We start from the raw sequence: 72,089 nt of genomic DNA, 5'->3' as shown, positions 1-72,089 counted from the left end.
CAGTGGCAGATATGTAAATACGGGGTTTACGTACCATTTCTTGCGCATTACGGTTCGAACACACGAACACCTATACGGATTCTCCTGCACAGTGGCAGATATGTAAATACGGGGTTTCCGTACCATTTCTTGCGCATTACGGTTCGAACACTCGAACACCTATACGGATTCTCCTGCACAGTGGCAGATATGTAAATACGGGGTTTCCGTACCATTTCTTGCGCATAACGGTTCGAACACTCGAACACCTGTACGGATTCTCCTGCAGAGTGGCAGATATGTAAATACGGGGTTTACGTACCATTTCTTGCGCATTACGGTTCGAACACTCGACCACCTATACGGATTCTCCTGCACAGTGGCAGATTTGTAAATACGGGGTTTCCGTACCATTTCTTGCGCATTACGGTTCGAACACTCGAACACCTGGACGGATTCTCCTGCACAGTGGCAGATATGTAAATACGGGGTGTACGTACCATTTCTTGCGCATTACGGTTCGAACACTCGAACACCTATGCGGATTCTTCTGCACAGTGGCAGATATGTAAATACGGGGTTTCCGTACCATTTCTTGCGCATTACGGTTCGAACACTCGAACACCTATACGGATTCTCCTGCATAGTGGCTGATATGTAAATACGGGGTTTCCGTACCATTTGTTGCGCATTACGGTTCCAACACTCGAACACCTTTACGGATTCTCCTGCACAGTGGCAGATATGTAAATACGGGGTTTCCGTACCATTTCTTGCGCATTACAGTTCGAACACTCGAACACCTATACGGATTCTCCTGCACAGTGGCAGATATGTAAATACGGGGTTTCGGTACCATTTCTTGCGCATTACGGTTCGAACACTCGAACACCTGTACGGATTCTCCTGCACAGTGGCAGATATGTAAATACGGGGTTTACGTACCATTTCTTGCGCATTACGGTTCTAACACTCGAACACCTATACGGATTCTCCTGCACAGTGGCAGATATGTAAATACGGGGTTTCCGTACCATTTCTTGCGCATTACGGTTCGAACACTCGAACACCTATACGGATTCTCCTGCACAGTGGCAGATATGTAAATACGGGGTTTCCGTACCATTTCTTGCGCATTACGGTTCGAACACTCGAACACCTGTACGGATTCTCCTGCAGAGTGGCAGATATGTAAATACGGGGTTTACGTACCATTTCTTGCGCATTACGGTTCGAACACTCGAACACCTATACGGATTCTCCTGCACAGTGACAGATATGTAAATATGGGGTTTCGGTACCATTTCTTGCGCATTACGGTTCGAACACTCGAACACCTATGCGGATTCTTCTGCACAGTGGCAGATTTGTAAATACGGGGTTTCCGTACCACTTCTTGCGCATTACGGTTCGAACACTCGAACACCTATACGGATTCTCCTGCAAAGTGGCAGATATGTAAATACGGGGTTTCGGTACCATTTCTTGCGCATTACGGTTCGAACACTCGAACACCTGTACGGATTCTCCTGCACAGTGGCAGATATGTAAATACGGGGTTTCCGTACCATTTCTTGCGCATTACGGTTCGAACACTCGAACACCTATGCGGATTCTTCTGCACAGTGGCAGATATGTAAATACGGGGTTTCCGTACCATTTCTTGCGCATTACGGTTCGAACACTCGAACACCTATACGGATTCTCCTGCACAGTGGCAGATATGTAAATACGGGGTTTCCGTACCATTTCTTGCGCATTACGGTTCCAACACTCGAACACCTATACGGATTCTCCTGCACAGTGGCAGATATGTAAATACGGGGTTTCCGTACCATTTCTTGCGCATTACGGTTCGAACACTCGAACACCTATACGGATTCTCCTGCACAGTGGCAGATATGTAAATACGGGGTTTCCGTACCATTTCTTGCGCATTACGGTTCGAACACTCGAACACCTATACGGATTCTCCTGCAGAGTGGCAGATATGTAAATACGGGGTTTCCGTACCATTTCTTGCGCATTACGGTTCCAACACTCGAACACCTTTACGGATTCTCCTGCACAGTGGCAGATATGTAAATACGGGGTTTCCGTACCATTTCTTGCGCATTACGGTTCGAACACTCGAACACCTATACGGATTCTCCTGCACAGTGGCAGATATGTAAATACGGGGTTTCGGTACCATTTCTTGCGCCTTACGGTTCGAACACTCGAACACCTATACGGATTCTCCTGCACAGTGGGAGATATGTAAATACGGGGTTTCCGTACCATTTCTTGCGCATTACGGTTCGAACACTCGAAGACCTATACGGATTCTCCTGCACAGTGGCAGATATGTAAATACGGGGTTTCGGTACCATTTCTTGCGCATTACGGTTCGAACACTCGAACACCTATACGGATTCTCTTGCATAGTGGCAGATATGTAAATACGGGGTTTCGGTACCATTTCTTGCGCATTACGGTTCGAACACTCGAACACTTATGCGGATTCTCCTGCAGAGTGGCAGATATGTAAATACGGGGTTTCCGTACCATTTCTTGCGCATTACGGTTCGAACACTCGAACACCTATACGGATTCTCCTGCACAGTGGCAGATATGTAAATACGGGGTTTCCGTACCATTTCTTGCGCATTACGGTTCGAACATTCGAACACCTGTGCGGATTCTTCTGCACAGTGGCAGATATGTAAATACGGGGTTTACGTACCATTTCTTGCGCATTACGGTTCGAACACTCGAACACCTATGTGGATTCTCCTGCACAGTGGCAGATATGTAAATACGGGGTTTCGGTTCCATTTCTTGCGCATTACGGTTCGAACACTCGAACACCTGTACGGATTCTCCTGCACAGTGGCAGATATGTAAATACGGGGTTTACGTACCATTTCTTGCGCATTACGGTTCGAACACTCGAACACCTATACGGATTCTCCTGCACAGTGGCAGATATGTAAATACGGGGTTTCCGTACCATTTCTTGCGCATTACGGTTCGAACACTCGAACACCTATACGGATTCTCCTGCACAGTGGCAGATATGTAAATACGGGGTTTCCGTACCATTTCTTGCGCATTACGGTTCGAACACTCGAACACCTGTACGGATTCTCCTGCAGAGTGGCAGATATGTAAATACGGGGTTTACGTACCATTTCTTGCGCATTACGGTTCGAACACTCGACCACCTATACGGATTCTCCTGCACAGTGGCAGATATGTAAATACGGGGTTTTCGTACCATTTCTTGCGCATTACGGTTCGAACACTCGAACACCTATACGGATTCTCCTGCACAGTGGCAGATATGTAAATACGGGGTTTCCGTACCATTTCTTGCGCATTACGGTTCGAACACTCGAACACCTATACGGATTCTCCTGCACAGTGGCAGATATGTAAATATGGGGTTTCGGTACCATTTCTTGCGCATTACGGTTCGAACACTCGAACACCTATGCGGATTCTTCTGCACAGTGGCAGATTTGTAAATACGGGGTTTCCGTACCACTTCTTGCGCATTACGGTTCGAACACTCGAACACCTATACGGATTCTCCTGCAAAGTGGCAGATATGTAAATACGGGGTTTCGGTACCATTTCTTGCGCATTACGGTTCGAACACTCGAACACCTGTACGGATTCTCCTGCACAGTGGCAGATATGTAAATACGGGGTTTCCGTACCATTTCTTGCGCATTACGGTTCGAACACTCGAACACCTATGCGGATTCTTCTGCACAGTGGCAGATATGTAAATACGGGGTTTCCGTACCATTTCTTGCGCATTACGGTTCGAACACTCGAACACCTATACAGATTCTCCTGCACAGTGGCAGATATGTAAATACGGGGTTTCCGTACCATTTCTTGCGCATTACGGTTCCAACACTCGAACACCTATACGGATTCTCCTGCACAGTGGCAGATACGTAAATACGGGGTTTCCGTACCATTTCTTGCGCATTACGGTTCGAACACTCGAACACCTATACGGATTCTCCTGCACAGTGGCAGATATGTAAATACGGGGTTTCGGTACCATTTCTTGCGCATTACGGTTCGAACACTCGTACACCTATGCGGATTCTTCTGCACAGTGGCAGATTTTTAAATACGGGGTTTCCGTACCACTTCTTGCGCATTACGGTTCGAACACTCGAACACCTATACGGATTCTCCTGCAAAGTGGCAGATATGTAAATACGGGGTTTCGGTACCATTTCTTGCGCATTACGGTTCGAACACTCGAACACCTGTACGGATTCTCCTGCACAGTGGCAGATATGTAAATACGGGGTTTACGTACCATTTCTTGCGCATTACGGTTCGAACACTCGAACACCTATGCGGATTCTTCTGCACAGTGGCAGATATGTAAATACGGGATTTCCGTACCATTTCTTGCGCATTACGGTTCGAACACTCGAACACCTATACGGATTCTCCTGCAGAGTGGCAGATATGTAAATACGGGGTTTCCGTACCATTTCTTGCGCATTACGGTTCCAACACTCGAACACCTTTACGGATTCTCCTGCACAGTGGCAGATATGTAAATACGGGGTTTCCGTACCATTTCTTGCGCATTACGGTTCGAACACTCAAACACCTATACGGATTCTCCTGCACAGTGGCAGATATGTAAATACGGGGTTTCGGTACCATTTCTTGCGCCTTACGGTTCGAACACTCGAACACCTATACGGATTCTCCTGCACAGTGGCAGATATGTAAATACGGGGTTTCCGTACCATTTCTTGCGCATTACGGTTCGAACACTCGAACACCTATACGGATTCTCCTGCACAGTGGCAGATATGTAAATACGGGGTTTCCGTACCATTTCTTGCGCATTACGGTTCGAACACTCGAACACCTGTACGGATTCCCCTGCACAGTGGCAGATATGTAAATACGGGGTGTACGTACCATTTCTTGCGCATTACGGTTCGAACACTCGAACACCTATGCGGATTCTTCTGCACAGTGGCAGATATGTAAATACGGGGTTTCCGTACCATTTCTTGCGCATTACGGTTCGAACACTCGAACACCTATACGGATTCTCCTGCATAGTGGCAGATATGTAAATACGGGGTTTCCGTACCATTTGTTGCGCATTACGGTTCCAACACTCAAACACCTTTACGGATTCTCCTGCACAGTGGCAGATATGTAAATACGGGGTTTCCGTACCATTTCTTGCGCATTACGGTTCGAACACTCGAACACCTATACGGATTCTCCTGCACAGTGGCAGATATATAAATACGGGGTTTCGGTACCATTTCTTGCGCATTACGGTTCGAACACTCGAACACCTGTACGGATTCTCCTGCACAGTGGCAGATATGTAAATACGGGGTTTACGTACCATTTCTTGCGCATTACGGTTCGAACACTCGAACACCTATACGGATTCTCCTGCACAGTGGCAGATATGTAAATACGGGGTTTCCGTACCATTTCTTGCGCATTACGGTTCGAACACTCGAACACCTATACGGATTCTCCTGCACAGTGGCAGATATGTAAATACGGGGTTTCCGTACCATTTCTTGCGCATTACGGTTCGAACACTCGAACACCTGTACGGATTCTCCTGCAGAGTGGCAGATATGTAAATACGGGGTTTACGTACCATTTCTTGCGCATTACGGTTCGAACACTCGACCACCTATACGGATTCTCCTGCACAGTGGCAGATATGTAAATACGGGGTTTTCGTACCATTTCTTGCGCATTACGGTTCGAACACTCGAACACCTATACGGATTCTCCTGCACAGTGGCAGATATGTAAATACGGGGTTTCCGTACCATTTCTTGCGCATTACGGTTCGAACACTCGAACACCTATACGGATTCTCCTGCACCGTGGCAGATATGTAAATACGGGGTTTCCGTACCATTTCTTGCGCATTACAGTTCGAACACTCGAACACCTATACGGATTCTCCTACACAGTGGCAGATATGTAAATATGGGGTTTCGGTACCATTTCTTGCGCATTACGGTTCGAACACTCGAACACCTATGCGGATTCTTCTGCACAGTGGCAGATTTGTAAATACGGGGTTTCCGTACCACTTCTTGCGCATTACGGTTCGAACACTCGAACACCTATACGGATTCTCCTGCAAAGTGGCAGATATGTAAATACGGGGTTTCGGTACCATTTCTTGCGCATTACGGTTCGAACACTCGAACACCTGTACGGATTCTCCTGCACAGTGGCAGATATGTAAATACGGGGTTTCCGTACCATTTCTTGCGCATTACGGTTCGAACACTCGAACACCTATGCGGATTCTTCTGCACAGTGGCAGATATGTAAATACGGGGTTTCCGTACCATTTCTTGCGCATTACGGTTCGAACACTCGAACACCTATACGGATTCTCCTGCACAGTGGCAGATATGTAAATACGGGGTTTCCGTACCATTTCTTGCGCATTACGGTTCCAACACTCGAACACCTATACGGATTCTCCTGCACAGTGGCAGATATGTAAATACGGGGTTTCCGTACCATTTCTTGCGCATTACGGTTCGAACACTCGAACACCTATACGGATTCTCCTGCACAGTGGCAGATATGTAAATACGGGGTTTCCGTACCATTTCTTGCGCATTACGGTTCGAACACTCGAACACCTATACGGATTCTCCTGCACAGTGGCAGATATGTAAATACGGGGTTTCCGTACCATTTCTTGCGCATTACGGTTCCAACACTCGAACACCTTTACGGATTCTCCTGCACAGTGGCAGATATGTAAATACGGGGTTTCCGTACCATTTCTTGCGCATTACGGTTCGAACACTCGAACACCTATACGGATTCTCCTGCACAGTGGCAGATATGTAAATACGGGGTTTCGGTACCATTTCTTGCGCCTTACGGTTCGAACACTCGAACACCTATACGGATTCTCCTGCACAGTGGGAGATATGTAAATACGGGGTTTCCGTACCATTTCTTGCGCATTACGGTTCGAACACTCGAACACCTATACGGATTCTCCTGCACAGTGGCAGATATGTAAATACGGGGTTTCGGTACCATTTCTTGCGCATTACGGTTCGAACACTCGAACACCTATACGGATTCTCTTGCATAGTGGCAGATATGTAAATACGGGGTTTCGGTACCATTTCTTGCGCATTACGGTTCGAACACTCGAACACTTATGCGGATTCTCCTGCATAGTGGCAGATATGTAAATACGGGGTTTCCGTACCATTTCTTGCGCATTACGGTTCGAACACTCGAACACCTATACGGATTCTCCTGCACAGTGGCAGATATGTAAATACGGGGTTTCCGTACCATTTCTTGCGCATTACGGTTCGAACACTCGAACACCTGTGCGGATTCTTCTGCACAGTGGCAGATATGTAAATACGGGGTTTACGTACCATTTCTTGCGCATTACGGTTCGAACACTCGAACACCTATGCGGATTCTCCTGCACAGTGGCAGATATGTAAATACGGGGTTTCGGTTCCATTTCTTGCGCATTACGGTTCGAACACTCGAACACCTGTACGGATTCCCCTGCACAGTGGCAGATATGTAAATACGGGGTTTACGTACCATTTCTTGCGCATTACGGTTCGAACACTCGAACACCTATACGGATTCTCCTGCACAGTGGCAGATATGTAAATACGGGGTTTCCGTACCATTTCTTGCGCATTACGGTTCGAACACTCGAACACCTATACGGATTCTCCTGCACAGTGGCAGATATGTAAATACGGGGTTTCCGTACCATTTCTTGCGCATTACGGTTCGAACACTCGAACACCTGTACGGATTCTCCTGCAGAGTGGCAGATATGTAAATACGGGGTTTACGTACCATTTCTTGCGCATTACGGTTCGAACACTCGACCACCTATACGGATTCTCCTGCATAGTGGCAGATATGTAAATACGGGGTTTCCGTACCATTTGTTGCGCATTACGGTTCCAACACTCAAACACCTTTACGGATTCTCCTGCACAGTGGCAGATATGTAAATACGGGGTTTACGTACCATTTCTTGCGCATTACGGTTCGAACACTCGAACACCTATGCGGATTCTCCTGCACAGTGGCAGATATGTAAATACGGGGTTTCGGTTCCATTTCTTGCGCATTACGGTTCGAACACTCGAACACCTGTACGGATTCCCCTGCACAGTGGCAGATATGTAAATACGGGGTTTACGTACCATTTCTTGCGCATTACGGTTCGAACACTCGAACACCTATACGGATTCTCCTGCACAGTGGCAGATATGTAAATACGGGGTTTCCGTACCATTTCTTGCGCATTACGGTTCGAACACTCGAACACCTATACGGATTCTCCTGCACAGTGGCAGATATGTAAATACGGGGTTTCCGTACCATTTCTTCCGCATTACGGTTCGAACACTCGAACACCTGTACGGATTCTCCTGCAGAGTGGCAGATATGTAAATACGGGGTTTACGTACCATTTCTTGCGCATTACGGTTCGAACACTCGACCACCTATACGGATTCTCCTGCACAGTGGCAGATATGTAAATACGGGGTTTTCGTACCATTTCTTGCGCATTACGGTTCGAACACTCGAACACCTATACGGATTCTCCTGCACAGTGACAGATACGTAAATACGGGGTTTCCGTACCATTTCTTGCGCATTACGGTTCGAACACTCGAACACCTATACGGATTCTCCTGCACAGTGGTAGATATGTAAATATGGGGTTTCGGTACCATTTCTTGCGCATTACGGTTCGAACACTCGAACACCTATGCGGATTCTTCTGCACAGTGGCAGATTTGTAAATACGGGGTTTCCGTACCACTTCTTGCGCATTACGGTTCGAACACTCGAACACCTATACGGATTCTCCTGCAAAGTGGCAGATATGTAAATACGGGGTTTCGGTACCATTTCTTGCGCATTACGGTTCGAACACTCGAACACCTGTACGGATTCTCCTGCACAGTGGCAGATATGTAAATACGGGGTTTCCGTACCATTTCTTGCGCATTACGGTTCGAACACTCGAACACCTATGCGGATTCTTCTGCACAGTGGCAGATATGTAAATACGGGGTTTCCGTACCATTTCTTGCGCATTACGGTTCGAACACTCGAACACCTATACAGATTCTCCTGCACAGTGGCAGATATGTAAATACGGGGTTTCCGTACCATTTCTTGCGCATTACGGTTCCAACACTCGAACACCTATACGGATTCTCCTGCACAGTGGCAGATACGTAAATACGGGGTTTCCGTACCATTTCTTGCGCATTACGGTTCGAACACTCGAACACCTATACGGATTCTCCTGCACAGTGGCAGATATGTAAATACGGGGTTTCGGTACCATTTCTTGCGCATTACGGTTCGAACACTCGTACACCTATGCGGATTCTTCTGCACAGTGGCAGATTTGTAAATACGGGGTTTCCGTACCACTTCTTGCGCATTACGGTTCGAACACTCGAACACCTATACGGATTCTACTGCAAAGTGGCAGATATGTAAATACGGGGTTTCGGTACCATTTCTTGCGCATTACGGTTCGAACACTCGAACACCTGTACGGATTCTCCTGCACAGTGGCAGATATGTAAATACGGGGTTTACGTACCATTTCTTGCGCATTACGGTTCGAACACTCGAACACCTATGCGGATTCTTCTGCACAGTGGCAGATATGTAAATACGGGGTTTCCGTACCATTTCTTGCGCATTACGGTTCGAACACTCGAACACCTATACGGATTCTCCTGCAGAGTGGCAGATATGTAAATACGGGGTTTCCGTACCATTTCTTGCGCATTACGGTTCCAACACTCGAACACCTTTACGGATTCTCCTGCACAGTGGCAGATATGTAAATACGGGGTTTCCGTACCATTTCTTGCGCATTACGGTTCGAACACTCGAACACCTATACGGATTCTCCTGCACAGTGGCAGATATGTAAATACGGGGTTTCGGTACCATTTCTTGCGCCTTACGGTTCGAACACTCGAACACCTATACGGATTCTCCTGCACAGTGGCAGATATGTAAATACGGGGTTTCCGTACCATTTCTTGCGCATTACGGTTCGAACACTCAAACACCTATACGGATTCTCCTGCACAGTGGCAGATATGTAAATACGGGGTTTCCGTACCATTTCTTGCGCATTACGGTTCGAACACTCGAACACCTATACGGATTCTCCTGCACAGTGGCAGATATGTAAATACGGGGTTTCGGTTCCATTTCTTGCGCATTACGGTTCGAACACTCGAACACTTGTACGGATTCTCCTGCACAGTGGCAGATATGTAAATACGGGGTTTACGTACCATTTCTTGCGCATTACGGTTCGAACACTCGACCACCTATGCGGATTCTTCTACACAGTGGCAGATATGTAAATACGGGGTTTCCGTACCATTTCTTGCGCATTACGGTTCGAACACTCGAACACCTATACGGATTCTCCTGCACAGTGGCAGATATGTAAATACGGGGTTTACGTACCATTTCTTGCGCATTACGGTTCGAACACTCGAACACCTATGCGGATTCTCCTGCACAGTGGCAGATATGTAAATACGGGGTTTCCGTACCATTTCTTGCGCATTACGGTTCGAACACTCGAACACCTATACGGATTCTCCTGCAGAGTGGCAGATATGTAAATACGGGGTTTCCGTACCATTTCTTGCGCATTACGGTTCCAACACTCGAACACCTTTACGGATTCTCCTGCACAGTGGCAGATATGTAAATACGGGGTTTCCGTACCATTTCTTGCGCATTACGGTTCGAACACTCGAACACCTATACGGATTCTCCTGCACAGTGGCAGATATGTAAATACGGGGTTTCGGTACCATTTCTTGCGCCTTACGGTTCGAACACTCGAACACCTATACGGATTCTCCTGCACAGTGGCAGATATGTAAATACGGGGTTTCCGTACCATTTCTTGCGCATTACGGTTCGAACACTCGAACACCTATACGGATTCTCCTGCACAGTGGCAGATATGTAAATACGGGGTTTCCGTACCATTTCTTGCGCATTACGGTTCGAACACTCGAACACCTGTACGGATTCTCCTGCACAGTGGCAGATATGTAAATACGGGGTGTACGTACCATTTCTTGCGCATTACGGTTCGAACACTCGAACACCTATGCGGATTCTTCTGCACAGTGGCAGATATGTAAATACGGGGTTTCCGTACCATTTCTTGCGCATTACGGTTCGAACACTCGAACACCTGTACGGATTCTCCTGCACAGTGGCAGATATGTAAATACGGGGTTTACGTACCATTTCTTGCGCATTACGGTTCGAACACTCGAACACCTATACGGATTCTCCTGCACAGTGGCAGATATGTAAATACGGGGTTTCCGTACCATTTCTTGCGCATTACGGTTCGAACACTCGAACACCTATACGGATTCTCCTGCACAGTGGCAGATATGTAAATACGGGGTTTCCGTACCATTTCTTGCGCATTACGGTTCGAACACTCGAACACCTGTACAGATTCTCCTGCAGAGTGGCAGATATGTAAATACGGGGTTTACGTACCATTTCTTGCGCATTACGGTTCGAACACTCGACCACCTATACGGATTCTCCTGCACAGTGGCAGATATGTAAATACGGGGTTTTCGTACCATTTCTTGCGCATTACGGTTCGAACACTCGAACACCTATACGGATTCTCCTGCACAGTGGCAGATATGTAAATACGGGGTTTCCGTACCATTTCTTGCGCATTACGGTTCGAACACTCGAACACCTATACGGATTCTCCTGCACAGTGGCAGATATGTAAATACGGGGTTTCCGAACCATTTCTTGCGCATTACGGTTCGAACACTCGAACACCTGTACAGATTCTCCTGCAGAGTGGCAGATATGTAAATACGGGGTTTTCGTACCATTTCTTGCGCATTACGGTTCGAACACTCGACCACCTATACGGATTCTCCTGCACAGTGGCAGATATGTAAATACGGGGTTTTCGTACCATTTCTTGCGCATTACGGTTCGAACACTCGAACACCTGTACGGATTCTCCTGCACAGTGGCAGATATGTAAATATGGGGTTTCGGTACCATTTCTTGCGCATTACGGTTCGAACACTCGAACACCTATGCGGATTCTTCTGCACAGTGGCAGATTTGTAAATACGGGGTTTCCGTACCACTTCTTGCGCATTACGGTTCGAACACTCGAACACCTATACGGATTCTCCTACAAAGTGGCAGATATGTAAATACGGGGTTTCGGTACCATTTCTTGCGCATTACGGTTCGAACACTCGAACACCTGTACGGATTCTCCTGCACAGTGGCAGATATGTAAATACGGGGTTTCCGTACCATTTCTTGCGCATTACGGTTCGAACACTCGAACACCTATGCGGATTCTTCTGCACAGTGGCAGATATGTAAATACGGGGTTTCCGTACCATTTCTTGCGCATTACGGTTCGAACACTCGAACACCTATACGGATTCTCCTGCACAGTGGCAGATATGTAAATACGGGGTTTCCGTACCATTTCTTGCGCATTACGGTTCGAACACTCGAACACCTATACGGATTCTCCTGCACAGTGGCAGATATGTAAATACGGGGTTTCGGTTCCATTTCTTGCGCATTACGGTTCGAACACTCGAACACTTGTACGGATTCTCCTGCACAGTGGCAGATATGTAAATACGGGGTTTCCGTACCATTTCTTGCGCATTACGGTTCGAACACTCGAACACCTATACGGATTCTCCTGCACAGTGGCAGATATGTAAATACGGGGTTTCCGTACCATTTCTTGCGCATTACGGTTCCAACACTCGAACACCTATACGGATTCTCCTGCACAGTGGCAGATATGTAAATACGGGGTTTCCGTACCATTTCTTGCGCATTACGGTTCGAACACTCGAACACCTATACGGATTCTCCTGCACAGTGGCAGATATGTAAATACGGGGTTTCGGTACCATTTCTTGCGCATTACGGTTCGAACACTCGAACACCTATACGGATTCTCCTGCACAGTGGCAGATATGTAAATACGGGGTTTCCGTACCATTTCTTGCGCATTACGGTTCGAACACTCGACCACCTATGCGGATTCTTCTGCACAGTGGCAGATATGTAAATACGGGGTTTCCGTACCACTTCTTGCGCATTACGGTTCGAACACTCGAACACCTGTACGGATTCTCCTGCACAGTGGCAGATATGTAAATACGGGGTTTCGGTACCATTTCTTGCGCATTACGGTTCGAACACTCGAACACCTGTACGGATTCTCCTGCACAGTGGCAGATATGTAAATACGGGGTTTACGTACCATTTCTTGCGCATTACGGTTCGAACACTCGAACACCTATACGGATTCTCCTGCACAGTGGCAGATATGTAAATACGGGGTTTCCGTACCATTTCTTGCGCATTACGGTTCGAACACTCGAACACCTGTACAGATTCTCCTGCATAGTGGCAGATATGTAAATACGGGGTTTCCGTACCATTTCTTGCGCATTACGTTTCCAACACTCGAACACCTTTACGGATTCTCCTGCACAGTGGCAGATATGTAAATACGGGGTTTTCGTACCATTTCTTGCGCATTACGGTTCGAACACTCGAACACCTATACGGATTCTCCTGCACAGTGGCAGATATGTAAATACGGGGTTTCCGTACCATTTCTTGCGCATTACGGTTCGAACACTCGAACACCTATACGGATTCTCCTGCACAGTGGCAGATATGTAAATACGGGGTTTCCGTACCATTTCTTGCGCATTACGGTTCGAACACTCGAACACCTGTACAGATTCTCCTGCACAGTGGCAGATATGTAAATACGGGGTTTTCGTACCATTTCTTGCGCATTACGGTTCGAACACTCGAACACCTATGCGGATTCTCCTGCACAGTGGCAGATATGTAAATACGGGGTTTCCGTACCATTTCTTGCGCATTACGGTTCGAACACTCGAACACCTATACGGATTCTCCTGCACAGTGGCAGATATGTAAATACGGGGTTTTCGTACCATTTCTTGCGCATTACGGTTCGAACACTCGAACACCTATACGGATTCTCCTGCACAGTGGCAGATATGTAAATACGGGGTTTCCGTACCATTTCTTGCGCATTACGGTTCGAACACTCGAACACCTATACGGATTCTCCTGCACAGTGGCAGATATGTAAATACGGGGTTTTCGTACCATTTCTTGCGCATTACGGTTCGAACACTCGAACACCTGTACGGATTCTCCTGCACAGTGGCAGATATGTAAATATGGGGTTTCGGTACCATTTCTTGCGCATTACGGTTCGAACACTCGAACACCTATGCGGATTCTTCTGCACAGTGGCAGATTTGTAAATACGGGGTTTCCGTACCACTTCTTGCGCATTACGGTTCGAACACTCGAACACCTATACGGATTCTCCTACAAAGTGGCAGATATGTAAATACGGGGTTTCGGTACCATTTCTTGCGCATTACGGTTCGAACACTCGAACACCTGTACGGATTCTCCTGCACAGTGGCAGATATGTAAATACGGGGTTTCCGTACCATTTCTTGCGCATTACGGTTCGAACACTCGAACACCTATGCGGATTCTTCTGCACAGTGGCAGATATGTAAATACGGGGTTTCCGTACCATTTCTTGCGCATTACGGTTCGAACACTCGAACACCTATACGGATTCTCCTGCACAGTGGCAGATATGTAAATACGGGGTTTCCGTACCATTTCTTGCGCATTACGGTTCGAACACTCGAACACCTATACGGATTCTCCTGCACAGTGGCAGATATGTAAATACGGGGTTTCGGTTCCATTTCTTGCGCATTACGGTTCGAACACTCGAACACTTGTACGGATTCTCCTGCACAGTGGCAGATATGTAAATACGGGGTTTCCGTACCATTTCTTGCGCATTACGGTTCGAACACTCGAACACCTATACGGATTCTCCTGCACAGTGGCAGATATGTAAATACGGGGTTTCCGTACCATTTCTTGCGCATTACGGTTCCAACACTCGAACACCTATACGGATTCTCCTGCACAGTGGCAGATATGTAAATACGGGGTTTCCGTACCATTTCTTGCGCATTACGGTTCGAACACTCGAACACCTATACGGATTCTCCTGCACAGTGGCAGATATGTAAATACGGGGTTTCGGTACCATTTCTTGCGCATTACGGTTCGAACACTCGAACACCTATACGGATTCTCCTGCACAGTGGCAGATATGTAAATACGGGGTTTCCGTACCATTTCTTGCGCATTACGGTTCGAACACTCGACCACCTATGCGGATTCTTCTGCACAGTGGCAGATATGTAAATACGGGGTTTCCGTACCACTTCTTGCGCATTACGGTTCGAACACTCGAACACCTGTACGGATTCTCCTGCACAGTGGCAGATATGTAAATACGGGGTTTCGGTACCATTTCTTGCGCATTACGGTTCGAACACTCGAACACCTGTATGGATTCTCCTGCACAGTGGCAGATATGTAAATACGGGGTTTACGTACCATTTCTTGCGCATTACGGTTCGAACACTCGAACACCTATACGGATTCTCCTGCACAGTGGCAGATATGTAAATACGGGGTTTCCGTACCATTTCTTGCGCATTACGGTTCGAACACTCGAACACCTGTACAGATTCTCCTGCATAGTGGCAGATATGTAAATACGGGGTTTCCGTACCATTTCTTGCGCATTACGTTTCCAACACTCGAACACCTTTACGGATTCTCCTGCACAGTGGCAGATATGTAAATACGGGGTTTTCGTACCATTTCTTGCGCATTACGGTTCGAACAATCGAACACCTATACGGATTCTCCTGCACAGTGGCAGATATGTAAATACGGGGTTTCCGTACCATTTCTTGCGCATTACGGTTCGAACACTCGAACACCTATACGGATTCTCCTGCACAGTGGCAGATATGTAAATACGGGGTTTCCGTACCATTTCTTGCGCATTACGGTTCGAACACTCGAACACCTGTACAGATTCTCCTGCACAGTGGCAGATATGTAAATACGGGGTTTTCGTACCATTTCTTGCGCATTACGGTTCGAACACTCGAACACCTATACGGATTCTCCTGCACAGTGGCAGATATGTAAATACGGGGTTTTCGTACCATTTCTTGCGCATTACGGTTCGAACACTCGAACACCTGTACGGATTCTCCTGCACAGTGGCAGATATGTAAATATGGGGTTTCGGTACCATTTCTTGCGCATTACGGTTCGAACACTCGAACACCTATGCGGATTCTTCTGCACAGTGGCAGATTTGTAAATACGGGGTTTCCGTACCACTTCTTGCGCATTACGGTTCGAACACTCGAACACCTATACGGATTCTCCTACAAAGTGGCAGATATGTAAATACGGGGTTTCGGTACCATTTCTTGCGCATTACGGTTCGAACACTCGAACACCTGTACGGATTCTCCTGCACAGTGGCAGATATGTAAATACGGGGTTTCCGTACCATTTCTTGCGCATTACGGTTCGAACACTCGAACACCTATGCGGATTCTTCTGCACAGTGGCAGATATGTAAATACGGGGTTTCCGTACCATTTCTTGCGCATTACGGTTCGAACACTCGAACACCTATACGGATTCTCCTGCACAGTGGCAGATATGTAAATACGGGGTTTCCGTACCATTTCTTGCGCATTACGGTTCCAACACTCGAACACCTATACGGATTCTCCTGCACAGTGGCAGATATGTAAATACGGGGTTTCCGTACCATTTCTTGCGCATTACGGTTCGAACACTCGAACACCTATACGGATTCTCCTGCACAGTGGCAGATATGTAAATACGGGGTTTCCGTACCATTTCTTGCGCATTACGGTTCGAACACTCGAACACCTATACGGATTCTCCTGCACAGTGGCAGATATGTAAATACGGGGTTTCCGTACCATTTCTTGCGCATTACGGTTCCAACACTCGAACACCTATACGGATTCTCCTGCACAGTGGCAGATATGTAAATACGGGGTTTCCGTACCATTTCTTGCGCATTACGGTTCGAACACTCGAACACCTATACGGATTCTCCTGCACAGTGGCAGATATGTAAATACGGGGTTTCGGTACCATTTCTTGCGCATTACGGTTCGAACACTCGAACACCTATACGGATTCTCCTGCACAGTGGCAGATATGTAAATACGGGGTTTCCGTACCATTTCTTGCGCATTACGGTTCGAACACTCGAACACCTATACGGATTCTCCTGCACAGTGGCAGATATGTAAATACGGGGTTTCGGTTCCATTTCTTGCGCATTACGGTTCGAACACTCGAACACTTGTACGGATTCTCCTGCACAGTGGCAGATATGTAAATACGGGGTTGACGTACCATTTCTTGCGCATTACGGTTCGAACACTCGACCACCTATACGGATTCTCCTGCACAGTGGCAGATATGTAAATACGGGGTTTCCGTACCATTTCTTGCGCATTACGGTTCCAACACTCGAACACCTATACGGATTCTCCTGCACAGTGGCAGATATGTAAATACGGGGTTTCGGTACCATTTCTTGCGCATTACGGTTCGAACACTCGAACACCTATGCGGATTCTTCTGCACAGTGGCAGATTTGTAAATACGGGGTTTCCGTACCACTTCTTGCGCATTACGGTTCGAACACTCGAACACCTATACGGATTCTCCTGCATAGTGGCAGATATGTAAATACGGGGTTTCCGTACCATTTCTTGCGCATTACGGTTCCAACACTCGAACACCTTTACGGATTCTCCTGCACAGTGGCAGATATGTAAATACGGGGTTTCCGTACCATTTCTTGCGCATTACGGTTCGAACACTCGAACACCTATACGGATTCTCCTGCACAGTGGCAGATATGTAAATACGGGGTTTCGGTACCATTTCTTGCGCATTACGGTTCGAACACTCGAACACCTATACGGATTCTCCTGCACAGTGGCAGATATGTAAATACGGGGTTTCCGTACCATTTCTTGCGCATTACGGTTCGAACACTCGAACACCTATACGGATTCTCCTGCACAGTGGCAGATATGTAAATACGGGGTTTCCGTACCATTTCTTGCGCATTACGGTTCCAACACTCGAACACCTATACGGATTCTCCTGCACAGTGGCAGATATGTAAATACGGGGTTTCCGTACCATTTCTTGCGCATTACGGTTCGAACACTCGAACACTTATGCGGATTCTCCTGCATAGTGGCAGATATGTAAATACGGGGTTTCGGTGCCATTTCTTGCGCATTACGGTTCGAACACTCGAACACCTGTACGGATTCTCCTGCACAGTGGCAGATATGTAAATACGGGGTTTACGTACCATTTCTTGCGCATTACGGTTCGAACACTCGACCACCTATGCGGATTCTTCTGCACAGTGGCAGATATGTAAATACGGGGTTTCCGTACCATTTCTTGCGCATTACGGTTCGAACACTCGAACACCTATACGGATTCTCCTGCACAGTGGCAGATATGTAAATACGGGGTTTCCGTACCATTTCTTGCGCATTACGGTTCGAACACTCGAACACCTATACGGATTCTCCTGCACAGTGGCAGATATGTAAATACGGGGTTTCGGTACCATTTCTTGCGCATTACGGTTCGAACACTCGAACACCTATGCGGATTCTTCTGCACAGTGGCAGATTTGTAAATACGGGGTTTCCGTACCACTTCTTGCGCATTACGGTTCGAACACTCGAACACCTATACGGATTCTCCTGCAAAGTGGCAGATATGTAAATACGGGGTTTCGGTACCATTTCTTGCGCATTACGGTTCGAACACTCGAACACCTGTACGGATTCTCCTGCACAGTGGCAGATATGTAAATACGGGGTTTACGTACCATTTCTTGCGCATTACGGTTCGAACACTCGACCACCTATGCGGATTCTTCTGCACAGTGGCAGATATGTAAATACGGGGTTTCCGTACCATTTCTTGCGCATTATGGTTCGAACACTCGAACACCTATACGGATTCTCCTGCACAGTGGCAGATATGTAAATACGGGGTTTCCGTACCATTTCTTGCGCATTACGGTTCGAACACTCGAACACCTATACGGATTCTCCTGTACAGTGGCAGATATGTAAATACGGGGTTTCGGTACCATTTCTTGCGCATTACGGTTCGAACACTCGAACACCTATGCGGATTCTTCTCCACAGTGGCAGATTTGTAAATACGGGGTTTCCGTACCACTTCTTGCGCATTACGGTTCGAACACTCGAACACCTATACGGATTCTCCTGCAAAGTGGCAGATATGTAAATACGGGATTTCGGTACCATTTCTTGCGCATTACGGTTCGAACACTCGAACACCTGTACGGATTCTCCTGCACAATGGCAGATATGTAAATACGGGGTTTACGTACCATTTCTTGCGCATTACGGTTCGAACACTCGAACACCTATGCGGATTCTTCTGCACAGTGGCAGATATGTAAATACGGGGTTTCCGTACCATTTCTTGCGCATTACGGTTCGAACACTCGAACACCTATACGGATTCTCCTGCATAGTGGCAGATATGTAAATACGTGGTTTCCGTACCATTTCTTGCGCATTACGGTTCCAACACTCGAACACCTTTACGGATTCTCCTGCACAGTGGCAGATATGTAAATACGGGGTTTCCGTACCATTTCTTGCGCATTACGGTTCGAACACTCGAACACCTATACGGATTCTCCTGCACAGTGGCAGATATGTAAATACGGGGTTTCGGTACCATTTCTTGCGCATTACGGTTCGAACACTCGAACACCTATACGGATTCTTCTACACAGTGGCAGATATGTAAATACGGGGTTTCCGTACCATTTCTTGCGCATTACGGTTCGAACACTCGAACACCTATACGGATTCTCCTGCACAGTGGCAGATATGTAAATACGGGGTTTCGGTACCATTTCTTGCGCATTACGGTTCGAACACTCGAACACCTATACGGATTCTCTTGCATAGTGGCAGATATGTAAATACGGGGTTTCGGTACCATTTCTTGCGCATTACGGTTCGAACACTCGAACACTTATGCGGATTCTCCTGCATAGTGGCAGATATGTAAATACGGGGTTTCCGTACCATTTCTTGCGCATTACGGTTCGAACACTCGAACACCTATACGGATTCTCCTGCACAGTGGCAGATATGTAAATACGGGATTTCCGTACCATTTCTTGCGCATTACGGTTCGAACACTCGAACACCTGTACGGATTCTCCTGCACAGTGGCAGATATGTAAATACGGGGTGTACGTACCATTTCTTGCGCATTACGGTTCGAACACTCGAACACCTATGCGGATTCTTCTGCACAGTGGCAGATATGTAAATACGGGGTTTCCGTACCATTTCTTGCGCATTACGGTTCGAACACTCGAACACCTATACGGATTCTCCTGCATAGTGGCAGATATGTAAATACGGGGTTTCCGTACCATTTCTTGCGCATTACGGTTCCAACACTCGAACACCTTTACGGATTCTCCTGCACAGTGGCAGATATGTAAATACGGGGTTTCCGTACCATTTCTTGCGCATTACGGTTCGAACACTCGAACACCTATACGGATTCTCCTGCACAGTGGCAGATATGTAAATACGGGGTTTCGGTACAATTTCTTGCGCATTACGGTTCGAACACTCGAACACCTATACGGATTCTCTTGCATAGTGGCAGATATGTAAATACGGGGTTTCCGTACCATTTCTTGCGCATTACGGTTCGAACACTCGAACACCTGTACGGATTCTCCTACACAGTGGCAGATATGTAAATACGGGGTTTACGTACCATTTCTTGCGCATTACGGTTCGAACACTCGAACACCTATGCGGATTCTTCTGCACTGTGGCAGATATGTAAATACGGGGTTTCCGTACCATTTCTTGCGCATTACGGTTCGAACACTCGAACACCTATACGGATTCTCCTGCCGAGTGGCAGATATGTAAATACGGGGTTTCCGTACCATTTCTTGCGCAATACGGTTCGAACACTCGAACACCTATACGGATTCTCCTGCACAGTGGTAGATATGTAAATACGGGGTTTCGGTACCATTTCTTGCGCATTACGGTTCGAACACTCGAACACCTATGCGGATTCTTCTACACAGTGGCAGATATGTAAATACGGGGTTTGCGTACCATTTCTTGCGCATTACGGTTCGAACACTCGAACACCTATACGGATTCTCCTGCATAGTGGCAGATATGTAAATACGGGGTTTCGGTACCATTTCTTGCGCATTACGGTTCGAACACTCGAACACCTGTACGGATTCTCCTGCACAGTGGCAGATATGTAAATACGGGGTTTCGGTGCCATTTCTTGCGCAATACGGTTCGAACACTCGAACACCTGTACGGATTCTCCTGCACAGTGGCAGATATGTAAATACGGGGTTTACGTACCATTTCTTGCGCATTACGGTTCGAACACTCGACCACCTATGCGGATTCTTCTGCACAGTGGCAGATATGTAAATACGGGGTTTCCGTACCACTTCTTGCGCATTACGGTTCGAACACTCGAACACCTATACGGATTCTCCTGCAAAGTGGCAGATATGTAAATACGGGGTTTCGGTACCATTTCTTGCGCATTACGGTTCGAACACTCGAACACCTGTACGGATTCTCCTGCACAGTGGCAGATATGTAAATACGGGGTTTACGTACCATTTCTTGCGCATTACGGTTCGAACACTCGAACACCTATGCGGATTCTTCTGCACAGTGGCAGATATGTAAATACGGGGTTTCCGTACCATTTCTTGCGCATTACGGTTCGAACACTCGAACACCTATACGGATTCTCCTGCATAGTGGCAGATATGTAAATACGGGGTTTCCGTACCATTTCTTGCGCATTACGTTTCCAACACTCGAACACCTTTACGGATTCTCCTGCACAGTGGCAGATATGTAAATACGGGGTTTCCGTACCATTTCTTGCGCATTACGGTTCGAACACTCGAACACCTATACGGATTCTCCTGCACAGTGGCAGATATGTAAATACGGGGTTTCGGTACCATTTCTTGCGCATTACGGTTCGAACACTCGAACACCTATACGGATTCTCCTGCACAGTGGCAGATATGTAAATACGGGGTTTCCGTACCATTTCTTGCGCATTACGGTTCGAACACTCGAACACCTACACGGATTCTCCTGCACAGTGGCAGATATGTAAATACGGGGTTTCGGTACCATTTCTTGCGCATTACGGTTCGAACACTCGAACACCTATACGGATTCTCTTGCATAGTGGCAGATATGTAAATACGGGGTTTCGGTACCATTTCTTGCGCATTACGGTTCGAACACTCGAACACTTATGCGGATTCTCCTGCATAGTGGCAGATATGTAAATACGGGGTTTCCGTACCATTTCTTGCGCATTACGGTTCGAACACTCGAACACCTATACGGATTCTCCTGCACAGTGGCAGATATGTAAATACGGGGTTTCCGTACCATTTCTTGCGCATTACGGTTCGAACACTCGAACACCTGTACGGATTCTCCTGCACAGTGGCAGATATGTAAATACGGGGTTTACGTACCATTTCTTGCGCATTACGGTTCGAACACTCGAACACCTATGCGGATTCTTCTGCACAGTGGCAGATATGTAAATACGGGGTTTCCGTACCATTTCTTGCGCATTACGGTTCGAACACTCGAACACCTATACGGATTCTCCTGCACAGTGGCAGATATGTAAATACGGGGTTTCCGTACCATTTCTTGCGCATTACGGTTCCAACACTCGAACACCTATACGGATTCTCCTGCATAGTGGCAGATATGTAAATACGGGGTTTCCGTACCACTTCTTGCGCATTACGGTTCGAACACTCGAACACCTATACGGATTCTCCTGCAAAGTGGCAGATATGTAAATACGGGGTTTCGGTACCATTTCTTGCGCATTACGGTTCGAACACTCGAACACCTATACGGATTCTCCTGCACAGTGGCAGATATGTAAATACGGGGTTTACGTACCATTTCTTGCGCATTACGGTTCGAACACTCGAACACCTGTACGGATTCTCCTGCACTGTGGCAGATATGTAAATACGGGGTTTACGTACCATTTCTTGCGCATTACGGTTCGAACACTCGAACACCTATGCGGATTCTTCTGCACAGTGGCAGATATGTAAATACGGGGTTTCCGTACCATTTCTTGCGCATTACGGTTCGAACACTCGAACACCTATGCGGATTCTTCTGCACAGTGGCAGATATGTAAATACGGGGTTTCCGTACCATTTCTTGCGCATTACGGTTCGAACACTCGAACACCTATACGGATTCTCCTACAAAGTGGCAGATATGTAAATACGGGGTTTCGGTACCATTTCTTGCGCATTACGGTTCGAACACTCGAACACCTGTACGGATTCTCCTGCACAGTGGCAGATATGTAAATACGGGGTTTCCGTACCATTTCTTGCGCATTACGGTTCGAACACTCGAACACCTATGCGGATTCTTCTGCACAGTGGCAGATATGTAAATACGGGGTTTCCGTACCATTTCTTGCGCATTACGGTTCGAACACTCGAACACCTATACGGATTCTCCTGCACAGTGGCAGATATGTAAATACGGGGTTTCCGTACCATTTCTTGCGCATTACGGTTCCAACACTCGAACACCTATACGGATTCTCCTGCACAGTGGCAGATATGTAAATACGGGGTTTCCGTACCATTTCTTGCGCATTACGGTTCGAACACTCGAACACCTATACGGATTCTCCTGCACAGTGGCAGATATGTAAATACGGGGTTTCCGTACCATTTCTTGCGCATTACGGTTCGAACACTCGAACACCTATACGGATTCTCCTGCACAGTGGCAGATATGTAAATACGGGGTTTCCGTACCATTTCTTGCGCATTACGGTTCCAACACTCGAACACCTATACGGATTCTCCTGCACAGTGGCAGATATGTAAATACGGGGTTTCCGTACCATTTCTTGCGCATTACGGTTCGAACACTCGAACACCTATACGGATTCTCCTGCACAGTGGCAGATATGTAAATACGGGGTTTCGGTACCATTTCTTGCGCATTACGGTTCGAACACTCGAACACCTATACGGATTCTCCTGCACAGTGGCAGATATGTAAATACGGGGTTTCCGTACCATTTCTTGCGCATTACGGTTCGAACACTCGAACACCTATACGGATTCTCCTGCACAGTGGCAGATATGTAAATACGGGGTTTCGGTTCCATTTCTTGCGCATTACGGTTCGAACACTCGAACACTTGTACGGATTCTCCTGCACAGTGGCAGATATGTAAATACGGGGTTGACGTACCATTTCTTGCGCATTACGGTTCGAACACTCGACCACCTATACGGATTCTCCTGCACAGTGGCAGATATGTAAATACGGGGTTTCCGTACCATTTCTTGCGCATTACGGTTCCAACACTCGAACACCTATACGGATTCTCCTGCACAGTGGCAGATATGTAAATACGGGGTTTCGGTACCATTTCTTGCGCATTACGGTTCGAACACTCGAACACCTATGCGGATTCTTCTGCACAGTGGCAGATTTGTAAATACGGGGTTTCCGTACCACTTCTTGCGCATTACGGTTCGAACACTCGAACACCTATACGGATTCTCCTGCATAGTGGCAGATATGTAAATACGGGGTTTCCGTACCATTTCTTGCGCATTACGGTTCCAACACTCGAACACCTTTACGGATTCTCCTGCACAGTGGCAGATATGTAAATACGGGGTTTCCGTACCATTTCTTGCGCATTACGGTTCGAACACTCGAACACCTATACGGATTCTCCTGCACAGTGGCAGATATGTAAATACGGGGTTTCGGTACCATTTCTTGCGCATTACGGTTCGAACACTCGAACACCTATACGGATTCTCCTGCACAGTGGCAGATATGTAAATACGGGGTTTCCGTACCATTTCTTGCGCATTACGGTTCGAACACTCGAACACCTATACGGATTCTCCTGCACAGTGGCAGATATGTAAATACGGGGTTTCCGTACCATTTCTTGCGCATTACGGTTCCAACACTCGAACACCTATACGGATTCTCCTGCACAGTGGCAGATATGTAAATACGGGGTTTCCGTACCATTTCTTGCGCATTACGGTTCGAACACTCGAACACTTATGCGGATTCTCCTGCATAGTGGCAGATATGTAAATACGGGGTTTCGGTGCCATTTCTTGCGCATTACGGTTCGAACACTCGAACACCTGTACGGATTCTCCTGCACAGTGGCAGATATGTAAATACGGGGTTTACGTACCATTTCTTGCGCATTACGGTTCGAACACTCGACCACCTATGCGGATTCTTCTGCACAGTGGCAGATATGTAAATACGGGGTTTCCGTACCATTTCTTGCGCATTACGGTTCGAACACTCGAACACCTATACGGATTCTCCTGCACAGTGGCAGATATGTAAATACGGGGTTTCCGTACCATTTCTTGCGCATTACGGTTCGAACACTCGAACACCTATACGGATTCTCCTGCACAGTGGCAGATATGTAAATACGGGGTTTCGGTACCATTTCTTGCGCATTACGGTTCGAACACTCGAACACCTATGCGGATTCTTCTGCACAGTGGCAGATTTGTAAATACGGGGTTTCCGTACCACTTCTTGCGCATTACGGTTCGAACACTCGAACACCTATACGGATTCTCCTGCAAAGTGGCAGATATGTAAATACGGGGTTTCGGTACCATTTCTTGCGCATTACGGTTCGAACACTCGAACACCTGTACGGATTCTCCTGCACAGTGGCAGATATGTAAATACGGGGTTTACGTACCATTTCTTGCGCATTACGGTTCGAACACTCGACCACCTATGCGGATTCTTCTGCACAGTGGCAGATATGTAAATACGGGGTTTCCGTACCATTTCTTGCGCATTATGGTTCGAACACTCGAACACCTATACGGATTCTCCTGCACAGTGGCAGATATGTAAATACGGGGTTTCCGTACCATTTCTTGCGCATTACGGTTCGAACACTCGAACACCTATACGGATTCTCCTGTACAGTGGCAGATATGTAAATACGGGGTTTCGGTACCATTTCTTGCGCATTACGGTTCGAACACTCGAACACCTATGCGGATTCTTCTCCACAGTGGCAGATTTGTAAATACGGGGTTTCCGTACCACTTCTTGCGCATTACGGTTCGAACACTCGAACACCTATACGGATTCTCCTGCAAAGTGGCAGATATGTAAATACGGGATTTCGGTACCATTTCTTGCGCATTACGGTTCGAACACTCGAACACCTGTACGGATTCTCCTGCACAATGGCAGATATGTAAATACGGGGTTTACGTACCATTTCTTGCGCATTACGGTTCGAACACTCGAACACCTATGCGGATTCTTCTGCACAGTGGCAGATATGTAAATACGGGGTTTCCGTACCATTTCTTGCGCATTACGGTTCGAACACTCGAACACCTATACGGATTCTCCTGCATAGTGGCAGATATGTAAATACGTGGTTTCCGTACCATTTCTTGCGCATTACGGTTCCAACACTCGAACACCTTTACGGATTCTCCTGCACAGTGGCAGATATGTAAATACGGGGTTTCCGTACCATTTCTTGCGCATTACGGTTCGAACACTCGAACACCTATACGGATTCTCCTGCACAGTGGCAGATATGTAAATACGGGGTTTCGGTACCATTTCTTGCGCATTACGGTTCGAACACTCGAACACCTATACGGATTCTTCTACACAGTGGCAGATATGTAAATACGGGGTTTCCGTACCATTTCTTGCGCATTACGGTTCGAACACTCGAACACCTATACGGATTCTCCTGCACAGTGGCAGATATGTAAATACGGGGTTTCGGTACCATTTCTTGCGCATTACGGTTCGAACACTCGAACACCTATACGGATTCTCTTGCATAGTGGCAGATATGTAAATACGGGGTTTCGGTACCATTTCTTGCGCATTACGGTTCGAACACTCGAACACTTATGCGGATTCTCCTGCATAGTGGCAGATATGTAAATACGGGGTTTCCGTACCATTTCTTGCGCATTACGGTTCGAACACTCGAACACCTATACGGATTCTCCTGCACAGTGGCAGATATGTAAATACGGGATTTCCGTACCATTTCTTGCGCATTACGGTTCGAACACTCGAACACCTGTACGGATTCTCCTGCACAGTGGCAGATATGTAAATACGGGGTGTACGTACCATTTCTTGCGCATTACGGTTCGAACACTCGAACACCTATGCGGATTCTTCTGCACAGTGGCAGATATGTAAATACGGGGTTTCCGTACCATTTCTTGCGCATTACGGTTCGAACACTCGAACACCTATACGGATTCTCCTGCATAGTGGCAGATATGTAAATACGGGGTTTCCGTACCATTTCTTGCGCATTACGGTTCCAACACTCGAACACCTTTACGGATTCTCCTGCACAGTGGCAGATATGTAAATACGGGGTTTCCGTACCATTTCTTGCGCATTACGGTTCGAACACTCGAACACCTATACGGATTCTCCTGCACAGTGGCAGATATGTAAATACGGGGTTTCGGTACAATTTCTTGCGCATTACGGTTCGAACACTCGAACACCTATACGGATTCTCTTGCATAGTGGCAGATATGTAAATACGGGGTTTCCGTACCATTTCTTGCGCATTACGGTTCGAACACTCGAACACCTGTACGGATTCTCCTACACAGTGGCAGATATGTAAATACGGGGTTTACGTACCATTTCTTGCGCATTACGGTTCGAACACTCGAACACCTATGCGGATTCTTCTGCACTGTGGCAGATATGTAAATACGGGGTTTCCGTACCATTTCTTGCGCATTACGGTTCGAACACTCGAACACCTATACGGATTCTCCTGCCGAGTGGCAGATATGTAAATACGGGGTTTCCGTACCATTTCTTGCGCAATACGGTTCGAACACTCGAACACCTATACGGATTCTCCTGCACAGTGGTAGATATGTAAATACGGGGTTTCGGTACCATTTCTTGCGCATTACGGTTCGAACACTCGAACACCTATGCGGATTCTTCTACACAGTGGCAGATATGTAAATACGGGGTTTGCGTACCATTTCTTGCGCATTACGGTTCGAACACTCGAACACCTATACGGATTCTCCTGCATAGTGGCAGATATGTAAATACGGGGTTTCGGTACCATTTCTTGCGCATTACGGTTCGAACACTCGAACACCTGTACGGATTCTCCTGCACAGTGGCAGATATGTAAATACGGGGTTTCGGTGCCATTTCTTGCGCAATACGGTTCGAACACTCGAACACCTGTACGGATTCTCCTGCACAGTGGCAGATATGTAAATACGGGGTTTACGTACCATTTCTTGCGCATTACGGTTCGAACACTCGACCACCTATGCGGATTCTTCTGCACAGTGGCAGATATGTAAATACGGGGTTTCCGTACCACTTCTTGCGCATTACGGTTCGAACACTCGAACACCTATACGGATTCTCCTGCAAAGTGGCAGATATGTAAATACGGGGTTTCGGTACCATTTCTTGCGCATTACGGTTCGAACACTCGAACACCTGTACGGATTCTCCTGCACAGTGGCAGATATGTAAATACGGGGTTTACGTACCATTTCTTGCGCATTACGGTTCGAACACTCGAACACCTATGCGGATTCTTCTGCACAGTGGCAGATATGTAAATACGGGGTTTCCGTACCATTTCTTGCGCATTACGGTTCGAACACTCGAACACCTATACGGATTCTCCTGCATAGTGGCAGATATGTAAATACGGGGTTTCCGTACCATTTCTTGCGCATTACGTTTCCAACACTCGAACACCTTTACGGATTCTCCTGCACAGTGGCAGATATGTAAATACGGGGTTTCCGTACCATTTCTTGCGCATTACGGTTCGAACACTCGAACACCTATACGGATTCTCCTGCACAGTGGCAGATATGTAAATACGGGGTTTCGGTACCATTTCTTGCGCATTACGGTTCGAACACTCGAACACCTATACGGATTCTCCTGCACAGTGGCAGATATGTAAATACGGGGTTTCCGTACCATTTCTTGCGCATTACGGTTCGAACACTCGAACACCTACACGGATTCTCCTGCACAGTGGCAGATATGTAAATACGGGGTTTCGGTACCATTTCTTGCGCATTACGGTTCGAACACTCGAACACCTATACGGATTCTCTTGCATAGTGGCAGATATGTAAATACGGGGTTTCGGTACCATTTCTTGCGCATTACGGTTCGAACACTCGAACACTTATGCGGATTCTCCTGCATAGTGGCAGATATGTAAATACGGGGTTTCCGTACCATTTCTTGCGCATTACGGTTCGAACACTCGAACACCTATACGGATTCTCCTGCACAGTGGCAGATATGTAAATACGGGGTTTCCGTACCATTTCTTGCGCATTACGGTTCGAACACTCGAACACCTGTACGGATTCTCCTGCACAGTGGCAGATATGTAAATACGGGGTTTACGTACCATTTCTTGCGCATTACGGTTCGAACACTCGAACACCTATGCGGATTCTTCTGCACAGTGGCAGATATGTAAATACGGGGTTTCCGTACCATTTCTTGCGCATTACGGTTCGAACACTCGAACACCTATACGGATTCTCCTGCACAGTGGCAGATATGTAAATACGGGGTTTCCGTACCATTTCTTGCGCATTACGGTTCCAACACTCGAACACCTATACGGATTCTCCTGCATAGTGGCAGATATGTAAATACGGGGTTTCCGTACCACTTCTTGCGCATTACGGTTCGAACACTCGAACACCTATACGGATTCTCCTGCAAAGTGGCAGATATGTAAATACGGGGTTTCGGTACCATTTCTTGCGCATTACGGTTCGAACACTCGAACACCTATACGGATTCTCCTGCACAGTGGCAGATATGTAAATACGGGGTTTACGTACCATTTCTTGCGCATTACGGTTCGAACACTCGAACACCTGTACGGATTCTCCTGCACTGTGGCAGATATGTAAATACGGGGTTTACGTACCATTTCTTGCGCATTACGGTTCGAACACTCGAACACCTATGCGGATTCTTCTGCACAGTGGCAGATATGTAAATACGGGGTTTCCGTACCATTTCTTGCGCATTACGGTTCGAACACTCGAACACCTATGCGGATTCTTCTGCACAGTGGCAGATATGTAAATACGGGGTTTCCGTACCATTTCTTGCGCATTACGGTTCGAACACTCGAACACCTATACGGATTCTCCTGCACAGTGGCAGATATGTAAATACGGGGTTTCCGTACCATTTCTTGCGCAATACGGTTCGAACACTCGAACACCTATACGGATTCTCCTGCACAGTGGTAGATATGTAAATACGGGGTTTCGGTACCATTTCTTGCGCATTACGGTTCGAACACTCGAACACCTATGCGGATTCTTCTACACAGTGGCAGATATGTAAATACGGGGTTTGCGTACCATTTCTTGCGCATTACGGTTCGTACACTCGAACACCTATACGGATTCTCCTGCATAGTGGCAGATATGTCAATACGGGGTTTCGGTACCATTTCTTGCGCATTACGGTTCGAACACTCGAACACCTGTACGGATTCTCCTGCACAGTGGCAGATATGTAAATACGGGGTTTCGGTGCCATTTCTTGCGCAATACGGTTCGAACACTCGAACACCTGTACGGATTCTCCTGCACAGTGGCAGATATGTAAATACGGGGTTTACGTACCATTTCTTGCGCATTACGGTTCGAACACTCGACCACCTATGCGGATTCTTCTGCACAGTGGCAGATATGTAAATACGGGGTTTCCGTACCACTTCTGGCGCATTACGGTTCGAACACTCGAACACCTATACGGATTCTCCTGCAAAGTGGCAGATATGTAAATACGGGGTTTCGGTACCATTTCTTGCGCATTACGGTTCGAACACTCGAACACCTGTACGGATTCTCCTGCACAGTGGCAGATATGTAAATACGGGGTTTACGTACCATTTCTTGCGCATTACGGTTCGAACACTCGAACACCTATGCGGATTCTTCTGCACAGTGGCAGATATGTAAATACGGGGTTTCCGTACCATTTCTTGCGCATTACGGTTCGAACACTCGAACACCTATACGGATTCTCCTGCATAGTGGCAGATATGTAAATACGGGGTTTCCGTACCATTTCTTGCGCATTACGTTTCCAACACTCGAACACCTTTACGGATTCTCCTGCACAGTGGCAGATATGTAAATACGGGGTTTCCGTACCATTTCTTGCGCATTACGGTTCGAACACTCGAACACCTATACGGATTCTCCTGCACAGTGGCAGATATGTAAATACGGGGTTTCGGTACCATTTCTTGCGCATTACGGTTCGAACACTCGAACACCTATACGGATTCTCCTGCACAGTGGCAGATATGTAAATACGGGGTTTCCGTACCATTTCTTGCGCATTACGGTTCGAACACTCGAACACCTATACGGATTCTCCTGCACAGTGGCAGATATGTAAATACGGGGTTTCGGTACCATTTCTTGCGCATTACGGTTCGAACACTCGAACACCTATACGGATTCTCTTGCATAGTGGCAGATATGTAAATACGGGGTTTCGGTACCATTTCTTGCGCATTACGGTTCGAACACTCGAACACTTATGCGGATTCTCCTGCATAGTGGCAGATATGTAAATACGGGGTTTCCGTACCATTTCTTGCGCATTACGGTTCGAACACTCGAACACCTGTACGGATTCTCCTGCACAGTGGCAGATATGTAAATACGGGGTTTACGTACCATTTCTTGCGCATTACGGTTCGAACACTCGAACACCTATGCGGATTCTTCTGCACAGTGGCAGATATGTAAATACGGGGTTTCCGTACCATTTCTTGCGCATTACGGTTCGAACACTCGAACACCTATACGGATTCTCCTGCACAGTGGCAGATATGTAAATACGGGGTTTCCGTACCATTTCTTGCGCATTACGGTTCCAACACTCGAACACCTATACGGATTCTCCTGCATAGTGGCAGATATGTAAATACGGGGTTTCCGTACCACTTCTTGCGCATTACGGTTCGAACACTCGAACACCTATACGGATTCTCCTGCAAAGTGGCAGATATGTAAATACGGGGTTTCGGTACCATTTCTTGCGCATTACGGTTCGAACACTCGAACACCTGTACGGATTCTCCTGCACAGTGGCAGATATGTAAATACGGGGTTTACGTACCATTTCTTGCGCATTACGGTTCGAACACTCGAACACCTGTACGGATTCTCCTGCACAGTGGCAGATATGTAAATACGGGGTTTACGTACCATTTCTTGCGCATTACGGTTCGAACACTCGAACACCTATGCGGATTCTTCTGCACAGTGGCAGATATGTAAATACGGGGTTTCCGTACCATTTCTTGCGCATTACGGTTCGAACACTCGAACACCTATACGGATTCTCCTGCACAGTGGCAGATATGTAAATACGGGGTTTCCGTACCATTTCTTGCGCATTACGGTTCCAACACTCGAACACCTATACGGATTCTCGTGCACAGTGGCAGATATGTAAATACGGGGTTTCCGTACCATTTCTTGCGCATTACGGTTCGAACACTCGAACACCTACACGGATTCTCCTGCACAATGGCAGATATGTAAATACGGGGTTTCGGTGCCATTTCTTGCGCAATACGGTTCGAACACTCGAACACCTGTACGGATTCTCCTGCACAGTGGCAGATATGTAAATACGGGGTTTACGTACCATTTCTTGCGCATTACGGTTCGAACACTCGAACACCTGTACGGATTCTCCTGCACAGTGGCAGATATGTAAATACGGGGTTTACGTACCATTTCTTGCGCATTACGGTTCGAACACTCGAACACCTATGCGGATTCTTCTGCACAGTGGCAGATATGTAAATACGGGGTTTCCGTACCATTTCTTGCGCATTACGGTTCGAACACTCGAACACCTATGCGGATTCTTCTGCCCAGTGGCAGATATGTAAATACGGGGTTTCCGTACCATTTCTTGCGCATTACGGTTCGAACACTCGAACACCTATACGGATTCTCCTGCACAGTGGCAGATATGTAAATACGGGGTTTCCGTACCATTTCTTGCGCAATACGGTTCGAACACTCGAACACCTATACGGATTCTCCTGCACAGTGGTAGATATGTAAATACGGGGTTTCGGTACCATTTCTTGCGCATTACGGTTCGAACACTCGAACACCTATGCGGATTCTTCTACACAGTGGCAGATATGTAAATACGGGGTTTGCGTACCATTTCTTGCGCATTACGGTTCGTACACTCGAACACCTATACGGATTCTCCTGCATAGTGGCAGATATGTCAATACGGGGTTTCGGTACCATTTCTTGCGCATTACGGTTCGAACACTCGAACACCTGTACGGATTCTCCTGCACAGTGGCAGATATGTAAATACGGGGTTTCGGTGCCATTTCTTGCGCAATACGGTTCGAACACTCGAACACCTGTACGGATTCTCCTGCACAGTGGCAGATATGTAAATACGGGGTTTACGTACCATTTCTTGCGCATTACGGTTCGAACACTCGACCACCTATGCGGATTCTTCTGCACAGTGGCAGATATGTAAATACGGGGTTTCCGTACCACTTCTTGCGCATTACGGTTCGAACACTCGAACACCTATACGGATTCTCCTGCAAAGTGGCAGATATGTAAATACGGGGTTTCGGTACCATTTCTTGCGCATTACGGTTCGAACACTCGAACACCTGTACGGATTCTCCTGCACAGTGGCAGATATGTAAATACGGGGTTTACGTACCATTTCTTGCGCATTACGGTTCGAACACTCGAACACCTATGCGGATTCTTCGGCACAGTGGCGGATATGTAAATACGGGGTATCCGTACCATTTCTTGCGCATTACGGTTCGAACACTCGAACACCTATACGGATTCTCCTGCATAGTGGCAGATATGTAAATACGGGGTTTCCGTACCATTTCTTGCGCATTACGTTTCCAACACTCGAACACCTTTACGGATTCTCCTGCACAGTGGCAGATATGTAAATACGGGGTTTCCGTACCATTTCTTGCGCATTACGGTTCGAACACTCGAACACCTATTCGGATTCTCCTGCACAGTGGCAGATATGTAAATACGGGGTTTCGGTACCATTTCTTGCGCATTACGGTTCGAACACTCGAACACCTATACGGATTCTCCTGCACAGTGGCAGATATGTAAATACGGGGTTTCCGTACCATTTCTTGCGCATTACGGTTCGAACACTCGAACACCTATACGGATTCTCCTGCACAGTGGCAGATATGTAAATACGGGGTTTCGGTACCATTTCTTGCGCATTACCGTTCGAACACTCGAACACCTATACGGATTCTCTTGCATAGTGGCAGATATGTAAATACGGGGTTTCGGTACCATTTCTTGCGCATTACGGTTCGAACACTCGAACACTTATGCGGATTCTCCTGCATACTGGCAGATATGTAAATACGGGGTTTCCGTACCATTTCTTGCGCATTACGGTTCGAACACTCGAACACCTGTACGGATTCTCCTGCACAGTGGCAGATATGTAAATACGGGGTTTACGTACCATTTCTTGCGCATTACGGTTCGAACACTCGAACACCTATGCGGATTCTTCTGCACAGTGGCAGATATGTAAATACGGGGTTTCCGTACCATTTCTTGCGCATTACGGTTCGAACACTCGAACACCTATACGGATTCTCCGGCACAGTGGCAGATATGTAAATACGGGGTTTCCGTACCATTTCTTGCGCATTACGGTTCCAACACTCGAACACCTATACGGATTCTCCTGCATAGTGGCAGATATGTAAATACGGGGTTTCCGTACCACTTCTTGCGCATTACGGTTCGAACACTCGAACACCTATACGGATTCTCCTGCAAAGTGGCAGATATGGAAATACGGGGTTTCGGTACCATTTCTTGCGCATTACGGTTCGAACACTCGAACACCTGTACGGATTCTCCTGCACAGTGGCAGATATGTAAATACGGGGTTTACGTACCATTTCTTGCGCATTACGGTTCGAACACTCGAACACCTGTACGTATTCTCCTGCACAGTGGCAGATATGTAAATACGGGGTTTACGTGCCATTTCTTGCGCATTACGGTTCGAACACTCGAACACCTATGCGGATTCTTCTGCACAGTGGCAGATATGTAAATACGGGGTTTCCGTACCATTTCTTGCGCATTACGGTTCGAACACTCGAACACCTATACGGATTCTCCTGCACAGTGGCAGATATGTAAATACGGGGTTTCCGTACCATTTCTTGCGCATTACGGTTCCAACACTCGAACACCTATACGGATTCTCGTGCACAGTGGCAGATATGTAAATACGGGGTTTCCGTACCATTTCTTGCGCATTACGGTTCGAACACTCGAACACCTACACGGATTCTCCTGCACAATGGCAGATATGTAAATACGGGGTTTCGGTGCCATTTCTTGCGCAATACGGTTCGAACACTCGAACACCTGTACGGATTCTCCTGCACAGTGGCAGATATGTAAATACGGGGTTTACGTACCATTTCTTGCGCATTACGGTTCGAACACTCGAACACCTGTACGGATTCTCCTGCACAGTGGCAGATATGTAAATACGGGGTTTACGTACCATTTCTTGCGCATTACGGTTCGAACACTCGAACACCTATGCGGATTCTTCTGCACAGTGGCAGATATGTAAATACGGGGTTTCCGTACCATTTCTTGCGCATTACGGTTCGAACACTCGAACACCTATACGGATTCTCCTGCACAGTGGCAGATATGTAAATACGGGGTTTCCGTACCATTTCTTGCGCATTACGGTTCCAACACTCGAACACCTATACGGATTCTCGTGCACAGTGGCAGATATGTAAATACGGGGTTTCCGTACCATTTCTTGCCCATTACGGTTCGAACACTCGAACACCTACACGGATTCTCCTGCACAGTGGCAGATATGTAAATACGGGGTTTCGGTGCCATTTCTTGCGCAATACGGTTCGAACACTCGAACACCTGTACGGATTCTCCTACACAGTGGCAGATATGTAAATACGGGGTTTACGTACCATTTCTTGCGCATTACGGTTCGAACACTCGACCACCTATGCGGATTCTTCTGCACAGTGGCAGATATGTAAATACGGGGTTTCCGTACCATTTCTTGCGCATTACGGTTCGAACACTCGAACACCTATACGGATTCTCCTGCACAGTGGCAGATATGTAAATACGGGGTTTCCGTACCATTTCTTGCGCATTACGTTTCGAACACTCGAACACCTATACGGATTCTCCTGCACAGTGGCAGATATGTAAATACGGGGTTTCGGTACCATTTCTTGCGCATTACGGTTCGAACACTCGAACACCTATGCGGATTCTTCTGCACAGTGGCAGATTTGTAAATACGGGGTTTCCGTACCACTTCTTGCGCATTACGGTTCGAACACTCGAACACCTATACGGATTCTCCTGCAAAGTGGCAGATATGTAAATACGGGGTTTCGGTACCATTTCTTGCGCATTACGGTTCGAACACTCGAACACCTGTACGGATTCTCCTGCACAGTGGCAGATATGTAAATACGGGGTTTACGTACCATTTCTTGCGCATTACGGTTCGAACACTCGAACACCTATGCGGATTCTTCTGCACAGTGGCAGATATGTAAATACGGGGTTTCCGTACCATTTCTTGCGCATTACGGTTCGAACACTCGAACACCTATACGGATTCTCCTGCATAGTGGCAGATATGTAAATACGGGGTTTCCGTACCATTTCTTGCGCATTACGGTTCCAACACTCGAACACCTTTACGGATTCTCCTGCACAGTGGCAGATATGTAAATACGGGGTTTCGGTACCATTTCTTGCGCATTACGGTTCGAACACTCGAACACCTATACGGATTCTCCTGCACAGTGGCAGATATGTAAATACGGGGTTTCGGTACCATTTCTTGCGCATTACGGTTCGAACACTCGAACACCTATACGGATTCTCCTGCACAATGGCAGATATGTAAATACGGGGTTTCCGTACCATTTCTTGCGCATTACGGTTCGAACACTCGAACACCTATACGGATTCTCCTGCACAATGGCAGATATGTACATACGGGGTTTCGGTACCATTTCTTGCGCATTACGGTTCGAACACTCGAACACCTATACGGATTCTCTTGCATAGTGGCAGATATGTAAATACAGGGTTTCGGTACCATTTCTTGCGCATTACGGTTCGAACACTCGAACACTTATGCGGATTCTCCTGCATAGTGGCAGATATGTAAATACGGGGTTTCCGTACCATTTCTTGCGCATTACGGTTCGAACACTCGAACACCTATACGGATTCTCCTGCACAGTGGCAGATATGTAAATACGGGGTTTCCGTACCATTTCTTGCGCATTACGGTTCGAACACTCGAACACCTGTACGGATTCTCCTGCACAGTGGCAGATATGTAAATACGGGGTTTACGTACCATTTCTTGCGCATTACGGTTCGAACACTCGAACACCTTTGCGGATTCTTCTGCACAGTGGCAGATATGTAAATACGGGGTTTCCGTACCATTTCTTACGCATTACGGTTCGAACACTCGAACACCTATACGGATTCTCCTGCACAGTGGCAGATATGTAAATACGGGGTTTCCGTACCATTTCTTGCGCATTACGGTTCCAACACTCGAACACCTATACGGATTCTCCTGCACAGTGGCAGATATGTAAATACGGGGTTTCCGTACCATTTCTTGCGCATTACGGTTCCAACACTCGAACACCTTGACGGATTCTCCTGCACTGTGGCAGATATGTAAATACGGGGTTTCCGTACCATTTCTTGCGCATTACGGTTCGAACACTCGAACACCTATACGGATTCTCCTGCACAGTGGCAGATATGTAAATACGGGGTTTCGGTACCATTTCTTGCGCATTACGGTTCGAACACTCGAACACCTATACGGATTCTCCTGCACAGTGGCAGATATGTAAATACGGGGTTTCCGTACCATTTCTTGCGCATTACGGTTCGAACACTCGAACACCTATACGGATTCTCCTGCACAGTGGCAGATATGTAAATACGGGGTTTCCGTACCATTTCTTGCGCATTACGGTTCCAACACTCGAACACCTATACGGATTCTCCTGCACAGTGGCAGATATGTAAATACGGGGTTTCCGTACCATTTCTTGCGCATTACGGTTCGAACACTCGAACACTTATGCGGATTCTCCTGCATAGTGGCAGATATGTAAATACGGGGTTTCGGTGCCATTTCTTGCGCATTACGGTTCGAACACTCGAACACCTGTACGGATTCTCCTGCACAGTGGCAGATATGTAAATACGGGGTTTACGTACCATTTCTTGCGCATTACGGTTCGAACACTCGACCACCTATGCGGATTCTTCTGCACAGTGGCAGATATGTAAATACGGGGTTTCCGTACCATTTCTTGCGCATTACGGTTCGAACACTCGAACACCTATACGGATTCTCCTGCACAGTGGCAGATATGTAAATACGGGGTTTCCGTACCATTTCTTGCGCATTACGGTTCGAACACTCGAACACCTATACGGATTCTCCTGCACAGTGGCAGATATGTAAATACGGGGTTTCGGTACCATTTCTTGCGCATTACGGTTCGAACACTCGAACACCTATGCGGATTCTTGTGCACAGTGGCAGATTTGTAAATACGGGGTTTCCGTACCACTTCTTGCGCATTACGGTTCGAACACTCGAACACCTATACGGATTCTCCTGCAAAGTGGCAGATATGTAAATACGGGGTTTCGGTACCATTTCTTGCGCATTACGGTTCCAACACTCGAACACCTGTACGGATTCTCCTGCACAGTGGCAGATATGTAAATACGGGGTTTACGTACCATTTCTTGCGCATTACGGTTCGAACACTCGACCACCTATGCGGATTCTTCTGCACAGTGGCAGATATGTAAATACGGGGTTTCCGTACCATTTCTTGCGCATTATGGTTCGAACACTCGAACACCTATACGGATTCTCCTGCACAGTGGCAGATATGTAAATACGGGGTTTCCGTACCATTTCTTGCGCATTACGGTTCGAACACTCGAACACCTATACGGATTCTCCTGTACAGTGGCAGATATGTAAATACGGGGTTTCGGTACCATTTCTTGCGCATTACGGTTCGAACACTCGAACACCTATGCGGATTCTTCTGCACAGTGGCAGATTTGTAAATACGGGGTTTCCGTACCACTTCTTGCGCATTACGGTTCGAACACTCGAACACCTCTACGGATTCTCCTGCAAAGTGGCAGATATGTAAATACGGGGTTTCGGTACCATTTCTTGCGCATTACGGTTCGAACACTCGAACACCTGTACGGATTCTCCTGCACAGTGGCAGATATGTAAATACGGGGTTTACGTACCATTTCTTGCGCATTACGGTTCGAACACTCGAACACCTATGCGGATTCTTCTGCACAGTGGCAGATATGTAAATACGGGGTTTCCGTACCATTTCTTGCGCATTACGGTTCGAACACTCGAACACCTATACGGATTCTCCTGCATAGTGGCAGATATGTAAATACGGGGTTTCCGTACCATTTTTTGCGCATTACGGTTCCAACACTCGAACACCTTTACGGATTCTCCTGCACAGTGGCAGATATGTAAATACGGGGTTTCCGTACCATTTCTTGCGCATTACGGTTCGAACACTCGAACACCTATACGGATTCTCCTGCACAGTGGCAGATATGTAAATACGGGGTTTCGGTACCATTTCTTGCGCATTACGGTTCGAACACTCGAACACCTATACGGATTCTCCTGCACAATGGCAGATATGTAAATACGGGGTTTCCGTACCATTTCTTGCGCATTACGGTTCGAACACTCGAACACCTATACGGATTCTCCTGCACAATGGCAGATATGTAAATACGGGGTTTCGGTACCATTTCTTGCGCATTACGGTTCGAACACTCGAACACCTATACGGATTCTCTTGCATAGTGGCAGATATGTAAATACAGGGTTTCGGTACCATTTCTTGCGCATTACGGTTCGAACACTCGAACACTTATGCGGATTCTCCTGCATAGTGGCAGATATGTAAATACGGGGTTTCCGTACCATTTCTTGCGCATTACGGTTCCAACACTCGAACACCTTTACGGATTCTCCTGCACTGTGGCAGATATGTAAATACGGGGTTTCCGTACCATTTCTTGCGCATTACGGTTCGAACACTCGAACACCTATACGGATTCTCCTGCACAGTGGCAGATATGTAAATACGGGGTTTCGGTACCATTTCTTGCGCATTACGGTTCGAACACTCGAACACCTATACGGATTCTCCTGCACAGTGGCAGATATGTAAATACGGGGTTTCCGTACCATTTCTTGCGCATTACGGTTCGAACACTCGAACACCTATACGGATTCTCCTGCACAGTGGCAGATATGTAAATACGGGGTTTCCGTACCATTTCTTGCGCATTACGGTTCCAACACTCGAACACCTATACGGATTCTCCTGCACAGTGGCAGATATGTAAATACGGGGTTTCCGTACCATTTCTTGCGCATTACGGTTCGAACACTCGAACACTTATGCGGATTCTCCTGCATAGTGGCAGATATGTAAATACGGGGTTTCGGTGCCATTTCTTGCGCATTACGGTTCGAACACTCGAACACCTGTACGGATTCTCCTGCACAGTGGCAGATATGTAAATACGGGGTTTACGTACCATTTCTTGCGCATTACGGTTCGAACACTCGACCACCTATGCGGATTCTTCTGCACAGTGGCAGATATGTAAATACGGGGTTTCCGTACCATTTCTTGCGCATTACGGTTCGAACACTCGAACACCTATACGGATTCTCCTGCACAGTGGCAGATATGTAAATACGGGGTTTCCGTACCATTTCTTGCGCATTACGGTTCGAACACTCGAACACCTATACGGATTCTCCTGCACAGTGGCAGATATGTAAATACGGGGTTTCGGTACCATTTCTTGCGCATTACGGTTCGAACACTCGAACACCTATGCGGATTCTTGTGCACAGTGGCAGATTTGTAAATACGGGGTTTCCGTACCACTTCTTGCGCATTACGGTTCGAACACTCGAACACCTATACGGATTCTCCTGCAAAGTGGCAGATATGTAAATACGGGGTTTCGGTACCATTTCTTGCGCATTACGGTTCGAACACTCGAACACCTGTACGGATTCTCCTGCACAGTGGCAGATATGTAAATACGGGGTTTACGTACCATTTCTTGCGCATTACGGTTCGAACACTCGACCACCTATGCGGATTCTTCTGCACAGTGGCAGATATGTAAATACGGGGTTTCCGTACCATTTCTTGCGCATTATGGTTCGAACACTCGAACACCTATACGGATTCTCCTGCACAGTGGCAGATATGTAAATACGGGGTTTCCGTACCATTTCTTGCGCATTACGGTTCGAACACTCGAACACCTATACGGATTCTCCTGTACAGTGGCAGATATGTAAATACGGGGTTTCGGTACCATTTCTTGCGCATTACGGTTCGAACACTCGAACACCTATGCGGATTCTTCTGCACAGTGGCAGATTTGTAAATACGGGGTTTCCGTACCACTTCTTGCGCATTACGGTTCGAACACTCGAACACCTCTACGGATTCTCCTGCAAAGTGGCAGATATGTAAATACGGGGTTTCGGTACCATTTCTTGCGCATTACGGTTCGAACACTCGAACACCTGTACGGATTCTCCTGCACAGTGGCAGATATGTAAATACGGGGTTTACGTACCATTTCTTGCGCATTACGGTTCGAACACTCGAACACCTATGCGGATTCTTCTGCACAGTGGCAGATATGTAAATACGGGGTTTCCGTACCATTTCTTGCGCATTACGGTTCGAACACTCGAACACCTATACGGATTCTCCTGCATAGTGGCAGATATGTAAATACGGGGTTTCCGTACCATTTTTTGCGCATTACGGTTCCAACACTCGAACACCTTTACGGATTCTCCTGCACAGTGGCAGATATGTAAATACGGGGTTTCCGTACCATTTCTTGCGCATTACGGTTCGAACACTCGAACACCTATACGGATTCTCCTGCACAGTGGCAGATATGTAAATACGGGGTTTCCGTACCATTTCTTGCGCATTACGGTTCGAACACTCGAACACCTATACGGATTCTCCTGCACAGTGGCAGATATGTAAATACGGGGTTTCGGTACCATTTCTTGCGCATTACGGTTCGAACACTCGAACACCTATGCGGATTCTTGTGCACAGTGGCAGATTTGTAAATACGGGGTTTCCGTACCACTTCTTGCGCATTACGGTTCGAACACTCGAACACCTATACGGATTCTCCTGCAAAGTGGCAGATATGTAAATACGGGGTTTCGGTACCATTTCTTGCGCATTACGGTTCGAACACTCGAACACCTGTACGGATTCTCCTGCACAGTGGCAGATATGTAAATACGGGGTTTACGTACCATTTCTTGCGCATTACGGTTCGAACACTCGACCACCTATGCGGATTCTTCTGCACAGTGGCAGATATGTAAATACGGGGTTTCCGTACCATTTCTTGCGCATTATGGTTCGAACACTCGAACACCTATACGGATTCTCCTGCACAGTGGCAGATATGTAAATACGGGGTTTCCGTACCATTTCTTGCGCATTACGGTTCGAACACTCGAACACCTATACGGATTCTCCTGTACAGTGGCAGATATGTAAATACGGGGTTTCGGTACCATTTCTTGCGCATTACGGTTCGAACACTCGAACACCTATGCGGATTCTTCTGCACAGTGGCAGATTTGTAAATACGGGGTTTCCGTACCACTTCTTGCGCATTACGGTTCGAACACTCGAACACCTCTACGGATTCTCCTGCAAAGTGGCAGATATGTAAATACGGGGTTTCGGTACCATTTCTTGCGCATTACGGTTCGAACACTCGAACACCTGTACGGATTCTCCTGCACAGTGGCAGATATGTAAATACGGGGTTTACGTACCATTTCTTGCGCATTACGGTTCGAACACTCGAACACCTATGCGGATTCTTCTGCACAGTGGCAGATATGTAAATACGGGGTTTCCGTACCATTTCTTGCGCATTACGGTTCGAACACTCGAACACCTATACGGATTCTCCTGCATAGTGGCAGATATGTAAATACGGGGTTTCCGTACAATTTTTTGCGCATTACGGTTCCAACACTCGAACACCTTTACGGATTCTCCTGCACAGTGGCAGATATGTAAATACGGGGTTTCCGTACCATTTCTTGCGCATTACGGTTCGAACACTCGAACACCTATACGGATTCTCCTGCACAGTGGCAGATATGTAAATACGGGGTTTCGGTACCATTTCTTGCGCATTACGGTTCGAACACTCGAACACCTATACGGATTCTCCTGCACAATGGCAGATATGTAAATACGGGGTTTCCGTACCATTTCTTGCGCATTACGGTTCGAACACTCGAACACCTATACGGATTCTCCTGCACAATGGCAGATATGTAAATACGGGGTTTCGGTACCATTTCTTGCGCATTACGGTTCGAACACTCGAACACCTATACGGATTCTCTTGCATAGTGGCAGATATGTAAATACAGGGTTTCGGTACCATTTCTTGCGCATTACGGTTCGAACACTCGAACACTTATGCGGATTCTCCTGCATAGTGGCAGATATGTAAATACGGGGTTTCCGTACCATTTCTTGCGCATTACGGTTCGAACACTCGAACACCTATACGGATTCTCCTGCACAGTGGCAGATATGTAAATACGGGGTTTCCGTACCATTTCTTGCGCATTACGGTTCGAACACTCGAACACCTGTACGGATTCTCCTGCACAGTGGCAGATATGTAAATACGGGGTTTACGTACCATTTCTTGCGCATTACGGTTCGAACACTCGAACACCTTTGCGGATTCATCTGCACAGTGGCAGATATATAAATACGGGGTTTCCGTACCATTTCTTGCGCATTACGGTTCGAACACTCGAACACCTATACGGATTCTCCTGCACAGTGGCAGATATGTAAATACGGGGTTTCCGTACCATTTCTTGCGCATTACGGTTCCATCACTCGAACACCTATACGGATTCTCCTGCACAGTGGCAGATATGTAAATACGGGGTTTCCGTACCATTTCTTGCGCATTACGGTTCCAACACTCGAACACCTTTACGGATTCTCCTGCACAGTGGCAGATATGTAAATACGGGGTTTCCGTACCATTTCTTGCGCATTACGGTTCGAACACTCGAACACCTATACGGATTCTCCTGCACAGTGGCAGATATGTAAATACGGGGTTTCGGTACCATTTCTTGCGCATTACGGTTCGAACACTCGAACACCTATACGGATTCTCCTGCACAGTGGCAGATATGTAAATACGGGGTTTCCGTACCAGTTCTTGCGCATTACGGTTCGAACACTCGAACACCTATACGGATTCTCCTGCACAGTGGCAGATATGTAAATACGGGGTTTCCGTACCATTTCTTGCGCATTACGGTTCCAACACTCGAACACCTATACGGATTCTCCTCCACAGTGGCAGATATGTAAATACGGGGTTTCCGTACCATTTCTTGCGCATTACGGTTCGAACACTCGAACACTTATGCGGATTCTCCTGCATAGTGGCAGATATGTAAATACGGGGTTTCGGTGCCATTTCTTGCGCATTACGGTTCGAACACTCGAACACCTGTACGGATTCTCCTGCACAGTGGCAGATATGTAAATACGGGGTTTACGTACCATTTCTTGCGCATTACGGTTCGAACACTCGACCACCTATGCGGATTCTTCTGCACAGTGGCAGATATGTAAATACGGGGTTTCCGTACCATTTCTTGCGCATTACGGTTCGAACACTCGAACACCTATACGGATTCTCCTGCACAGTGGCAGATATGTAAATACGGGGTTTCCGTACCGTTTCTTGCGCATTACGGTTCGAACACTCGAACACCTATACGGATTCTCCTGCACAGTGGCAGATATGTAAATACGGGGTTTCGGTACCATTTCTTGCGCATTACGGTTCGAACACTCGAACACCTATACGGATTCTCTTGCATAGTGGCAGATATGTAAATACAGGGTTTCGGTACCATTTCTTGCGCATTACGGTTCGAACACTCGAACACTTATGCGGATTCTCCTGCATAGTGGCAGATATGTAAATACGGGGTTTCCGTACCATTTCTTGCGCATTACGGTTCGAACACTCGAACACCTATACGGATTCTCCTGCACAGTGGCAGATATGTAAATACGGGGTTTCCGTACCATTTCTTGCGCATTACGGTTCGAACACTCGAACACCTGTACGGATTCTCCTGCACAGTGGCAGATATGTAAATACGGGGTTTACGTACCATTTCTTGCGCATTACGGTTCGAACACTCGAACACCTTTGCGGATTCTTCTGCACAGTGGCAGATATATAAATACGGGGTTTCCGTACCATTTCTTGCGCGTTACGGTTCGAACACTCGAACACCTATACGGATTCTCCTGCACAGTGGCAGATATGTAAATACGGGGTTTCCGTACCATTTCTTGCGCATTACGGTTCCAACACTCGAACACCTATACGGATTCTCCTGCACAGTGGCAGATATGTAAATACGGGGTTTCCGTACCATTTCTTGCGCATTACGGTTCCAACACTCGAACACCTTTACGGATTCTCCTGCACAGTGGCAGATATGTAAATACGGGGTTTCCGTACCATTTCTTGCGCATTACGGTTCGAACACTCGAACACCTATACGGATTCTCCTGCACAGTGGCAGATATGTAAATACGGGGTTTCGGTACCATTTCTTGCGCATTACGGTTCGAACACTCGAACACCTATACGGATTCTCCTGCACAGTGGCAGATATGTAAATACGGGGTTTCCGTACCAGTTCTTGCGCATTACGGTTCGAACACTCGAACACCTATACGGATTCTCCTGCACAGTGGCAGATATGTAAATACGGGGTTTCCGTACCATTTCTTGCGCATTACGGTTCCAACACTCGAACACCTATACGGATTCTCCTGCACAGTGGCAGATATGTAAATACGGGGTTTCCGTACCATTTCTTGCGCATTACGGTTCGAACACTCGAACACTTATGCGGATTCTCCTGCATAGTGGCAGATATGTAAATACGGGGTTTCGGTGCCATTTCTTGCGCATTACGGTTCGAACACTCGAACACCTGTACGGATTCTCCTGCACAGTGGCAGATATGTAAATACGGGGTTTACGTACCATTTCTTGCGCATTACGGTTCGAACACTCGACCACCTATGCGGATTCTTCTGCACAGTGGCAGATATGTAAATACGGGGTTTCCGTACCATTTCTTGCGCATTACGGTTCGAACACTCGAACACCTATACGGATTCTCCTGCACAGTGGCAGATATGTAAATACGGGGTTTCCGTACCGTTTCTTGCGCATTACGGTTCGAACACTCGAACACCTATACGGATTCTCCTGCACAGTGGCAGATATGTAAATACGGGGTTTCGGTACCATTTCTTGCGCATTACGGTTCGAACACTCGAACACTTATGCGGATTCTCCTGCATAGTGGCAGATATGTAAATACGGGGTTACGGTGCCATTTCTTGCGCATTACGGTTCGAACACTCGAACACCTGTACGGATTCTCCTGCACAGTGGCAGATATGTAAATACGGGGTTTACGTACCATTTCTTGCGCATTACGGTTCGAACACTCGACCACCTATGCGGATTCTTCTGCACAGTGGCAGATATGTAAATACGGGGTTTCCGTACCATTTCTTGCGCATTACGGTTCGAACACTCGAACACCTATACGGATTCTCCTGCACAGTGGCAGATATGTAAATACGGGGTTTCCGTACCGTTTCTTGCGCATTACGGTTCGAACACTCGAACACCTATACGGATTCTCCTGCACAGTGGCAGATATGTAAATACGGGGTTTCGGTACCATTTCTTGCGCATTACGGTTCGAACACTCGAACACCTATACGGATTCTCTTGCATAGTGGCAGATATGTAAATACAGGGTTTCGGTACCATTTCTTGCGCATTACGGTTCGAACACTCGAACACTTATGCGGATTCTCCTGCATAGTGGCAGATATGTAAATACGGGGTTTCCGTACCATTTCTTGCGCATTACGGTTCGAACACTCGAACACCTATACGGATTCTCCTGCACAGTGGCAGATATGTAAATACGGGGTTTCCGTACCATTTCTTGCGCATTACGGTTCGAACACTCGAACACCTGTACGGTTTCTCCTGCACAGTGGCAGATATGTAAATACGGGGTTTACGTACCATTTCTTGCGCATTACGGTTCGAACACTCGAACACCTTTGCGGATTCTTCTGCACAGTGGCAGATATATAAATACGGGGTTTCCGTACCATTTCTTGCGCATTACGGTTCGAACACTCGAACACCTATACGGATTCTCCTGCACAGTGGCAGATATGTAAATACGGGGTTTCCGTACCATTTCTTGCGCATTACGGTTCCAACACTCGAACACCTATACGGATTCTCCTGCACAGTGGCAGATATGTAAATACGGGGTTTCCGTACCATTTCTTGCGCATTACGGTTCCAACACTCGAACACCTTTACGGATTCTCCTGCACAGTGGCAGATATGTAAATACGGGGTTTCCGTACCATTTCTTGCGCATTACGGTTCGAACACTCGAACACCTATACGGATTCTCCTGCACAGTGGCAGATATGTAAATACGGGGTTTCGGTACCATTTCTTGCGCATTACGGTTCGAACACTCGAACACCTATACGGATTCTCCTGCACAGTGGCAGATATGTAAATACGGGGTTTCCGTACCAGTTCTTGCGCATTACGGTTCGAACACTCGAACACCTATACGGATTCTCCTGCACAGTGGCAGATATGTAAATACGGGGTTTCCGTACAATTTCTTGCGCATTACGGTTCCAACACTCGAACACCTATACGGATTCTCCTCCACAGTGGCAGATATGTAAATACGGGGTTTCCGTACCATTTCTTGCGCATTACGGTTCGAACACTCGAACACTTATGCGGATTCTCCTGCATAGTGGCAGATATGTAAATACGGGGTTTCGGTGCCATTTCTTGCGCATTACGGTTCGAACACTCGAACACCTGTACGGATTCTCCTGCACAGTGGCAGATATGTAAATACGGGGTTTACGTACCATTTCTTGCGCATTACGGTTCGAACACTCGACCACCTATGCGGATTCTTCTGCACAGTGGCAGATATGTAAATACGGGGTTTCCGTACCATTTCTTGCGCATTACGGTTCGAACACTCGAACACCTATACGGATTCTCCTGCACAGTGGCAGATATGTAAATACGGGGTTTCCGTACCGTTTCTTGCGCATTACGGTTCGAACACTCGAACACCTATACGGATTCTCCTGCACAGTGGCAGATATGTAAATACGGGGTTTCGGTACCATTTCTTGCGCATTACGGTTCGAACACTCGAACACCTATACGGATTCTCTTGCATAGTGGCAGATATGTAAATACAGGGTTTCGGTACCATTTCTTGCGCATTACGGTTCGAACACTCGAACACTTATGCGGATTCTCCTGCATAGTGGCAGATATGTAAATACGGGGTTTCCGTACCATTTCTTGCGCATTACGGTTCGAACACTCGAACACCTATACGGATTCTCCTGCACAGTGGCAGATATGTAAATACGGGGTTTCCGTACCATTTCTTCCGCATTACGGTTCGAACACTCGAACACCTGTACGGATTCTCCTGCACAGTGGCAGATATGTAAATACGGGGTTTACGTACCATTTCTTGCGCATTACGGTTCGAACACTCGAACACCTTTGCGGATTCTTCTGCACAGTGGCAGATATATAAATACGGGGTTTCCGTACCATTTCTTGCGCGTTACGGTTCGAACACTCGAACACCTATACGGATTCTCCTGCACAGTGGCAGATATGTAAATACGGGGTTTCCGTACCATTTCTTGCGCATTACGGTTCCAACACTCGAACACCTATACGGATTCTCCTGCACAGTGGCAGATATGTAAATACGGGGTTTCCGTACCATTTCTTGCGCATTACGGTTCCAACACTCGAACACCTTTACGGATTCTCCTGCACAGTGGCAGATATGTAAATACGGGGTTTCCGTACCATTTCTTGCGCATTACGGTTCGAACACTCGAACACCTATACGGATTCTCCTGCACAGTGGCAGATATGTAAATACGGGGTTTCGGTACCATTTCTTGCGCATTACGGTTCGAACACTCGAACACCTATACGGATTCTCCTGCACAGTGGCAGATATGTAAATACGGGGTTTCCGTACCAGTTCTTGCGCATTACGGTTCGAACACTCGAACACCTATACGGATTCTCCTGCACAGTGGCAGATATGTAAATACGGGGTTTCCGTACCATTTCTTGCGCATTACGGTTCCAACACTCGAACACCTATACGGATTCTCCTGCACAGTGGCAGATATGTAAATACGGGGTTTCCGTACCATTTCTTGCGCATTACGGTTCGAACACTCGAACACTTATGCGGATTCTCCTGCATAGTGGCAGATATGTAAATACGGGGTTTCGGTGCCATTTCTTGCGCATTACGGTTCGAACACTCGAACACCTGTACGGATTCTCCTGCATAGTGGCAGATATGTAAATACGGGGTTTACGTACCATTTCTTGCGCATTACGGTTCGAACACTCGACCACCTATGCGGATTCTTCTGCACAGTGGCAGATATGTAAATACGGGGTTTCCGTACCATTTCTTGCGCATTACGGTTCGAACACTCGAACACCTATACGGATTCTCCTGCACAGTGGCAGATATGTAAATACGGGGTTTCCGTACCGTTTCTTGCGCATTACGGTTCGAACACTCGAACACCTATACGGATTCTCCTGCACAGTGGCAGATATGTAAATACGGGGTTTCGGTACCATTTCTTGCGCATTACGGTTCGAACACTCGAACACTTATGCGGATTCTCCTGCATAGTGGCAGATATGTAAATACGGGGTTTCGGTGCCATTTCTTGCGCATTACGGTTCGAACACTCGAACACCTGTACGGATTCTCCTGCACAGTGGCAGATATGTAAATACGGGGTTTACGTACCATTTCTTGCGCATTACGGTTCGAACACTCGACCACCTATGCGGATTCTTCTGCACAGTGGCAGATATGTAAATACGGGGTTTCCGTACCATTTCTTGCGCATTACGGTTCGAACACTCGAACACCTATACGGATTCTCCTGCACAGTGGCAGATATGTAAATACGGGGTTTCCGTACCGTTTCTTGCGCATTACGGTTCGAACACTCGAACACCTATACGGATTCTCCTGCACAGTGGCAGATATGTAAATACGGGGTTTCGGTACCATTTCTTGCGCATTACGGTTCGAACACTCGAACACCTATACGGATTCTCTTGCATAGTGGCAGATATGTAAATACAGGGTTTCGGTACCATTTCTTGCGCATTACGGTTCGAACACTCGAACACTTATGCGGATTCTCCTGCATAGTGGCAGATATGTAAATACGGGGTTTCCGTACCATTTCTTGCGCATTACGGTTCGAACACTCGAACACCTATACGGATTCTCCTGCACAGTGGCAGATATGTAAATACGGGGTTTCCGTACCATTTCTTGCGCATTACGGTTCGAACACTCGAACACCTGTACGGTTTCTCCTGCACAGTGGCAGATATGTAAATACGGGGTTTACGTACCATTTCTTGCGCATTACGGTTCGAACACTCGAACACCTTTGCGGATTCTTCTGCACAGTGGCAGATATATAAATACGGGGTTTCCGTACCATTTCTTGCGCATTACGGTTCGAACACTCGAACACCTATACGGATTCTCCTGCACAGTGGCAGATATGTAAATACGGGGTTTCCGTACCATTTCTTGCGCATTACGGTTCCAACACTCGAACACCTATACGGATTCTCCTGCACAGTGGCAGATATGTAAATACGGGGTTTCCGTACCATTTCTTGCGCATTACGGTTCCAACACTCGAACACCTTTACGGATTCTCCTGCACAGTGGCAGATATGTAAATACGGGGTTTCCGTACCATTTCTTGCGCATTACGGTTCGAACACTCGAACACCTATACGGATTCTCCTGCACAGTGGCAGATATGTAAATACGGGGTTTCGGTACCATTTCTTGCGCATTACGGTTCGAACACTCGAACACCTATACGGATTCTCCTGCACAGTGGCAGATATGTAAATACGGGGTTTCCGTACCAGTTCTTGCGCATTACGGTTCGAACACTCGAACACCTATACGGATTCTCCTGCACAGTGGCAGATATGTAAATACGGGGTTTCCGTACAATTTCTTGCGCATTACGGTTCGAACACTCGAACACCTATACGGATTCTCCTGCACAGTGGCAGATATGTAAATACGGGGTTTCCGTACCATTTCTTGCGCATTACGGTTCGAACACTCGAACACCTATGCGGATTCTTCTGCACAGTGGCAGATTTGTAAATACGGGGTTTCCGTACCACTTCTTGCGCATTACGGTTCGAACACTCGAACACCTATACGGATTCTCCTGCAAAGTGGCAGATATGTAAATACGGGGTTTCGGTACCATTTCTTGCGCATTACGGTTCGAACACTCGAACACCTGTACGGATTCTCCTGCACAGTGGCAGATATGTAAATACGGGGTTTACGTACCATTTCTTGCGCATTACGGTTCGAACACTCGACCACCTACGCGGATTCTTCTGCACAGTGGCAGATATGTAAATACGGGGTTTCCGTACCATTTCTTGCGCATTATGGTTCGAACACTCGAACACCTATACGGATTCTCCTGCACAGTGGCAGATATGTAAATACGGGGTTTCCGTACCATTTCTTGCGCATTACGGTTCGAACACTCGAACACCTGTACGGATTCTCCTGTACAGTGGCAGATATGTAAATACGGGGTTTCGGTACCATTTCTTGCGCATTACGGTTCGAACACTCGAACACCTATGCGGATTCTTCTGCACAGTGGCAGATTTGTAAATACGGGGTTTCCGTACCACTTCTTGCGCATTACGGTTCGAACACTCGAACACCTATACGGATTCTCCTGCAAAGTGGCAGATATGTAAATACGGGATTTCGGTACCATTTCGTGCGCATTACGGTTCGAACACTAGAACACCTGTACGGATTCTCCTGCACAGTGGCAGATATGTAAATACGGGGTTTACGTACCATTTCTTGCGCATTACGGTTCGAACACTCGAACACCTATGCGGATTCTTCTGCACAGTGGCAGATATGTAAATACGGGGTTTCCGTACCATTTCTTGCGCATTACGGTTCGAACACTCGAACACCTATACGGATTCTCCTGCATAGTGGCAGATATGTAAATACGTGGTTTCCGTACCATTTCTTGCGCATTACGGTTCCAACACTCGAACACCTTTACGGATTCTCCTGCACAGTGGCAGATATGTAAATACGGGGTTTCCGTACCATTTCTTGCGCATTACAGTTCGAACACTCGAACACTTATGCGGATTCTCCTGCATAGTGGCAGATATGTAAATACGGGGTTTCCGTACCATTTCTTGCGCATTACGGTTCGAACACTCGAACACTTATGCGGATTCTCCTGCATAGTGGCAGATATGTAAATACGGGGTTTCGGTGCCATTTCTTGCGCATTACGGTTCGAACACTCGAACACCTGTACGGATTCTCCTGCACAGTGGCAGATATGTAAATACGGGGTTTACGTACCATTTCTTGCGCATTACGGTTCGAACACTCGACCACCTATGCGGATTCTTCTGCACAGTGGCAGATATGTAAATACGGGGTTTCCGTACCATTTCTTGCGCATTACGGTTCGAACACTCGAACACCTATACGGATTCTCCTGCACAGTGGCAGATATGTAAATACGGGGTTTCCGTACCGTTTCTTGCGCATTACGGTTCGAACACTCGAACACCTATACGGATTCTCCTGCACAGTGGCAGATATGTAAATACGGGGTTTCGGTACCATTTCTTGCGCATTACGGTTCGAACACTCGAACACCTATACGGATTCTCTTGCATAGTGGCAGATATGTAAATACAGGGTTTCGGTACCATTTCTTGCGCATTACGGTTCGAACACTCGAACACTTATGCGGATTCTCCTGCATAGTGGCAGATATGTAAATACGGGGTTTCCGTACCATTTCTTGCGCATTACGGTTCGAACACTCGAACACCTATACGGATTCTCCTGCACAGTGGCAGATATGTAAATACGGGGTTTCCGTACCATTTCTTGCGCATTACGGTTCGAACACTCGAACACCTGTACGGTTTCTCCTGCACAGTGGCAGATATGTAAATACGGGGTTTACGTACCATTTCTTGCGCATTACGGTTCGAACACTCGAACACCTTTGCGGATTCTTCTGCACAGTGGCAGATATATAAATACGGGGTTTCCGTACCATTTCTTGCGCATTACGGTTCGAACACTCGAACACCTATACGGATTCTCCTGCACAGTGGCAGATATGTAAATACGGGGTTTCCGTACCATTTCTTGCGCATTACGGTTCCAACACTCGAACACCTATACGGATTCTCCTGCACAGTGGCAGATATGTAAATACGGGGTTTCCGTACCATTTCTTGCGCATTACGGTTCCAACACTCGAACACCTTTACGGATTCTCCTGCACAGTGGCAGATATGTAAATACGGGGTTTCCGTACCATTTCTTGCGCATTACGGTTCGAACACTCGAACACCTATACGGATTCTCCTGCACAGTGGCAGATATGTAAATACGGGGTTTCGGTACCATTTCTTGCGCATTACGGTTCGAACACTCGAACACCTATACGGATTCTCCTGCACAGTGGCAGATATGTAAATACGGGGTTTCCGTACCAGTTCTTGCGCATTACGGTTCGAACACTCGAACACCTATACGGATTCTCCTGCACAGTGGCAGATATGTAAATACGGGGTTTCCGTACCATTTCTTGCGCATTACGGTTCCAACACTCGAACACCTATACGGATTCTCCTGCACAGTGGCAGATATGTAAATACGGGGTTTCCGTACCATTTCTTGCGCATTACGGTTCGAACACTCGAACACTTATGCGGATTCTCCTGCATAGTGGCAGATATGTAAATACGGGGTTTCGGTGCCATTTCTTGCGCATTACGGTTCGAACACTCGAACACCTGTACGGATTCTCCTGCACAGTGGCAGATATGTAAATACGGGGTTTACGTACCATTTCTTGCGCATTACGGTTCGAACACTCGACCACCTATGCGGATTCTTCTGCACAGTGGCAGATATGTAAATACGGGGTTTCCGTACCATTTCTTGCGCATTACGGTTCGAACACTCGAACACCTATACGGATTCTCCTGCACAGTGGCAGATATGTAAATACGGGGTTTCCGTACCGTTTCTTGCGCATTACGGTTCGAACACTCGAACACCTATACGGATTCTCCTGCACAGTGGCAGATATGTAAATACGGGGTTTCGGTACCATTTCTTGCGCATTACGGTTCGAACACTCGAACACCTATGCGGATTCTTCTGCACAGTGGCAGATTTGTAAATACGGGGTTTCCGTACCACTTCTTGCGCATTACGGTTCGAACACTCGAACACCTATACGGATTCTCCTGCAAAGTGGCAGATATGTAAATACGGGGTTTCGGTACCATTTCTTGCGCATTACGGTTCGAACACTCGAACACCTGTACGGATTCTCCTGCACAGTGGCAGATATGTAAATACGGGGTTTACGTACCATTTCTTGCGCATTACGGTTCGAACACTCGACCACCTACGCGGATTCTTCTGCACAGTGGCAGATATGTAAATACGGGGTTTCCGTACCATTTCTTGCGCATTATGGTTCGAACACTCGAACACCTATACGGATTCTCCTGCACAGTGGCAGATATGTAAATACGGGGTTTCCGTACCATTTCTTGCGCATTACGGTTCGAACACTCGAACACCTGTACGGATTCTCCTGTACAGTGGCAGATATGTAAATACGGGGTTTCGGTACCATTTCTTGCGCATTACGGTTCGAACACTCGAACACCTATGCGGATTCTTCTGCACAGTGGCAGATTTGTAAATACGGGGTTTCCGTACCACTTCTTGCGCATTACGGTTCGAACACTCGAACACCTATACGGATTCTCCTGCAAAGTGGCAGATATGTAAATACGGGATTTCGGTACCATTTCTTGCGCATTACGGTTCGAACACTAGAACACCTGTACGGATTCTCCTGCACAGTGGCAGATATGTAAATACGGGGTTTACGTACCATTTCTTGCGCATTACGGTTCGAACACTCGAACACCTATGCGGATTCTTCTGCACAGTGGCAGATATGTAAATACGGGGTTTCCGTACCATTTCTTGCGCATTACGGTTCGAACACTCGAACACCTATACGGATTCTCCTGCATAGTGGCAGATATGTAAATACGTGGTTTCCGTACCATTTCTTGCGCATTACGGTTCCAACACTCGAACACCTTTACGGATTCTCCTGCACAGTGGCAGATATGTAAATACGGGGTTTCCGTACCATTTCTTGCGCATTACAGTTCGAACACTTATGCGGATTCTCCTGCATAGTGGCAGATATGTAAATACGGGGTTTCCGTACCATTTCTTGCGCATTACGGTTCGAACACTCGAACACTTATGCGGATTCTCCTGCATAGTGGCAGATATGTAAATACGGGGTTTCGGTGCCATTTCTTGCGCATTACGGTTCGAACACTCGAACACCTGTACGGATTCTCCTGCACAGTGGCAGATATGTAAATACGGGGTTTACGTACCATTTCTTGCGCATTACGGTTCGAACACTCGACCACCTATGCGGATTCTTCTGCACAGTGGCAGATATGTAAATACGGGGTTTCCGTACCATTTCTTGCGCATTACGGTTCGAACACTCGAACACCTATACGGATTCTCCTGCACAGTGGCAGATATGTAAATACGGGGTTTCCGTACCGTTTCTTGCGCATTACGGTTCGAACACTCGAACACCTATACGGATTCTCCTGCACAGTGGCAGATATGTAAATACGGGGTTTCGGTACCATTTCTTGCGCATTACGGTTCGAACACTCGAACACCTATACGGATTCTCTTGCATAGTGGCAGATATGTAAATACAGGGTTTCGGTACCATTTCTTGCGCATTACGGTTCGAACACTCGAACACTTATGCGGATTCTCCTGCATAGTGGCAGATATGTAAATACGGGGTTTCCGTACCATTTCTTGCGCATTACGGTTCGAACACTCGAACACCTATACGGATTCTCCTGCACAGTGGCAGATATGTAAATACGGGGTTTCCGTACCATTTCTTGCGCATTACGGTTCGAACACTCGAACACCTGTACGGTTTCTCCTGCACAGTGGCAGATATGTAAATACGGGGTTTACGTACCATTTCTTGCGCATTACGGTTCGAACACTCGAACACCTTTGCGGATTCTTCTGCACAGTGGCAGATATATAAATACGGGGTTTCCGTACCATTTCTTGCGCATTACGGTTCGAACACTCGAACACCTATACGGATTCTCCTGCACAGTGGCAGATATGTAAATACGGGGTTTCCGTACCATTTCTTGCGCATTACGGTTCCAACACTCGAACACCTATACGGATTCTCCTGCACAGTGGCAGATATGTAAATACGGGGTTTCCGTACCATTTCTTGCGCATTACGGTTCCAACACTCGAACACCTTTACGGATTCTCCTGCACAGTGGCAGATATGTAAATACGGGGTTTCCGTACCATTTCTTGCGCATTACGGTTCGAACACTCGAACACCTATACGGATTCTCCTGCACAGTGGCAGATATGTAAATACGGGGTTTCGGTACCATTTCTTGCGCATTACGGTTCGAACACTCGAACACCTATACGGATTCTCCTGCACAGTGGCAGATATGTAAATACGGGGTTTCCGTACCAGTTCTTGCGCATTACGGTTCGAACACTCGAACACCTATACGGATTCTCCTGCACAGTGGCAGATATGTAAATACGGGGTTTCCGTACCATTTCTTGCGCATTACGGTTCCAACACTCGAACACCTATACGGATTCTCCTGCACAGTGGCAGATATGTAAATACGGGGTTTCCGTACCATTTCTTGCGCATTACGGTTCGAACACTCGAACACTTATGCGGATTCTCCTGCATAGTGGCAGATATGTAAATACGGGGTTTCGGTGCCATTTCTTGCGCATTACGGTTCGAACACTCGAACACCTGTACGGATTCTCCTGCACAGTGGCAGATATGTAAATACGGGGTTTACGTACCATTTCTTGCGCATTACGGTTCGAACACTCGACCACCTATGCGGATTCTTCTGCACAGTGGCAGATATGTAAATACGGGGTTTCCGTACCATTTCTTGCGCATTACGGTTCGAACACTCGAACACCTATACGGATTCTCCTGCACAGTGGCAGATATGTAAATACGGGGTTTCCGTACCGTTTCTTGCGCATTACGGTTCGAACACTCGAACACCTATACGGATTCTCCTGCACAGTGGCAGATATGTAAATACGGGGTTTCGGTACCATTTCTTGCGCATTACGGTTCGAACACTCGAACACCTATGCGGATTCTTCTGCACAGTGGCAGATTTGTAAATACGGGGTTTCCGTACCACTTCTTGCGCATTACGGTTCGAACACTCGAACACCTATACGGATTCTCCTGCAAAGTGGCAGATATGTAAATACGGGGTTTCGGTACCATTTCTTGCGCATTACGGTTCGAACACTCGAACACCTGTACGGATTCTCCTGCACAGTGGCAGATATGTAAATACGGGGTTTACGTACCATTTCTTGCGCATTACGGTTCGAACACTCGACCACCTACGCGGATTCTTCTGCACAGTGGCAGATATGTAAATACGGGGTTTCCGTACCATTTCTTGCGCATTATGGTTCGAACACTCGAACACCTATACGGATTCTCCTGCACAGTGGCAGATATGTAAATACGGGGTTTCCGTACCATTTCTTGCGCATTACGGTTCGAACACTCAAACACCTGTACGGATTCTCCTGTACAGTGGCAGATATGTAAATACGGGGTTTCGGTACCATTTCTTGCGCATTACGGTTCGAACACTCGAACACCTATGCGGATTCTTCTGCACAGTGGCAGATTTGTAAATACGGGGTTTCCGTACCACTTCTTGCGCATTACGGTTCGAACACTCGAACACCTATACGGATTCTCCTGCAAAGTGGCAGATATGTAAATACGGGATTTCGGTACCATTTCTTGCGCATTACGGTTCGAACACTAGAACACCTGTACGGATTCTCCTGCACAGTGGCAGATATGTAAATACGGGGTTTACGTACCATTTCTTGCGCATTACGGTTCGAACACTCGAACACCTATGCGGATTCTTCTGCACAGTGGCAGATATGTAAATACGGGGTTTCCGTACCATTTCTTGCGCATTACGGTTCGAACACTCGAACACCTATACGGATTCTCCTGCATAGTGGCAGATATGTAAATACGTGGTTTCCGTACCATTTCTTGCGCATTACGGTTCCAACACTCGAACACCTTTACGGATTCTCCTGCACAGTGGCAGATATGTAAATACGGGGTTTCCGTACCATTTCTTGCGCATTACAGTTCGAACACTCGAACACCTATACGGATTCTCCTGCACAGTGGCAGATATGTAAATACGGGGTTTCGGTACCATTTCTTGCGCATTACGGTTCGAACACTCGAACACCTATACGGATTCTTCTACACAGTGGCAGATATGTAAATACGGGGTTTCCGTACCATTTCTTGCGCATTACGGTTCGAACACTCGAACACCTATACGGATTCTCCTGCACAGTGGCAGATATGTAAATACGGGGTTTCGGTACCATTTCTTGCGCATTACGGTTCGAACACTCGAACACCTATACGGATTCTCTTGCATAGTGGCAGATATATAAATACGGGGTTTCGGTACCATTTCTTGCGCATTACGGTTCGAACACTCGAACACTTATGCGGATTCTCCTGCATAGTGGCAGATATGTAAATACGGGGTTTCCGTACCATTTCTTGCGCATTACGGTTCGAACACTCGAACACCTATACGGATTCTCCTGCACAGTGGCAGATATGTAACTACGGGGTTTCCGTACCATTTCTTGCGCATTACGGTTCGAACACTCGAACACCTGTACGGATTCTCCTGCACAGTGGCAGATATGTAAATACGGGGTGTACGTACCATTTCTTGCGCATTACGGTTCGAACACTCGAACACCTATGCGGATTCTTCTGCACAGTGGCAGATATGTAAATACGGGGTTTCCGTACCATTTCTTGCGCATTACGGTTCGAACACTCGAACACCTATACGGATTCTCCTGCATAGTGGCAGATATGTAAATACGGGGTTTCCGTACCATTTCTTGCGCATTACGGTTCCAACACTCGAACACCTTTACGGATTCTCCTGCACAGTGGCAGATATGTAAATACGGGGTTTCCGTACCATTTCTTGCGCATTACGGTTCGAACACTCGAACACCTATACGGATTCTCCTGCACAGTGGCAGATATGTAAATACGGGGTTTCGGTACCATTTCTTGCGCATTACGGTTCGAACACTCGAACACCTATACGGATTCTCTTGCATAGTGGCAGATATGTAAATACGGGGTTTCCGTACCATTTCTTGCGCATTACGGTTCGAACACTCGAACACCTGTACGGATTCTCCTGCACAGTGGCAGATATGTAAATACGGGGTTTACGTACCATTTCTTGCGCATTACGGTTCGAACACTCGAACACCTATGCGGATTCTTCTGCACAGTGGCAGATATGTAAATACGGGGTTTCCGTACCATTTCTTGCGCATTACGGTTCGAACACTCGAACACCTATACGGATTCTCCTGCACAGTGGCAGATATGTAAATACGGGGTTTCCGTACCATTTCTTGCGCAATACGGTTCGAACACTCGAACACCTATACGGATTCTCCTGCACAGTGGTAGATATGTAAATACGGGGTTTCGGTACCATTTCTTGCGCATTACGGTTCGAACACTCGAACACCTATACGGATTCTCCTGCACAGTGGTAGATATGTAAATACGGGGTTTCGGTACCATTTCTTGCGCATTACGGTTCGAACACTCGAACACCTATGCGGATTCTTCTACACAGTGGCAGATATGTAAATACGGGGTTTCCGTACCATTTCTTGCGCATTACGGTTCGAACACTCGAACACTTATGCGGATTCTCCTGCATAGTGGCAGATATGTAAATACGGGGTTTCGGTGCCATTTCTTGCGCATTACGGTTCGAACACTCGAACACCTGTACGGATTCTCCTGCACAGTGGCAGATATGTAAATACGGGGTTTACGTACCATTTCTTGCGCATTACGGTTCGAACACTCGACCACCTATGCGGATTCTTCTGCACAGTGGCAGATATGTAAATACGGGGTTTCCGTACCATTTCTTGCGCATTACGGTTCGAACACTCGAACACCTATACGGATTCTCCTGCACAGTGGCAGATATGTAAATACGGGGTTTCCGTACCGTTTCTTGCGCATTACGGTTCGAACACTCGAACACCTATACGGATTCTCCTGCACAGTGGCAGATATGTAAATACGGGGTTTCGGTACCATTTCTTGCGCATTACGGTTCGAACACTCGAACACCTATGCGGATTCTTCTGCACAGTGGCAGATTTGTAAATACGGGGTTTCCGTACCACTTCTTGCGCATTACGGTTCGAACACTCGAACACCTATACGGATTCTCCTGCAAAGTGGCAGATATGTAAATACGGGGTTTCGGTACCATTTCTTGCGCATTACGGTTCGAACACTCGAACACCTGTACGGATTCTCCTGCACAGTGGCAGATATGTAAATACGGGGTTTACGTACCATTTCTTGCGCATTACGGTTCGAACACTCGACCACCTATGCGGATTCTTCTGCACAGTGGCAGATATGTAAATACGGGGTTTCCGTACCATTTCTTGCGCATTATGGTTCGAACACTCGAACACCTATACGGATTCTCCTGCACAGTGGCAGATATGTAAATACGGGGTTTCCGTACCATTTCTTGCGCATTACGGTTCGAACACTCGAACACCTATACGGATTCTCCTGTACAGTGGCAGATATGTAAATACGGGGTTTCGGTACCATTTCTTGCGCATTACGGTTCGAACACTCGAACACCTATGCGGATTCTTCTGCACAGTGGCAGATTTGTAAATACGGGGTTTCCGTACCACTTCTTGCGCATTACGGTTCGAACACTCGAACACCTATACGGATTCTCCTGCAAAGTGGCAGATATGTAAATACGGGATTTCGGTACCATTTCTTGCGCATTACGGTTCGAACACTCGAACACCTGTACGGATTCTCCTGCACAGTGGCAGATATGTAAATACGGGGTTTACGTACCATTTCTTGCGCATTACGGTTCGAACACTCGAACACCTATGCGGATTCTTCTGCACAGTGGCAGATATGTAAATACGGGGTTTCCGTACCATTTCTTGCGCATTACGGTTCGAACACTCGAACACCTATACGGATTCTCCTGCATAGTGGCAGATATGTAAATACGTGGTTTCCGTACCATTTCTTGCGCATTACGGTTCCAACACTCGAACACCTTTACGGATTCTCCTGCACAGTGGCAGATATGTAAATACGGGGTTTCCGTACCATTTCTTGCGCATTACGGTTCGAACACTCGAACACCTATACGGATTCTCCTGCACAGTGGCAGATATGTAAATACGGGGTTTCGGTACCATTTCTTGCGCATTACGGTTCGAACACTCGAACACCTATACGGATTCTTCTACACAGTGGCAGATATGTAAATACGGGGTTTCCGTACCATTTCTTGCGCATTACGGTTCGAACACTCGAACACCTATACGGATTCTCCTGCACAGTGGCAGATATGTAAATACGGGGTTTCGGTACCATTTCTTGCGCATTACGGTTCGAACACTCGAACACCTATACGGATTCTCTTGCATAGTGGCAGATATATAAATACGGGGTTTCGGTACCATTTCTTGCGCATTACGGTTCGAACACTCGAACACTTATGCGGATTCTCCTGCATAGTGGCAGATATGTAAATACGGGGTTTCCGTACCATTTCTTGCGCATTACGGTTCGAACACTCGAACACCTATACGGATTCTCCTGCACAGTGGCAGATATGTAAATACGGGGTTTCCGTACCATTTCTTGCGCATTACGGTTCGAACACTCGAACACCTGTACGGATTCTCCTGCACAGTGGCAGATATGTAAATACGGGGTGTACGTACCATTTCTTGCGCATTACGGTTCGAACACTCGAACACCTATGCGGATTCTTCTGCACAGTGGCAGATATGTAAATACGGGGTTTCCGTACCATTTCTTGCGCATTACGGTTCGAACACTCGAACACCTATACGGATTCTCCTGCATAGTGGCAGATATGTAAATACGGGGTTTCCGTACCATTTCTTGCGCATTACGGTTCCAACACTCGAACACCTTTACGGATTCTCCTGCACAGTGGCAGATATGTAAATACGGGGTTTCCGTACCATTTCTTGCGCATTACGGTTCGAACACTCGAACACCTATACGGATTCTCCTGCACAGTGGCAGATATGTAAATACGGCGTTTCGGTACCATTTCTTGCGCATTACGGTTCGAACACTCGAACACCTATACGGATTCTCTTGCATAGTGGCAGATATGTAAATACGGGGTTTCCGTACCATTTCTTGCGCATTACGGTTCGAACACTCGAACACCTGTACGGATTCTCCTGCACAGTGGCAGATATGTAAATACGGGGTTTACGTACCATTTCTTGCGCATTACGGTTCGAACACTCGAACACCTATGCGGATTCTTCTGCACAGTGGCAGATATGTAAATACGGGGTTTCCGTACCATTTCTTGCGCATTACGGTTCGAACACTCGAACACCTATACGGATTCTCCTGCACAGTGGCAGATATGTAAATACGGGGTTTCCGTACCATTTCTTGCGCAATACGGTTCGAACACTCGAACACCTATACGGATTCTCCTGCACAGTGGTAGATATGTAAATACGGGGTTTCGGTACCATTTCTTGCGCATTACGGTTCGAACACTCGAACACCTATGCGGATTCTTCTACACAGTGGCAGATATGTAAATACGGGGTTTGCGTACCATTTCTTGCGCATTACGGTTCGAACACTCGAACACCTATACGGATTCTCCTGCATAGTGGCAGATATGTAAATACGGGGTTTCGGTACCATTTCTTGCGCATTACGGTTCGAACACTCGAACACCTGTACGGATTCTCCTGCACAGTGGCAGATATGTAAATACGGGGTTTCGGTGCCATTTCTTGCGCAATACGGTTCGAACACTCGAACACCTGTGCGGATTCTCCTGCACGGTGGCAGATATGTAAATACGGGGTTTACGTACCATTTCTTGCGCATTACGGTTCGAACACTCGACCATCTATGCGGATTCTTCTGCACAGTGGCAGATATGTAAATACGGGGTTTCCGTACCATTTCTTGCGCATTACGGTTCGAACACTCGAACACCTGTACGGATTCTCCTGCACAGTGGCAGATATGTAAATACGGGGTTTACGTACCATTTCTTGCGCATTACGGTTCGAACACTTGAACACCTATGCGGATTCTTCTGCACAGTGGCAGATATGTAAATACGGGGTTTCCGTACCATTTCTTGCGCATTACGGTTCGAACACTCGAACACCTATACGGATTCTCCTGCATAGTGGCAGATATGTAAATACGGGGTTTCCGTACCATTTCTTGCGCATTACGTTTCCAACACTCGAACACCTTTACGGATTCTCCTGCACAGTGGCAGATATGTAAATACGGGGTTTCCGTACCATTTCTTGCGCATTACGGTTCGAACACTCGAACACCTATACGGATTCTCCTGCACAGTGGCAGATATGTAAATACGGGGTTTCGGTACCATTTCTTGCGCATTACGGTTCGAACACTCGAACACCTATACGGATTCTCCTGCACAGTGGCAGATATGTAAATACGGGGTTTCCGTACCATTTCTTGCGCATTACGGTTCGAACACTCGAACACCTATACGGATTCTCCTGCACAGTGGCAGATATGTAAATACGGGGTTTCGGTACCATTTCTTGCGCATTACGGTTCGAACACTCGAACACCTATACGGATTCTCTTGCATAGTGGCAGATATGTAAATACGGGGTTTCGGTACCATTTCTTGCGCATTACGGTTCGAACACTCGAACACTTATGCGGATTCTCCTGCATAGTGGCAGATATGTAAATACGGGGTTTCCGTACCATTTCTTGCGCATTACGGTTCGAACACTCGAACACCTATACGGATTCTCCTGCATAGTGGCAGATATGTAAATACGGGGTTTCCGTACCATTTCTTGCGCATTACGGTTCGAACACTCGAACACCTGTACGGATTCTCCTGCACAGTGGCAGATATGTAAATACGGGGTTTACGTACCATTTCTTGCGCATTACGGTTCGAACACTCGAACACCTATGCGGATTCTTCTGCACAGTGGCAGATATGTAAATACGGGGTTTCCGTACCATTTCTTGCGCATTACGGTTCGAACACTCGAACACCTATACGGATTCTCCTGCACAGTGGCAGATATGTAAATACGGGGTTTCCGTACCATTTCTTGCGCATTACGGTTCCAACACTCGAACACCTATACGGATTCTCCTGCATAGTGGCAGATATGTAAATACGGGGTTTCCGTACCACTTCTTGCGCATTACGGTTCGAACACTCGAACACCTATACGGATTCTCCTGCAAAGTGGCAGATATGTAAATACGGGGTTTCGGTACCATTTCTTGCGCATTACGGTTCGAACACTCGAACACCTGTACGGATTCTCCTGCACAGTGGCAGATATGTAAATACGGGGTTTACGTATCATTTCTTGCGCATTACGGTTCGAACACTCGAACACCTGTACGGATTCTCCTGCACAGTGGCAGATATGTAAATACGGGGTTTACGTACCATTTCTTGCGCATTACGGTTCGAACACTCGAACACCTCTGCGGATTCTTCTGCACAGTGGCAGATATGTAAATACGGGGTTTCCGTACCATTTCTTGCGCATTACGGTTCGAACACTCGAACACCTATACGGATTCTCCTGCACAGTGGCAGATATGTAAATACGGGGTTTCCGTACCATTTCTTGCGCATTACGGTTCCAACACTCGAACACCTATACGGATTCTCGTGCACAGTGGCAGATATGTAAATACGGGGTTTCCGTACCATTTCTTGCGCATTACGGTTCGAACACTCGAACACCTACACGGATTCTCCTGCACAGTGGCAGATATGTAAATATGGGGTTTCGGTGCCATTTCTTGCGCAATACGGTTCGAACACTCGAACACCTGTACGGATTCTCCTGCACAGTGGCAGATATGTAAATACGGGGTTTACGTACCATTTCTTGCGCATTACGGTTCGAACACTCGAACACCTGTACGGATTCTCCTGCACAGTGGCAGATATGTAAATACGGGGTTTACGTACCATTTCTTGCGCATTACGGTTCGAACACTCGAACACCTATGCGGATTCTTCTGCACAGTGGCAGATATGTAAATACGGGGTTTCCGTACCATTTCTTGCGCATTACGGTTCGAACACTCGAACACCTATACGGATTCTCCTGCACAGTGGCAGATATGTAAATACGGGGTTTCCGTACCATTTCTTGCGCATTACGGTTCCAACACTCGAACACCTATACGGATTCTCGTGCACAGTGGCAGATATGTAAATACGGGGTTTCCGTACGATTTCTTGCCCATTACGGTTCGAACACTCGAACACCTACACGGATTCTCCTGCACAGTGGCAGATATGTAAATACGGGGTTTCGGTGCCATTTCTTGCGCAATACGGTTCGAACACTCGAACACCTGTGCGGATTCTCCTGCACGGTGGCAGATATGTAAATACGGGGTTTACGTACCATTTCTTGCGCATTACGGTTCGAACACTCGACCATCTATGCGGATTCTTCTGCACAGTGGCAGATATGTAAATACGGGGTTTCCGTACCACTTCTTGCGCATTACGGTTCGAACACTCGAACACCTATACGGATTCTCCTGCAAAGTGGCAGATATGTAAATACGGGGTTTCGGTACCATTTCTTGCGCATTACGGTTCGAACACTCGAACACCTGTACGGATTCTCCTGCACAGTGGCAGATATGTAAATACGGGGTTTACGTACCATTTCTTGCGCATTACGGTTCGAACACTCGAACACCTATGCGGATTCTTCTGCACAGTGGCAGATATGTAAATACGGGGTTTCCGTACCATTTCTTGCGCATTACGGTTCGAACACTCGAACACCTATACGGATTCTCCTGCATAGTGGCAGATATGTAAATACGGGGTTTCCGTACCATTTCTTGCGCATTACGTTTCCAACACTCGAACACCTTTACGGATTCTCCTGCACAGTGGCAGATATGTAAATACGGGGTTTCCGTACCATTTCTTGCGCATTACGGTTCGAACACTCGAACACCTATACGGATTCTCCTGCACAGTGGCAGATATGTAAATACGGGGTTTCGGTACCATTTCTTGCGCATTACGGTTCGAACACTCGAACACCTATACGGATTCTCCTGCACAGTGGCAGATATGTAAATACGGGGTTTCCGTACCATTTCTTGCGCATTACGGTTCGAACACTCGAACACCTATACGGATTCTCCTGCACAGTGGCAGATATGTAAATACGGGGTTTCGGTACCATTTCTTGCGCATTACGGTTCGAACACTCGAACACCTATACGGATTCTCTTGCATAGTGGCAGATATGTAAATACGGGGTTTCGGTACCATTTCTTGCGCATTACGGTTCGAACACTCGAACACTTATGCGGATTCTCCTGCATAGTGGCAGATATGTAAATACGGGGTTTCCGTACCATTTCTTGCGCATTACGGTTCGAACACTCGAACACCTATACGGATTCTCCTGCATAGTGGCAGATATGTAAATACGGGGTTTCCGTACCATTTCTTGCGCATTACGGTTCGAACACTCGAACACCTGTACGGATTCTCCTGCACAGTGGCAGATATGTAAATACGGGGTTTACGTACCATTTCTTGCGCATTACGGTTCGAACACTCGAACACCTATGCGGATTCTTCTGCACAGTGGCAGATATGTAAATACGGGGTTTCCGTACCATTTCTTGCGCATTACGGTTCGAACACTCGAACACCTATACGGATTCTCCTGCACAGTGGCAGATATGTAAATACGGGGTTTCCGTACCATTTCTTACGCATTACGGTTCCAACACTCGAACACCTATACGGATTCTCCTGCATAGTGGCAGATATGTAAATACGGGGTTTCCGTACCACTTCTTGCGCATTACGGTTCGAACACTCGAACACCTATACGGATTCTCCTGCAAAGTGGCAGATATGTAAATACGGGGTTTCGGTACCATTTCTTGCGCATTACGGTTCGAACACTCGAACACCTGTACGGATTCTCCTGCACAGTGGCAGATATGTAAATACGGGGTTTACGTATCATTTCTTGCGCATTACGGTTCGAACACTCGAACACCTGTACGGATTCTCCTGCACAGTGGCAGATATGTAAATACGGGGTTTACGTACCATTTCTTGCGCATTACGGTTCGAACACTCGAACACCTCTGCGGATTCTTCTGCACAGTGGCAGATATGTAAATACGGGGTTTCCGTACCATTTCTTGCGCATTACGGTTCGAACACTCGAACACCTATACGGATTCTCCTGCACAGTGGCAGATATGTAAATACGGGGTTTCCGTACCATTTCTTGCGCATTACGGTTCCAACACTCGAACACCTATACGGATTCTCGTGCACAGTGGCAGATATGTAAATACGGGGTTTCCGTACCATTTCTTGCGCATTACGGTTCGAACACTCGAACACCTACACGGATTCTCCTGCACAGTGGCAGATATGTAAATATGGGGTTTCGGTGCCATTTCTTGCGCAATACGGTTCGAACACTCGAACACCTGTACGGATTCTCCTGCACAGTGGCAGATATGTAAATACGGGGTTTACGTACCATTTCTTGCGCATTACGGTTCGAACACTCGAACACCTGTACGGATTCTCCTGCACAGTGGCAGATATGTAAATACGGGGTTTACGTACCATTTCTTGCGCATTACGGTTCGAACACTCGAACACCTATGCGGATTCTTCTGCACAGTGGCAGATATGTAAATACGGGGTTTCCGTACCATTTCTTGCGCATTACGGTTCGAACACTCGAACACCTATACGGATTCTCCTGCACAGTGGCAGATATGTAAATACGGGGTTTCCGTACCATTTCTTGCGCATTACGGTTCCAACACTCGAACACCTATACGGATTCTCGTGCACAGTGGCAGATATGTAAATACGGGGTTTCCGTACCATTTCTTGCCCATTACGGTTCGAACACTCGAACACCTACACGGATTCTCCTGCACAGTGGCAGATATGTAAATACGGGGTTTCGGTGCCATTTCTTGCGCAATACGGTTCGAACACTCGAACACCTGTACGGATTCTCCTACACAGTGGCAGATATGTAAATACGGGGTTTACGTACCATTTCTTGCGCATTACGGTTCGAACACTCGACCACCTATGCGGATTCTTCTGCACAGTGGCAGATATGTAAATACGGGGTTTCCGTACCATTTCTTGCGCATTACGGTTCGAACACTCGAACACCTATGCGGATTCTTCTGCACAGTGGCAGATATGTAAATACGGGGTTTCCGTACCATTTCTTGCGCATTACGGTTCGAACACTCGAACACCTATACGGATTCTCCTGCATAGTGGCAGATATGTAAATACGGGGTTTCCGTACCATTTCTTGCGCATTACGTTTCCAACACTCGAACACCTTTACGGATTCTCCTGCACAGTGGCAGATATGTAAATACGGGGTTTCCGTACCATTTCTTGCGCATTACGGTTCGAACACTCGAACACCTATACGGATTCTCCTGCACAGTGGCAGATATGTAAATACGGGGTTTCGGTACCATTTCTTGCGCATTACGGTTCGAACACTCGAACACCTATACGGATTCTCCTGCACAGTGGCAGATATGTAAATACGGGGTTTCGGTACCATTTCTTGCGCATTACGGTTCGAACACTCGAACACCTATGCGGATTCTTCTGCACAGTGGCAGATTTGTAAATACGGGGTTTCCGTACCACTTCTTGCGCATTACGGTTCGAACACTCGAACACCTATACGGATTCTCCTGCAAAGTGGCTGATATGTAAATACGGGGTTTCGGTACCATTTCTTGCGCATTACGGTTCGAACACTCGAACACCTGTACGGATTCTCCTGCACAGTGGCAGATATGTAAATACGGGGTTTACGTACCATTTCTTGCGCATTACGGTTCGAACACTCGAACACCTATGCGGATTCTTCTGCACCGTGGCAGATATGTAAATACGGGGTTTCCGTACCATTTCTTGCGCATTACGGTTCGAACACTCGAACACCTATACGGATTCTCCTGCATAGTGGCAGATATGTAAATACGGGGTTTCCGTACCATTTCTTGCGCATTACGGTTCCAACACTCGAACACCTTTACGGATTCTCCTGCACAGTGGCAGATATGTAAATACGGGGTTTCCGTACCATTTCTTGCGCATTACGGTTCGAACACTCGAACACCTATACGGATTCTCCTGCACAGTGGCAGATATGTAAATACGGGGTTTCGGTACCATTTCTTGCGCATTACGGTTCGAACACTCGAACACCTATACGGATTCTCGTGCACAGTGGCAGATATGTAAATACGGGGTTTCCGTACCATTTCTTGCGCATTACGGTTCGAACACTCGAACACCTACACGGATTCTCCTGCACAGTGGCAGATATGTAAATATGGGGTTTCGGTGCCATTTCTTGCGCAATACGGTTCGAACACTCGAACACCTGTACGGATTCTCCTGCACAGTGGCAGATATGTAAATACGGGGTTTACGTACCATTTCTTGCGCATTACGGTTCGAACACTCGAACACCTGTACGGATTCTCCTGCACAGTGGCAGATATGTAAATACGGGGTTTACGTACCATTTCTTGCGCATTACGGTTCGAACACTCGAACACCTATGCGGATTCTTCTGCACAGTGGCAGATATGTAAATACGGGGTTTCCGTACCATTTCTTGCGCATTACGGTTCGAACACTCGAACACCTATACGGATTCTCCTGCACAGTGGCAGATATGTAAATACGGGGTTTCCGTACCATTTCTTGCGCATTACGGTTCCAACACTCGAACACCTATACGGATTCTCGTGCACAGTGGCAGATATGTAAATACGGGGTTTCCGTACCATTTCTTGCCCATTACGGTTCGAACACTCGAACACCTACACGGATTCTCCTGCACAGTGGCAGATATGTAAATACGGGGTTTCGGTGCCATTTCTTGCGCAATACGGTTCGAACACTCGAACACCTGTACGGATTCTCCTACACAGTGGCAGATATGTAAATACGGGGTTTACGTACCATTTCTTGCGCATTACGGTTCGAACACTCGACCACCTATGCGGATTCTTCTGCACAGTGGCAGATATGTAAATACGGGGTTTCCGTACCATTTCTTGCGCATTACGGTTCGAACACTCGAACACCTATGCGGATTCTTCTGCACAGTGGCAGATATGTAAATACGGGGTTTCCGTACCATTTCTTGCGCATTACGGTTCGAACACTCGAACACCTATACGGATTCTCCTGCATAGTGGCAGATATGTAAATACGGGGTTTCCGTACCATTTCTTGCGCATTACGTTTCCAACACTCGAACACCTTTACGGATTCTCCTGCACAGTGGCAGATATGTAAATACGGGGTTTCCGTACCATTTCTTGCGCATTACGGTTCGAACACTCGAACACCTATACGGATTCTCCTGCACAGTGGCAGATATGTAAATACGGGGTTTCGGTACCATTTCTTGCGCATTACGGTTCGAACACTCGAACACCTATACGGATTCTCCTGCACAGTGGCAGATATGTAAATACGGGGTTTCGGTACCATTTCTTGCGCATTACGGTTCGAACACTCGAACACCTATGCGGATTCTTCTGCACAGAGGCAGATTTGTAAATACGGGGTTTCCGTACCACTTCTTGCGCATTACGGTTCGAACACTCGAACACCTATACGGATTCTCCTGCAAAGTGGC

This window comes from Camellia sinensis, unplaced genomic scaffold (genome assembly GCF_055761805.1).
Source record: "Camellia sinensis isolate YWXY unplaced genomic scaffold, ASM5576180v1 Unanchor14, whole genome shotgun sequence".
Lineage (NCBI taxonomy): Eukaryota > Viridiplantae > Streptophyta > Magnoliopsida > Ericales > Theaceae > Camellia > Camellia sinensis.
The sequence above is the reverse complement of the archived record's forward strand: the minus strand, read 5'-3'. Positions refer to the sequence as shown.